Below are 72,089 nucleotides of genomic sequence, written 5' to 3' on the forward strand. Positions count from 1 at the left end.
ATGTCTTGCCCACATACACAGAAATGACCTTTTCAAAAAGCAGCATCCACGAATTCATTTATTGATTTATTCAATCATTCTTTCTGGGTACCAGGATCTTGACTCTGTGAGGGGTAGGACAACAATTTAGGTATAATAATAATCTAGGTAAAAAATGATACTGGGTAATGCTGTGTCCACCACCTGTTTATCAGTTTGTTGTACTGTGGTGGTTTGCATGTTGCTGTGATGCTATGCCACTGGTATTTCAAATATCAGCATGGTCACCCGTGGTGGACAGGTTTCAGCAGAGCTTCCAGATTAAGACAGACTGGGAAGAAAGGCCTGGTGATCAGCTTTTGAAAATTAGTCAATGAAAACCCTCTGGATTACAACAGAATATTTTCTGACTCACTTGCTTTGGACACATCATCAGGGAACATCAGTTACTGGAGCAGGACATCATGTTTGGTGAGGTAGAGGGTCAATGAGGGCATGGGAGACTTTTGGTAAGGTGGTGAATTGGCATAGTGGCTGCAACAGTGGTCTTGAACATGCTGTTGATTGTGAGGATGACACAGGACCAAGAAACGTTTTGTTCTGTTGTACATAAGGTTCCTGTGAGTTGGAATTGACTCAATGGTAGCTAACAACAACAGCAGCAATGACAACAATGTTAATGTAGGGCTGACTGTATGCAAGATACTGTTTTGAGTGCATTACACATATCAACTAATTTAACCCACGAAACAGATTTTGAGGGAGATACTACTATCATCACCATCATTGTACAGAAAAGGAAACTGAGGTTCAGAGAAGATAAAGAGCTTGCCCAATGTCACTCATCTGGTAAGTGGCAGAAACAAGATTTGGGCCCAGGTAGCTTGGCTTTGAAGTAGACCACCAGGTCCTTCTTCCAAGTCTGCCTGAGTCTGGAAGCTCAGCTGAAACCTGGGTGACCCTGCTGGTTTTTGAATACGTGGGTTAGCTTCCAGCATCACAGCAATATGAAAGTCCCCATAGTATGACAAACTGACAGACGCTGTAAACAAATAGCCAGTGAAAACCTTATAAATAGCAGGGGAACATGGTCTGATATAGTGTTGGAAGATGAGCCCTCCAGGTTGGAAGGCACTGAAAATACAACTGGGGAAGAGCTGCCTCCTCAAAGTGGAGCCAGCCTTAATGATGTGGATGGGGTCGAGCTTTGGGGACCTCATTTGCTGAGGTGGCACAATTCAAAATGAGAAGAAATAGCTGCAAACATCCATTAATAATTAGAATGTGGAATGTATGAAGTATGAATCTAGGAAAATTGGAAATCATCAAAAAATGAAATGAATGCATAAAGATCGACATCCTAGGCATTAGTGAGCTGAAATGGACTGGTACTGGCCATTTTGAATCAGACAATCTTATGGTCTACTATGCCAGGAATGACAACTTGAAGAGGAATGGCGTTACATTCATCCTCAAAAAGAGCGTTTCAAGATCTACCCTGAAGTACAACACTGTCAGTGATAGGATAATATCCATACTCCTACAAGGAAGGCCGGTTGATATGTCTATTACTTAAATTTATACACCAACTGCTAAGGCCAAAGATGAAGAAATTGAAGATTTTTACCAACTTCTAGAGTCTGAAATTGATCAAACATGCAATCAGGATGCACTGATAATTACTGGTAATTGGAATTCGAAAATTGGAAACAAAGAAGTATTGGTAGTTGAAAAATATGGCCTTGGTGATAGAAATGATGCCAGAGATCACATGATATAATTTTGCAAGACCAACAACTTTTTCATTGCAAATGCCTTTTTTCACCAATATAAACAGAGACTATACACATGGACCTCACCAGATAGAATACACAGGAATCAAATTGACTACATTGTGGAAAGAGACAATAGAAAAGCTCAATACTGTCAGTCAGAACAAGGCCAGGGGAACAGGCTATCAATTGCTCATATGCAAGTTCAAATCGAAACTGGAGAAAATTAGAACAAGTCCATGAGAGCCAAAGTACAACCATGAGTATATCCCACCTGAATTTAGAGACCATCTCAAAAATAAATTTGACACGTTGAACACTAATGACCGAAGACCAGAAGAGTTGTGGGATGACATCAAGGACATCATCCATGAAGAAAGCAAGAGGTCATTGAAAAGACAGGAAAGAAAGAACAGACCAAAATGGATGTCAGAAGAGGCCCTGAAACTTGCTCTTGAACGTCGAGTAGCTAAAGCAAAAGGAACAAATGATGAAGTAAAAGAGCTGAACAGAAGATTTCAAAGGGTGGCTTAAGAAGACAAAGTGAAGTAGTATAATGACATGTGCAAAGACCTGGAGACAGAAAACCAAAAGGGAGGAACATGCTCAGCATTTCTCAAGCTGAAAGAACTGAAGTGAAAATTCAAGCCTTGAGTTGCAATATCAAAGGATTCTATGGTTGTTGTTAGGTGTTGTTGAGTTGATTCCGACTCATAGCAACCCTATGCACAACAGAACAAAACATTGTCCAGTCCTGCACCATCCTCACAATCGTTATTATGCTTAAGGCCATTGTTACAGCCACTGTGTCAATCCATCCCATTGAGGGTCTTCCTCTTTTTCGCTGACCCTCTAGTTTACCAAGTATGATGTCCTTCTCCAGGGACCGATCCCTCCTGATAACATGTCCAAAGTATGTGAGATGTAGTCTCGCCGTCCTTGCTTCTAAGGAGCATTCTGGTTGTACTTCCTCCAAGACAGATTTGTTTGTTCTTTTAGCAGTCCATGGTCCAGCTTTCACATGCGTATGAGGTGATCGGAAACACCATGACTTTGGTCAGGTGCATCTTAGTCTTCAAGGTGACATGTTCACTTTTCAACAGTTTAAAGAGATCTTTTGCAGCATAATTGCCCAATGCAATGCATTGTTTGATTTCTGCTTCCATGGCAGTTGATTGTAGAGCCAAATAAGATGAAATCCTTGGCAACTTCAGTCTTTTCTCTGTAAATCATGATGTTGGTTACTGGTCCAGTTGTGAGGATTTTTGTTTTCTTTGTGTCGAGGTGCAATCCATATCATTTCTTCCTTTACTTTTAGTTACTCGATGTTTAAGAGCAAGTTTCAGAGTCTCCTCTGACATCCATTTTGATCTTTTCTTTCTTTCCTGTCTTTTTAATGACCTCTTGCTTTCTGCATGTTATCATGTCCTTGATGTCACTCCACAACTACATGGAAAATGTTAAACGATGCAGAAAGTATCAAAAGAAGATGGAAGGAATATACAGAGTCACTGTACCAAAAAGAATTGGTTGATATTCACCTATTTCAGGAGGTAGCATATGATCAGGAACTGATGGTACTGAAGGAAGAAGTCCAAGATGCACTGAAGGCTTTGGCGTAAAACAGGCCTCCAGGAATTGATGGAATATCAATTGAGATGTTTCAACAAACAGACGCAGCACTGGAAGTAATCACTCATCTATGCCAAGAAGTTTGGAAGACAGCTACCTGGCCAGCTGGCTGGAAGAGATCCATATTTATGCCTATTCCCAAGAAAGGTGATCCAACCGAATGTGGAAATTATCATTAATATCACACGCAAGTAAAATTTTGCTGAAGATCATTCAAAAGCGGTTGCTGCGGCAGTATATGGACAGGAAACTACTAGAAATTCAAGCCGGATTCAGAAGAGGACTTGGAAAAAGAGATATCATTGCTGATATCAGATAGATCCTGGCTGAAAGCAGAGAATGACAGAAAGATGTTTACCTGTGTTTTACTGACTATGCAAAGGCATTTGACTGTGCGGATCGTAACAAATTATACATAACGTTGCAAAGAACAGGAATTCCAGAACACTTAATTGTGCTTATGAGGAACCTGTACATAGACCAAGAGGCAGTCTTTTGAACAGAACAAGGGGATACTGTGTGGTTTAAAGTGAGGAAAAGTGTGTATCAGGATTGTGTCCTATTACCGTACCTATTCAATCTGTATGCTGAGCAAATAATCCGATGAAGCTGGAGTATAAAAAGAAGAATGTGGCAACAGAATTAGAGGAAGACTCATTAACAATCTATGTTATGCTGATGACACCACCTTGCTTACTGGAAGTGAAGAGGACTTGAAGCACTTATTGAAGAAGACCAAAGAGCACAGCCTTCAGTATGGATTATGCCTCAACAAAAAGAAAACAAAAATCCTCACAACTGGACCGATTAGCAACATCATGATAAATGGAGAAAAGGCTGAAGTTGTCAAGGATTTCATTTTACTTGGATTCACAATGAACACCCATGAAAGCAACAGTCAAGAAATCAAAGAATGCATTGCAATGGGCAAATCTGCTGCAAAAGATCTCTTTAAAGTGTTGAAAAACAAGAATGTCACCTTGAAGACTAAGGTGTACCTGACTCAAGTCATGGTGTTTTCAGTTATCTCATATGCATGGGAAACCTGGACGATGAATAAGGAAGACCAAAGAAGAATGGATGCCTTTGAATTGTGGTGTCGGCAAAGAATATTGAATATACCATGGACTGCATAAGAAAGAACAAGTCTGTCTCGGAAGAAGTACAACCAGAATGCTCCTTAGCAACAAGACTGGTGAAACTATGTTTCACATACTTTGGATGTGTTATCGGGAGGGATTAGTCCCTGAAGAAGGACATCATGCTTGCTAAAGTAGAGGGTCAGTATAGAAGAGGAAGACCCTCAACGAGATGGATTGACACAGTGGCTGCAACAATGGGCTCAAGCATAACAATTGTGAGGATGGCACAGGACCAGGCAATGTTTTGTTTTGTTGTACGTAGCGTCGCTATGAGTTGGAGTCAACTTGAGGGCACCTAACAACAGCAACAAGGCTGGCTTTGGAGTCTGTGCTCTTAACCACTACTATGCTGCCCCTATTGAAAATATATATTTTCTATCTATAAAAAAAAAAATACCTAAATGTGTGTTTTGGTGACTATAAAATGATTTAGTTGAAATGTTGGCACTCACACTTTGGAGAAAGGACTGAATTGTACACAGCCAGTATATGTATAATTTTAAGGCGTCTTGGTGACACAGTGATTAAAGTGCTCTGCTGCTACCAAAAGGTTGGTGGTTTGAACCCAGCAGCTGTTCTGCAGAAGTATGATGTGACAGTCTGCTTCCATAAAGATTACAGCCTTGGAAGCTGTATGGGGTTTCTACTCTGTCCTGTAGGATCACTATGAGTTGGAATTGACTCAAGGGCAATGGGATTGGTTTAAGCATAATTTTATACAGTATATATGGTACAGCAGGCTCTTGATATTTATTTTCAATTCTTTTTTTAACTGGTAAAATCTTTTATGCAGATATGACTACATCTCTACTCAGGTTAGTTCTAGATTATGCTATTTTAGCTTTTCAGTCAGGTGAATATCGATTTAGGAGTAAGGAAGACCTAGTTTGTTATCCAAGCTCGACCACTAGTTTCCTCACAAGTAATACAGGGGATATTTGTACTATCTTTGCTGGGTGTCATGGTAGTTAAAAGGGACTGTAAGTTCCTTTTCTCCAGGGACATTCTCCAACTTACTTTTTGCTATAATGCAGTGCTTAGTTTAATGTCTGTTACAACACAGGAGTGTAGTATCTGTTGAATGATGAATGCAAGTGCCTGGCACATACAGTATTTCACTGACTCTAAGAAGAGCATCCACAACCCATTTGCCAGTCGTACTGTGGTGGCTTGTGTGTTGCTGTGATGCTGGAAGCTGTGTCACCGGTATTTCAAATACCGGCAATGTCACCCATGGTGGCCAGATTTCAGCAGAGCTTCCAGAATAAAACAGACTAGGAAGAAAGGCCTAGCAATCTACTTCCCAAAGTCAGCCAATGAAAACCTTATTATGGATTACGATAGAATACTGTCTGCTAAAGTACTGGAAGGCGAGCCTCCTAGGTTGCCCACTCTAAATACACAGTGGCTCCAACGATGGACTTGGGCATACCAAGGATCCTGAAGATGGCGCAGGACCAGGCACCATTTTGTTCTGTTGTACATGGGATCACTATGAGTTACAGCTGACTTATGGCAGCTAACACGAAGAACTTTTTTTTTTTTTAAATTTTAACTTCTCTCAAAATCAAAGTTTACCTTACAGTCAATGGAATATTACAATGGGATGTTGGCCAGATGGCTGTTGAGATGCAGTTGTCATCGCCTGTAGAGCTGAGAACTTGGTTGTTATTTCAGAAACCTTCAAGGAATGAGTATAAGTTTCAACTGTTGTTTGAAAGCTTCCATTGACACCTTTTGGTAAAGTGAGTTGCGGTGTCAAAACTTACAGAATGGGTGCCAGTGTTTGGAAGGAAACTCCAGAGACAATAGTAGAGCACTCTTTCAAGAAATGCTGTATCACCGATGCATCTGATGGCACAAAAATGACATTGTATGGAAAAGAAAAAAGGGGACATTAACCATCATGAATCAAAAAGGGATTTAGAGGCATGAAGCAGTAAATGTGAACATTTTAAGTAATACCTTAAGAAATTAATTTTGTTTATATTCACCTTTTTATGCCTGCTCAATAATGATACATGTTAAAAATCCATGTTTTGTTATTATTAGTTGTTGTTGAGTTGCCTCTGACTCATGGTGACTTTCATGTACAACTGCACAAATTTTGCCTGGTCCTGTGCCATCTTCATGATCATTGGTATGTCTGAGTCTACTGTTGAGACCACTGTGTAGGGTCTTCCATTGTGTAGGATGTTCCATTTTGTAGAGGACTCATTTTCTATCACTATATTGATAATATTCTGTTGTGATCCATAGGATTTTCATTGGCTAGTTTTTGGAAGTAGATTGCCAGGCCTTTCTTCCTAGTCTATACTAATCTGGAATTTCTGCTGAAACCTGTCCAACATGAGTGACCCTGCTGGTGCTTTTTAATGCTTTTTTTTGTTTTTGATTTCTACAAGTTTTTATTTTAAAAAAAAAAAATTTTTTTAAAGGGAGCATGGGATTGTCATGAGTTGGAATCAACTCAATGGCAACTAGCAACAACAACAACAACAACACTTCTGATTGAATATTTCTGGATAACTCTGAAATGATTTTACCTCTTAGTGCTTTGGATGCTCGTCACAATCTTCATCAACTATAATACAGTGCTAACACTGAAGCACTGTCCACACTGGATTGTGTTGGCCTGGTTGCCTGTTTGTCTTTTTCCCTAGACTTGTGTTCCCTGAGATCAGAAGCTACATCATTTTCATTGTTGTTCCCTCATCACCTCACGTCTTGCCAGCCAGCTAAGAAGGGGTTGTTGTTGTTGTTGTTGTTATCAGGTGCGGTCAAATCAATTCTGACTCATTGCAACCCCATGTGACACGGTAGAACTGTCCCATAGGGTTTTCTTGCCTGTGCTCTTTTTTTTTTTTTATTTATTGTGCTATAGGTGAAAGTTTACAGAGCAAATTAGTTTGTCATTAAACAATGAGTACACAAATTGTTTTGTGACATTGGTTGCCACCCTGTGATGTGTCAACACTCTCCCTTTCTCCACCCTGGGTTCTTTGTTTCAATTTGTCCAGTTTTCCCGTCGCTTCCTGCCTTCTCTTCTTTGCTAGGGCTGGTGTGTTCATTTAGTCTCATCTATATGATCCAACTACAAAGCATGTTCCTCACATGTGGTATTATTGGCCCTATAGGCCTGTTTAATCTTTGGCTGAAGGGAGAACCTCAGGGAGTGACTTCAGTACTAAGTTAAAAGGATGTCCAGGGGCTATCTCCAGTCTCTGTCAGACCAGCAAGCCTGGTCTTTCTTTTTTTGTTGTTGTTGTGAATTTGAGTTTTGTTCTACATTTTTCTCCAACTCTGTCCAGGACGTTCTATTATGATCCCTGTCAGAGACTCAGCTGGTATTTGAAATACTGGTGGCATAGCTTCCAGCATTATATCAATGCATAAGCCACCACAGTATGACATACTGATAGACAGGTGGTGGCTGCCTAAAAAGTCCTTTTAGTAAGTATAGAATAAAAATGATAAATGTGGATAATTGGCAGTGTTTTTTCTTTTTAGTGGTGTATTTATTAAAAAGTACATTAAATGACGGGTTTATAGTAATGCCCTGTTAAAACCAAACCAAAGCAAACCCACTGCTGTCAAGTCAATTCCGAGTCATAGCGACCCTATAGGACAGAGTAGAACTGCCCCATAGAGTTTCCAAGGAGTGCCTGGTGGATTCGAACTGCCGACCCTTTGGTTAGCAGCTGTAGCACTTAACCACTACACCACCAGGGTTTCCAATGCCCTGTTAGATTAGTGAAATACGGCAGTATGAATTTAATAAATTGTAGCCAGATTTTATGTTAGCAACTGATTTAATCCTTGGAACAACCGCATGAGATACTATCATATACCCAAGCAGAGTTCGTGTAAATCAGGATCAGCCTTCACGCCCAGGATCTCTGACTGCAGACTCTTTGTTCTCAGACACCACCTACTACTGGCATGCCAGACATGTTGCAGATAAACACCCAAGAAGTGGCAATTGCTATTATTTTCCACTGCTGGGATACCCAATTTTTATTTGGAATTATACTGTGCTCATCAGAAACGCCAACTGATATTATGATGAATAAAAAGGTAGAAAAATAAATTTAAATTTATTTAAATACAGATTGGGAATTCAAATATTTCAGAACAAGAAGTCTACAGGGAGATACTTCCTCTCCATTTAGGTTGTCCCAATCTTGGAGCCCTGGTGGTACAGTGGTTAAGAGCTCAGGCTGCTAACCAAAAGGTCAGCAGTTCAAATCCACCAGCTGTTCTTTGGAAGCCCTATGGGGCAAATCTACTGTGTCCTATAGGGTCACTATGAGTTGGAATTGACTCGACAGCAATGGGTAGTCTTAGTTTGAGCCTTGGTGGCACAGTCGTTAAGCACTCGGCTGCTAATTAAAAGGTCGGTGGCTCAAACCCACCCAGTGACTCTGTGAGAGGAAGACCTGGTGATCCAATCCCGTAAAGATTACAGCCTAGAACACCCTACGGGACAGTCCTACTCTGTCACATCGTGTCTCTATGAGTTGAAAATCAACTCAATGGCACCTGACAACAACAACAAATCTTAGTCTAGGAGCCGGGGTGGTACAAGCAGTTTGTGATTGGCTGCTAACCTAAAGGCTGGTGGTTCGAACCCATCCAGTGGCTCTGCAGAAGAAAGATAGGCCTGAAGATCTGCTGCCATAAAGATTACAGCCAAGAAAACCCTATGGAGAAACTCTACATTTTTTTTTTTTTTAACACGTGGGGTCAGCATGAGTGAGGAGCCGACCTGAGGGCAGCTAACAACAATCTTAGCCTACAATAGAAACATGGTTATTTCAATTTAAATGGATTAAAATGAGATTAGTTGCTCAGTGGCACTAGTCACATTTCAAATGGCTACCACAAGGAGCCCTGGTGATGCAGTGTTTAAGTGCTTGGCTGCTAACCCAAAGATCAGAGTTCGGACCCACCAGCTGTTCTGAGGGAGAAAGATGTGGCAACCTGCTTCCTTAAAGATTAACCACCCCCCCGCAAAAAAGCCATTGCCATTGAAATGATTTCGATTCATAGTGACCCTACAGGACAGAGTGGAACTGCCCTGTAGAGTTTCCAAGGATTGTTGTTGTCATTTGTTGTTGTCGAGTCGTGCTTCTGACTTATAGTGACTTCATAATCTAAGAGAATGGAAATGTTGCCCCATCCTGCACTATCGCCACGGTCAATGGTATGCTTGAATCCATTGTTTCTGTGATGGTGTCAATCCAGGTCATTGAAGTTTTCCTTTGTTTTCACCGACCCTCTGCTTTACCCACAATGATGTCGCTTTTTAGTGACCAACCTGAACTTGAACCAGCAGTTGAACCAGTATTTGAATACTAATGCTAAGCTCTGTGAATGCAAAGGCAAATGAGACTCAGTTCCTGCCCTCCAGGAGATCAGCATTTATAGAGGGAGAAAGTCCTCTGATCTACCATCTATAACGTAGAATGTGGCACACATTCTAGAATAGAATAGAAGGAGTGCAAAGCAGAGAAGTAATGCACAGGCCGGAGAAGTGGTTTAGATTGGGATGGCGGGTCATGAAAACTTCTGTTTGAACCTAGTGTCTGTCTCGGAGTACACGTACAATAGGTAGTTCTTGAATAAATAAGTGTTTAATAATGGTAGCCAATGGCTATTGAGCACATTGAGACCCTGGGTGGTACAAATGGCTAAGTGTGTGGCTAGTATTTGAAAGGCTGGCAGTTAGAAACCACCCAGTGGCACCTGAGAAGAAAGCCCTGGTGGCCTGCGTCCTACAGATAAAGCCATGAAAACCCTATGGAGTGTAGTTCTACTCTGTAACACATGGGGGCGCCATGAGTTGGTTGTTACCGAGCACTTATGTGTGCAGCCCTGAGCTAAGTGGCTTTACATACATGTTCTCACTTAATTCTGACATAATTCTCCATGACTTATGTGTATTGATCCTATTTTACATATGAGGAGACTGAGGCTTCAGTAACTTGCCCACAGTCACACTAGCTAATAAGAGCTTGAGCAGCATTCGAATCCAGGAGAGTCTGACTCTAAAGTGGATCTTCTCACCACCATGCTGAACTCCTGCCCATTATGAACAGAGTAGGGTTTTGTAGAACCAATAGGAGCTTCTCATGTGGACAACAATGGTGATGGACATTGAAGGCAGAGGGAAAAGCAAAGGCTTGTACAGTTGAAGCTCAGAGAGACCAATTAATTTTTCCAAGATCACCCAGTGGGGTTTGAGAGTTTGAATATAGTACTGGGCACTCTCATTAAACGCCAAGGCTGGAGATGATGAAATGAGAAATGGAAAAAGTGATTTTTTTTTTTTTTTTTTAAATCCTTTTTGCTCTCCTACTTGCTATGTAAAAATGAAAGAACTATTGATCGGTACGGCAGAATGTGCCGTTAGTAATGAGATTCCCTCTGAAAACCCTTTAAAGTCTTTATAATTAATTTATTAAGGAGGTGAAACAAACTGTGCACGTGATAGGAGTTAAAATTATTAACAGGCCCACGTGGGGTCCCTTGCCTGAAGCTGCGCAACTGGTGCAGGGCGTAGGCTCCGGGTCCACACGCTGTCTGCCTCTCCATCACCCTTGGAATCATAGTCTTGAATTAATTATTGATCATACCTGGGATTCAAGCAGTTGTCTCTTTCTCAGCTGCTGCAGCTCAGCTCCGCCAATCCATCTCACCGAGGCCTCCCTTACCCTGGCTGGCCCTCTACTTCACCAAACATGGTGTCCTTTTCTAATAATTGATCCTTCCTGATGACACATCCAAAGCAAACGAGTCAGACAATGTTCTGTTGTGATCCATAAGGTTTTTATTGGCTAATACTTGGAAGTAGATATCTAGGCCTTTCTTCCTAGTCTGTCTTAATCTGGAAGATCCACTGAAATCTGTCTACCCTGGGTGACCTGAGTGGTATTTGAAGTACTGGTGGCATAAATTCCAGCATCACAGCAACATGCAAGCCACCACAGTGAGACAAACTGACAGATGGGTGGTGGAAATCTAGCCTCAGGGAGGCACTTACGGTGAGACGGGAGAGCCGTTTTTTTATTGTGCTTTAAGTGAAAGTTTACAAATCAAGTCAGTCTCTCATACAAAAACTTACATACACCTTGCTATGTACTCCTAGTTGCTCTCCCCCTAATGAGACAGCACACTCCTCCTCTCCACCCTGTATTCCCCGGGTCCATTCAACCAGCTCCCGTACCCCTCTGCCCTCTCATCTCGCCTCCAGACAGGAGCTGCTCACACGTTTTCATGTGTCTACTTGATCCGAGAAGCTCACTCCTTACCAGTATCATTTTCTATCCTATAGTCCAGTCCAATCCCTGTCTGAAGAGTTAGCTTTGGGAATGGTTCCAGTCTTGGGCTAACAGAAGTTCCGGTGACCATGACTTCTGGGGTCCCTCCAGTCTAAGTCAGACAATTAGGTCTGGTCTTTTTATGAGAATTTGAGGTCTGCATCCCACTGTTCTCCTGCTCCATCAGGGATTCTCTGTGGTATTCCCTAGGACAGCCTAGTTTAGAAATACCTTTGAGTTCAAGAATAGGCAAGACTAATCTACACTGACTGATAGAAGTCAGAGCTGTGTTACCTGGTTGGGTGGAGTTGACTGGGAAAAAGGCATGAGAAAACTTTCTGGAGATAGAAATGTTCGGTGTCTTGTTCTGGGTGGTGAATCCTAGTACAGTTAAGGTTTGTGCATCTTACTGTACATAAATTATATTTCTTTGGATATAGACAGATTAATAATAATTATGTTGTTGTTGTTAGTTGTCATTGAATCAATTCCAACTCAGCAACCCCATGTGTGCAGAGTAGAACTGCTCCATAGGGTTTTCAAGGCTGTGACCTTTTGGTAGCAGATTGCCAGGCCTGTATTCCCAGGTGCCTCTGGGTGTGTTCGAACTACCAACCTTTTGGTTAGTAGCTGAGCACTTAACTGTTTGCCCCATCCAGGCGGAGTTATAACAGTGGCTAACTCTAAGTGTTTACTCAATGCTGGGTATTGTTGTTCCAAGCACTTTTTATAAGTGAGATCTTCATAACAACTCTAAGTGTTGTCAAGTTGATTCTGATTCATAGCAACCCCATGTGACAGGGTAGAACTGACTCATAGGGTTTTCTAGGGTGTAATCATTCCGAGAGCAGATTGCCAGGTCTTTCTCCCGAGGAACCGCTGAGTGGGTTCAATCTGCCAACCTTTTGGATAGCACCTGAGCACTTAACTATTATGCTTCCAGGGCTCATTTAACATCTCTAGGAGGCAGGTACTACTATTACATTTATTTTACTGATTCCAAGATACAGAGAAGTTAAATAATACCTTGCCTAAGGTCTTACGGAGCCCTGGTGGCACAGTGGTTAAGAGCTTGGCTGCTAACCAAATGGCTGCTTACCAAAAGGTTGGAAGTTAGAATGTACCAGCCACTCCTTGGAAACCCTATGGGGCAGTTCTTGGGAACCCTGTCCTATAGGGTCACTATGAGTTGGAATTGACTCAATGGCAACAGTTTTTGTTTGTTTGTTTGTTTAAGGTCATACAGTGATAGAGCCAGGTGAGGAACCTGCCCTCTGCTATGAAGCATTATGCGAATGGTGACTCTCCTAACCCAGGCTTTGGTGCATTTTTGAGTGCAGAGACTAAGCAGCCCCTTGACTTCTAACACCAAGATCGTGGAGCCAAAGCTGCTGGTGGGAAGGGTGGTGTTCAGGGCGTTGAAGGAAAGATGAGAGCTCTACCACAGGGAGAGTTGGGTTGGACGGATGGAGGGTAGGAATTCTGTGCTCCCCATCCTCAAAACAGCATGCAGGTGGCAGGACCTCAGACAGGGTGACTGCTGGGGTGCCTGGGTACTGAACGTCCGGCACACAGCCTTAACCCAGTCTTGCTAAGGTCTGAGGCTTGAGCCAGGCACCAAGGGAGCAAATGCTGTGGGAGGCTGAGTTGTCCACCTTCAATCATGTCATGTTGGCTCAACAGTGAGGATCTCAGGAGGCCACCATGAGGGACTGGGGGTCTGAGGTGCCTCCCTAGGTTCCTTGCTAAAGCCCTAGGACTATCCTGTGTCCAAGCGAGGATTAGCCCTACCACCTAAAATCTGAGATTAGAATTCCCATCAATGCTGAGGCCAGGTCAGATGTGATTTAAGAAACGTATTTTACTTGAGAGTCACACACACACACACAAAAAAAAACCCACATGAATTGCAACGGTTTTACAAAGTATTTTTATGGATGTCACCGTTTATTCTTAGCAACAACCCCATGAGGGAAGGATTGCCATTCTCATTTGAGAGATCCCTGGGTGGCACAAGTGGTTTGCCATTGGCTGCTAATCTAAAGGTTGGCAGTTCAAATCTACCCAGCAGCACCAAGGAAGAAAGGCCCAGCTATCTGCCTCTGTGAAGATTGCAGCAATGAAAACACTGTGAAGCTCGGTTCTGTTCTGTAACTCATGGGGTCGCCATGAGGTGGGATCAACTCAAGAGCAATGGGTTTGGTTCTTATTTTTGGAGAAAATTAGAGCTCGAAGAGGTAGTTGTGAAAATTTTGAAATCCAGGAAGCCTAAGTCCAAATCTGTTGCTTGCTTTCCTGTACCACAGCCATCAAGGACACACTTTGAAGGAAAAAGAATTGGCCAAAGGTGTCCCATGGGAAATTATGTTATGCAAGGCTACCAGGCAGGCTATCATAGAGCACAAGGAACAGAAAGGCTTGCAGACCTAGTTAAGATGCTTCAATCACATGGTTTAGTACGTAAATTAAAAACACACAGTGGATGGCAAGAAGAAAGGAATGGGGGAGTTAGTGCATTTAGCATAGGCTGCAAGCAGGGTAGAAGGACCATGCTGCCTGAACCCTGGTTTATGCAGGGCTCATATGTCCTACCTCTCTCTGCTACATCAGCCTTCCCTAGAATCAGAGTTGAGGTTGAACAACGGGCTAGGCAGACCAAAGGTGCCTGAGGCCATCACAATGAACTTGCTCTATGGAAGGAGATGCAGGAGCAATTATGCCTGGCCATTGTCCTAACTTGCCAATTATCCTGGTGAGCAGCCATTGAGTTTCACTTGGCTGAGGATTCGAGGGGTCAGAATGGGTATCACCAATAAGTGGCTGATTTAAGACCTCATGCATATTGAATATAGTGTGACCATTTGGAAGCTCAGGTGCCTTGTGTATATTTAGTCAGTCATGAATATTTGGTATCTCTTGGTGTTAAGTCCCTTTCTTTGTTTAGTGCATATATGGTCTACTTACTTAATCTGTGCTCACACATATATAAGTCACTAACTTATATATACTGAATGCATCTAATGAATTTTGCCTATGTCTTACAAGCTATTTTCTTCCATACTTGTTTGTTTATTCTTCTGGATTACCTTAAGCAATATTACAAACCCATTACAGAAGGGGATTGTGTAGGGGAGGCTGTGGAAGATTCTTTGTGGGACAGGATGGTTGTTGTTGTTAGCTGCCATCGAGACTCAGGTGACTTCATGCACAAGAGAACCAAAAGGTGCCCGGATCTAAGCCATCCCCATGATCAGTTGCTGATTGGACCTTTGTGATCCAGAGAGTATTCCAGTGCTTCTGGGTCTCCACAAAGGCACAGTGGATAAGAAAGAAGCCTCTAGAATGGCTGTCCTGGGTTCAACAAATATTTTGTTTGTTGTTAGTTGTGGTCGAGTCACTCTGACTCATGGAGACCTTATGCACAACAGATCAAAAATATTGTCCAGTCCTGTTGTGATCCATAAGGTTTTCATTGGCTGATTTTCAGAAATAGATCACCAGGCCTTTCTTCCTCGTTTGCCTTAGTCTGGAAGCTCTACTGAAACCTGACCACCATGGATGACCCTGCTAGGATCTGAAATACTGGTAGCATAGCTTCCAGCATCATAGCAACATGCCAGTCACCATAGTATGACAAACTGACAGATGGGTGACAAATATAACTTCCCTTCTATCATATTCCCTGGTTAGAATAGTGCCCTTTGATTTACCCAGTTGAGATGGGGAGAAGAGACTCCGAAACGGCTTCCTGGAGTAGGTGAGCACGGAGCTGACATTTGTACGGCAAGGAAACATTGTCATTGTTAGTCACCATCATATCGATTCTGACTCATGGCAGCTGCATGTGTTACAGAGTAAAATGCATAGGGTGTTTTTACTGTAATCTTTTTCTTTTTTTAAACATTGTTTTTGCTGTTGTTGAGAATATACACAGCAGGACATACACCAATTCAACAATTTCTACATGTACAATTCACTGACATTGATTACACATTCTTCAAGTTGTGCAGCCATTCTCATCTTCCTTTACTGAATTATTTCTCTACATTAACATAAACTCACTGCCCCCTAAGTTTCCTAAGGCAATTTGTCAATTTGAGATGCTGTTGTCAATTCGATCCCATATAGGTAGTTCTTTAAAAGAGCACAATGCTCAAGGCAGACATTTTTTACTAATTAAGCTAAACTTCTATTTAGCAGGGGATATTTTTGGTTTAAGGTTTAAAGATTATTGCAGGGCAGTAGTATCAGGGATTCATTTAGCCTCAATGGCTTCAAAAAGTCTGGATTGCATGAGAATTTGAAATTCTGTTCTACATCTTCCCCTGCCTTTTGATCAGAATACTTCTATAGAGTCTTTGATTAAAGGTTCAGTCACGGTATTGGGTATAATCTTAATAGAAGCAGATTTCTAGGCCTTTTCTTCTTTGGTAGTGCTGGCTGGGTTCACACTACCAACTTTTAGGTTACCAGTCAAGCGAAAATCATTTGCACTGTAGCCAGGTGGGTAAAATTGGGGGTGGAGGGAGGGAGGAAGATGGGAAGTCTTGCTTTAGGTCAGTGGTAAGGACTGAAGGCAGGAGAAAGCCAAGCACATGTTGAAATCTTGCAGGTCATTCAGCCTGGCTCCAGTGAATGGGACCATTGGTGGGTGACTTTTGGCCATATATAGACCCATCCTGAACTCATTAAAGGGCCAAAGGCTAAGGTTGTTGTTGTTAGTTGCCATTGAGCCGATTCTGACTCATGGCAACCTCATGTGTGTCAGAGTAGAACTGTGCTCCATAGGGTTTTCAAGGCTGCGACCTTTTGAAAGCTGATTACCAGTCCTGTCTTCTGAGGTACGTCTGAGTAGATTTGAACAGCGAACCTTTTGGCTAGTAGTCGAGCGCTTAACTGGGACTCCCAAGACTGAGGTAGAACTTAAAAAATAATGTTTGCCTTTATTCAAATTTAAGGAGAAAGAACCGAAATCAAATTAGGAAATTGGGTGAGGAGAGGGAGTGTTTGTGAGTATGGGAATTGAATTATGTCCCCCCAGAATATGTGTATCAGTTTGGCTGGGCCATGATTTCCAGTATTATCTGGTTGTTCTCCATTTTGTGATTGTAATTTTATGTTAAAGAGGGTTAGGGTGGAATTGTAACACCTTTATCCAGGTCACATTCCTGATCCTATGTAAAGGGAGTTTCCCTGGTGTGTGGCCTGCACCATCTTTTATCTCTCAAGAGATAAAAAGGAAAGGGAAGCAAGCAGAGAGTTGGGAACCTCATATCACCAAGAAAGAAGCACCAGGAGCAGAGTGTGTCCTTTGGACCCGGGGTTCCTGCACAGAGAAGCTCCTAGTCCAGGGGAAGATTGACAAGAAAGACCTTCCTCTGGAGTCGACAGAGAGAGAAAATCTTCTCCTGGAGCTGATGCCCTAAATTCAGACTTAGAATAAACTTCTCTTTGTTAAAGTCATCCACTTGTGGTATTTCTGTTGTAGCAGTACTAGATGACTAAGACAGGATGTAATTTTTTTTTTTAATGCATGAGATGGTTCTAGCTGCCAATTAATACCGTTCAATATAAGGGGCTTAATTTTATGCCAGGAAGGTGGTGAGAATGAAGAAGCCGAGCTGTCTTTTCCAAGGTTCTAAGTTAATATGTATGAGGCTAAGATGACAGTGCACGTATTCAACTCTGGCATTGGCGGAATGAAGCAAGCATCTTCATTTTTTTTTCTCCCCCGAGGAAAAGTATAAGAATGGAAGATTTAATATCAGCCAAATTCGTTCTGATTTCTTCCTGCTGGAATGTATATCTGTCTCCTTGGTCAGCGGCAATTGGAAGTATCCTTGAGAGCTGGGGTGGAGGTTACTTTAACGGTTATTTCAGAGTAACTTTAAAAACTCCTTCCAGGAAGCCGTGACGAGACAATTCTTTGACAGGTCTGAGATTTTATTGTATTAAGTGGCTCTTCCTGGGGAAAATGTGAGTGAATCTGGTCACCTCTTAGCCTGACATAAGCTTTCTTCAGGAAGAGAACCATGAAGCTTCATTAGGAAAGGCTGAAGGCCCATTTATGATTCACTTTAATGTAGCTTTTATTCAGTTGGCCGTTTGCTAATTTAATAAAGATTGCATATCCTCCATGGCTCATTAAGGGAAATTTGAGAAGTCAGTTCCTGAAGGGGGCCCGCTTTCTCAAATAGCTTAAAAGAAAGCTAGAGAGGCACTTCCCAAATTCTAGAGAGGAGAGATGTGTGGCTTGTGTTCCCAAGGAAAAGGCCAAGTAGGCAAACCCGAACAATGAAGGATTCTGGAGTCACTGGGCTGGGGTGGAGTCCTGGCTTTGATACTTTTGGGCTGTGTATCCTCTGTGAGTCACTTAACCTCTCTGGGGCCTATTTTTCTTTCTTTTACTGTGAAAAATATATATGTAACAATGCTTTTCTTCACGGATACAATTCAGTGGCATTTATTGTATTTATCGCGCTCTTCAACAATTACCATTATCCAAGTTTTTCTGTCACCCTTGGAGTCCTGGTGGTGCACTGGTTAAGAGCTCAGCAGCTAACCAAAAGGTCGGCAGTTCGAATCCGCCAGGCACTCCTTGGAAACTCTATGGGGCAGGTCTACTCTGTCCTATAGGGTCGCTATGAGTCGGAATTGACTAGACAGCAGTGGGTTTGGTTTTTTTTTGGTTATCTCTGTCACAAACCACGAGTGCACATCGATACCACCAGTTCCAATTCAACAGCACATAGTTCATTTTGTTTTTTCCCTTTTCATATTTATCGTTTTCTTCTCTGCAGTGAGACACCCATCTTCCATTATCCTTCACGTAATTACTTATTTGATGGAGCACCTTGTATGTAACCAATGTCCACTGTTGCTGCCACTCCACCCCTGTGCAGGTGCCCTCCTCACCCTGCCTGGGCTCAGATACCCACAGTGTGCGGCCCCACCTGTGGACACCCTTTTCCTCATATTATTTTAAACTCTTCATAAACATAATTTAAAAAGATGAGCCAAAGTTCTCTTAAAAATTGCCTTATCATTGGACTTTCAGGATGCTTACCTATTTTTGCTGTCATTTATTACAAAAGAACCTCAAACATTTTTTGCTTTTTCCAAGGACTGAATTGCTTGCTGGTGGGAGGCAGTATGACTCAGCTGAGAAAAGGAGAAGGCAGAGTGGAGCAAGGCCGACGGCGAGATGGAGGGAGGCGGATGGTACTGTCGGTTTTTGCATGTCTCTAAGTCTGCTTTAGCATCAATTGGTGAGAGCTACGCTCTCTTCTGACCCCCAGCTTCCTCCTTTACATCCGCGATTTGAAACCCTGTTGGTGCAGTGGTTAAGCATTTGTCTGCTAACCAAAAAATTGACAGTTTAAATCTACCAGTTGCACTTTGGAATTCCTAGGGGGCAGTTTTACTCTGTCCATTTTTTTTTTTTTTTTATAGGGTCACCCTGGTGGTGTAATGGTTAAGTGATACAGCTGCCAACCAAAAGGTCAGCAGTTCAAATCCACCATGTGCTCCTTAGAAACCCTATGGGGGGCAGTTCTACTCTGCCCTGTAGGGTCGCTATGAGTTGGAATTGACTCGACTGCAGTGGGTTTGTTTTTTTTCTTAATAGTGTCACTATGAGTCAGAATTGACTCAATGGCGATGGATTTGGTTTGGGTTTATCCATGATTTAAGGAGCCCTGGTGGCCCAGTTGTTAAGCATTCGACTGTTAACCAAAAGGTCGGTGGTTTGAACCCACCAGGCGCTCCGTGGGAGAAAGATGCAGCAGTCTGCTTCTGTAAAGATTTATAGCCTTGGAAACTATGGGGCAGTTCTGTTCTGTCCTATAGGGTTGCTATGAGTCTAAACTGACTCAGCGGCCATGAGTTTGGTCTTGGGTTGGTGGCACAGTGGTTAAGTGCTTGGCTGCTAGCTGAAAGCTCAGCAGTTTAAACCCGCTAGCCGCTCTGCTGGAGAAAGATGTGGCAGCCTGCTTCCGTAAAGATTTACAGCCTCGGAAACTCTATGGGGTGGCTCTACTTTGTCCTGTAGGGCACTATGAGTCAGAATTGACTCCACAGCAATGGGTTTGGTTTTTTGGGTTTGGTGGTGTAATGGTTAAGCTGTTAAGCTCTGGGTTGCTAACTAAAAGATTGGCAGTTCAAAACTACCTAGCAGCTCCATGGGACAAAGACCTGGTGATCTGCTTCATAAAGATTACAGCCTAGAAAACTCCACGGGCAGTTCTACTGTGTTACATGGGGTTACTATAAGTCAAAAATCGATTTGACCCAGCCAACAACAGGCAGCATTCCTGATTTATTGTGGGCCATGGAATTTTATTCTCCCATGATTATTTTGTGGCCATAGTGCAGCCATTGGTCCTCTGGGTGGGGCCCGAGGTTTTGCCAGAACCTAGAGGACCAAGACCACTCAATAGTAGCCATTGCTTGAGCAGGAGATCCCAGCGCTGGGGGTCAGCCCACCAGAGACGAAAGGCATTCATTATTTAATCCACAATCGAGGGTAATGATTTTTCCCTAAGACATCTCTCAATTAGAGTGCTTAAAGAAGTTCAGTTGAGACTGCTTGTCATTTTCCGATTGATCTGAGAAAATGAAAAAAATCACTCAGAGCAGACTTCCTTTATAAAGGGAGGCCAGTGAAGAAAATCATAGACTATTAGACCATTAGAGCTGAAGGACCTTGGAAATATCATCTAGGTCAGAGTTTTTCAAACTTTTTTAGCCACTAGACTTTTAATCCAAATGCAAGAAATCATATGATCAATTCCAATAAATAAATCAAAATGAAAAAAACCCTGGGACCCATCTACTTACACTTACCCCTTCTATGGAGAAACCATTTATGTACTCAAACACCATCAAACTGAGGCCCAGGAAGGGAGTGATGTGTCCAGGGTCACCCGGGTTGTGGCTGGTGGGATGGGACTAGACTCATGTTTCTCAGGTCTTAGGTCAGAGTTTTTTAAACCAGAAACGGCATAGCGTGTTGTTCTGGAGTCTTTTGCTCTTCCAGAGCTCAGATAAGAAGAGAAGGAAAATGAAGATGTGTATTCACCTGCTACCTTGAGGATCTCTCCCAGTTCAGCATGGAGAATGACTTAGCTAAGGACGCCCACAACAGCTGCTGGTCAGTATTGGAAAGAGGAGGCCTCCCTTCTAGGGCTGTCAGAGGATGCCACCAGTTTCTAGTTGCTGTTGAGAGATTCGAACTCATAGTGATCCCACGTGTGTCAGGGTAGAACTGTGCTGCATAGGGTTTTCAATGGCTGATTTTTTGGGAAGTAGATCACCAGACCTTTCTTCCGAGGTGCCTCTGGGTAGATTTGAACTCCAACCTTTAGATTAGCAGCTGAGCGAGTTAACCATTTGCACCACCCAGGGACTTCACAGGGGTTAAAAATAAAGCACCTCCAAGGACTGGGTATAAGAATAACTGGGAAGACAATAAAATTGGTCTCAACAGAAATATGTACAAATAAATGGAACATTCCATTCATTAGAAAGTCTCCATTAAAATTGCTTGCACAAAGCACAGGGGCTTCACAAGCTTCCTTCTGTGCGGAATGAGAGCAGTGGGCAGTGTGGTCCTCCAGCTGAAGAAGCAGCCCTCCCCCAGCAGTGACTTCTGCTGGGTGCTTGCAGGCAGGTGTGGTGGGAGAGGAGGCTACCGAAGAGTGGTGTGGCATGAGGCACTGAGGTGAATGGGAAACTTGGGGGCAAAGAGAAGAGCGCTGTGGGAAGTAATTTAGGGGATGTTTGGAGCTGGAGGAGAGAGAATTTTAGGAATCATTGTCAGAGAAATTTTCTGCAGTCTACAGCTGAGGGTGTCCCTGGGTGGTGGAAACAATTAACTTGCTCGGCTGCTAATGAAAAGGTGGTAGGTTTGCATCCACCCAGAGGAGCCTAGGAAGGAAGGCCTGGTGATCTGCTTCCAGAAAATCAGGCATTGAAAACCCTAGAGAGCACAGTTCTACTCTGATACAGCTGGGGCCATCATGAGTCAGGTATTTTTTCCAACAGCTGGGTGAGGGAAAGAGAGTGTGTGGGAAGACAGACCGATCATAAGGAAACTGTCATAAAAGGATGTTTAAGATATTTTGCTCTGCATTGAGAATATAGTGTGCTTCTTTGTCATTTCCTCAAGAGCCTGAGTAAAGATTGGAATCTGTTTAGGTCACTCTTTTGGATTGCTAGACTGATTCTCTGAAAGACAGAATTTACGATATGCATGGTCTTAAATTGTGTGTGGCACACTTATGCCAAGTGACCTGAAGGAGACAGGAAAATATCTAGGGTAGAGGACCTTGGCTATAACCCTACTGAAGGAGCTGGTACATGTAAGGAAGCAATCCTTCACCCATCTGTACTGTGGTAGCTTGCGTGTTGTTACGATGATTGAAGCTGTCATAACAATACCAGCAGGGTCACCCAGGTTTCAGCGGAGCTTCCTGGCTAAGACATTCTAGGAAGAAAGGCCTGGTGATCTATTTCCAAAACTTATCCATTGAAAACCTTATGGATCACAAGAGAATATTGCTCAATATAGTGCTGGAAGATGAGCCCAAACACGTTAATGATCATGAAGATGGTGCAGGACAGGCAACATTTTGTTCTGTTATATGTAAGGTCACCATGTGTCTGAGCTGACTCGACAGTAACTAACAACAACTAACAAAGGGAGCAATGTGTTAACTTGAAGTAGCAGTGGTCAAAAGCTGATAAATACAGTGGCAGAGAGACCTGTGTCTTTTTCACTGGGTCTCCTCTGTCTATTATCTGTAGAGTTGCTATGAGCTGAGCCAACTTGGCACCTAACAGTCCTCACTTTTCTCCATTTGTAATTGACAGCTGAATGAGTGAAGACATGTTAAGGCATAGTAAAAAGTCTTCTTGCAGGCCTTATATTGTCAGCCTCTCTGGGGTTCTCTCAATTCCCAGCCCCAAGCTCTCTCTGGAACCCGAAATCCTTGCTTATCATTTACTCTGCCCTCACACTTCTATTTGAATATATGAATATGGCTTTACCAGTTGCTTACAACTGGCCTCTGTTCTGAAGGTTCAGGGCCCGTGCTGGTCTGGCTGTTACATATTTCAGCTATCACCCCTGATTTGGAAACCCTGGTGGTGTAGTGGTTAAGTGCTACGGCTGCTAACCAAGAGGCTGGCAGTTCAAATCCACCAGGCACTCCTTGGAAACTCTATGGGGCAGTTCTACGCTGTCCTATAGGGTCGCTAGGAGTCGGAGTCGACTCGACGGCACTGGGTTTTTGTTTTTTCCCCTGATTTATCCTACGTGCCCCAAGACTGCCAGGTGCCAAAATCTATCCTTATGGTGAAGACATGAGGCTATTAAGGTGTTCCAAAGGATATTTACATCTGGACAGTTTCGGGGTGCTGGGTTTGTATGTGGAGTTCCAGGATGGTACAAACGGTTGATGCTTTCAGCTGCTAACTGAAAGGTTGGAGGTTTGAGTAAACCCACAGGTGCCTCAGAAGAAAGACCTGGAGAACTACTGCCAAAAATCAGCCACTGACACACATAAGGTTGCCCTGAGTTCAACTTGGTGGCAACTTGCAGTAGTGGGTTTGTGTGTGGGGCCTGATTGGGAGGTGAGAGTTACCTAAAATAGCAGGTGAGGTCAGAGGGAAGGCTGACGACCACAGGTCTATGTGCAGGGCCTATATTCTTGCCCAGCATGTTTTAGTTGCAAGATCTGGTTTCCAAAATAAAGGTATGAGTCTAGAAGAATAACTAAATGATAAATATTATGAATAATTTTTGCGTTGGTCACATTTTTTTCCCTTGTCCATTCTGTGTTTGAAATTATACTAGAGATGATGGGAGAGATATAACTTCATAGACTAGGTGCTTGGAGAAGTTTGCCAGATTTGAAAATTGAGTGTTCCTTAAGGGAATTACCTTCTGGATTAGTCAGAAATTTTGATCACAAGTAACAGAAATCCTACTGGAACTAGTTTTGAGAAAAGGGGGAATTTGTTTTCGTAGATGGATGAGAAGGGTGAGGTGTAGCTCAAGATGACTAAAACCAGGAACTTTCTTTCTTTGGGCACCAGCTTCTTTCTGAATATCAGCTTCATTCTCCCACTCGGGGAAGAGTCGTGTCTAGTAGCTTCCAGACTCAAATCCTCACAGTTACACCTAAGAAGAAAGGATTCTTAACCCCAAGTCATATTTGAGAAAACCTGGGTCAGAGCTCTGATTGGCCCAACGTGGGTCATGTGCCCAGTTCCTGGATCAATCACTTTGTTCAATCAGGTTTCTTCTTGTTGTTAGGTGCCAAGTTGTCTCCGACTCACAGCCACCCTTTGTATGATAGAACTAAACATTGCCTGGTTTTGTGCTATCATCACAATAGTAGGTATGTTTGAGCCTATCATTTCGGCTCCTATATATTTTGAGTGCCTTCCAGCCTGAGGGGTTCATCTTCCAGCGCTATATCTGACAGTATTCTGTTGTGATCTGTAAAGTTTTCATTGGTTAATTTTTTTTTTTGGAAGTAAATTGCCAGGTCCTTCTCCCCAGTCTGTCTTAGTCTGGAAGCTCCACTGAAACCTGTCCACCATGGGTGACCCTGCTGGTATTTGAAATACCAGTGGTATAACTATCAGCAGCATCAGAGCACCACACAAGCTGCCACTGTACGACTGACAAGTGGTGGTCAATCAGGTTAAGCTACTAGAATTGGTTCGGCATGGATTTAACACCCACCTTTGTGTCCAGGGGTTCATGTTCCTATGATTCACTAATCCAGGTGGTTGGAACTGAGGGGAGGGAACTGATCACAAAAAGAAAAGTGATAAACTTCCAGACCATAGAGGAATGTTGACAGACAAAACACTGCTGCCCACTTCACAAGTAAAAAATTAAAACAAACAAGCAAACAATTGTTTGATGGGATGGTATTGACTCTTTAAGGCATGAGTTATTCAGACTGAAGAGATCAGGCTGGAGGGCACAGTCAAATTTTATAGAAGGTAAGACTTGAATTGACTGTTGAAGGTTGGGTAGAATTTGGATATGTAGAGGGGATCAGGGACAGGACTTTGGGTGAAGGGATGAGTCAAATTAAAAGCAAAATATAATGGAATGTCATTTGGTAGTAGAAAGAAATGAAGAATTGATAGGTGCTCAAACATGGAGGAATCTTAAACATATTATGCTAAGTGAAAGAAGCCAGTCACGAAAGACTATATATTGTATGATTTCATTTACATGAAATTTCCAGAATAGACAAATCTACAGAAACAGAAAGTAGATTAGTGGTTCCCTAGGGCTCACTACCCTTGTGGTGTAGTGGCTAAGTCCTACGGCTCCTAACCAAAGGGTTGGTAGTTCGAAACCGCCAGGTACTCCTTGGAAACTCTATGGGGCAGTTCTACTCTGTCCTGTAGGGTTGCTATGGGTTGGAATCGACCTGATGGCACTGGGGTATGGGTTAAGGGATCAGGGAGGAGTCCCTGGGTGGCTCAGACGGTTAAGCATTTGACTATGAGCCGAAAGGCTGGCTGTTAGAACCCACCCAGAGGCACCTCAGAAGACAGGCCTGGCAATCTGCTTCTGAGAGGTCATAGCCTTGAACAGCTAATTGAGCAGTTCTGTTCTGCACACCCGAACAACAGGACTTGCAGGGAGGGAGATGGAGGGCCGGGGGCTAAGGGGTGCAAGGTTTCTTTTTTGGATAAGAAAAGCATTCTAAAGTTAATTGTGGTGGGGGAATGCACGGCCCTGTGAATATATAAAGGCCATGGAGTTGTACACTTGAAACGGGTGAATTGTATGATACGGGAATTATATTTCAATAAAGCTGTTAAAAAAATAAAAGCACAAGTGAGGATAGAATTTTCAGGGAATAATGAAACGCTAACACTAACAGCGACAACACCGATGGCTCACCTTTATTGAGCGCACACTCTATACTGAGCACTCTCTTTCCACACCATTGAAAGTACTTTAAATGTATCATCTCATTTAATCCTCTTGACCACTCTTTGAGACAGACGTTGGAGCCAAGGAAGGTGCAAGTTGGAGGGCAGCGGGAAGCTTAGTTTGTGTAAGAGATGAGGCACCATTAATTGTTGTTGTCAGGTGCTCTCAAGTCAGTTCCTACTCACAGTGACCCTATGTACAACAGAACGGACACTGCCCAGTCCTGCTGCATTAGTAAAATCCTCCAAATCTCAGTGGCTTAACACACCAAAATGTATTTCTTACTCACTCAAGTCCACTGAGCTTCTGGGTGATTCTTCAGGACAAACTTAGTGTTGTGAAGCCTCCATCTCATCACAAGGCCCCTGGTTCCCTCACGATCATCACAGTAGGGGAAGAGAACATGGAGGGTCCTGCAACCAGCGATTAAACATTTTGCCCAAAATTCGTCACCCAGCCCCATATAACTTCAAGGAATATAACAATATGTAATCCTTCCATGTGCCTGGAAGGAGAGACCTATATAGAAAAAACCAAGCCAGATGCCATCAAGTTGATTCTGACTCATGGCGACTCATGTGAGTCAGACAACTGTGCTACATAGGGTTTTCAGAAGTAGTTTGCATTTCTGGGTGGACTGACTTGATCCACCAGTGTCGGTTAGCTGCTGAGCATGTTAACCGTTTATGCTACCCAGAGACTCCTCCAAGGGTAAAATACTTGTTTATATCCTTCCTTTCTTCCTGCCTTCCAGTCTTTATCCCTCCCTGTCTTCCTCCATCTCCATCTTCCTCCCTCCCAGTCTTCCTCCCTCCTTGTCTTCCTTCTTCCCTGTCCTAGTCCCTCTCCATCTTCCTTCCTCCAGGTCTTCTTCCCTTCTTGTCTTCCTCCCTCCTTGTCTTCCTCCTTCCCTGTCCTCCTCCCTCCCTGTCCTTCTCCCTCCCTGTCTTCCTCCCTCCCTTTCTTCTTTCTTTTCTTCCTCTTCTCCCTCTCTCCTTCCCTCCCTCTTCTTTGTCTTCAGGATTGGCTCTAGAATTAGGCTTTAAGCTGTGGACATGACTCCAAGAGACATCTAGGTAACTGACTTTTGTTCTTGTCCCACAGCTCTGAACCCAGAAAGTGTAACATCTGAACCTAGCTTCATGGCCTGGGGAGGCTGAGGGTGATTAACACCTGTGCCCGTGCTTGACTGTACAGTACTGTACCATATTGGCAACCATGTTGTTTATTGCATCGCTTCAAGATTGATGAGGTATACCTGGCCCAGGTGTGATGGTCTGCAGGAGACATCTGCAAGTGTTCCAGGCTGGGGCAGGGGCAGATGAGCTGCCACAAGATCAGATCTCCTTAGCAATTGATCAGTTAGCAACAGTGAGCTGGCTGGTAAGGCCTGTATGCTGCGAAGTGGGCACCTCCCCCAGAAATGTTGGAGATCTTTCTTCAGTGAGTTCTGATGGTGTTCCTTCCTTCTGTCGTGCCATGGTTAAGTGCTCGGCTGCTAATTGAAAGGTTGGCGATTTGAACTCACTAGCAGCTCCTCGGGATAAAGACCTGGTGCTCTGCTTCCATAAAGGTTACAGCCTAGAAAACCCTATGGGGAAGTTTTACTCTGCCACATGGGGTTGCTATGAGTCAAAATCAACTTGATAGCACCCAACAACAACACACACACAAGTGATGTCTGCGTATACTCTTTCTGTCAATCCGAACTTACCACTGACATCTGTCAATGTATTCTCCCGTGTTCTTTCTTTCCTCGCCTTTCCTTTGTCTGTCTCTTCCTCTCACCTTTTATGTGCACGAAATGTGCTGCCTTATCCCTGTAGGGTAAGACTAGTTATGTCTGTTCTTATTTTCATGCTCTGCGTGTAATTCTTTCTAGCTGCTTAGTAATCCTGGCAAAGTCACTAAGCCAAAGAGAGCTGCCGAAGCTCCCTGGCTTCCCTACTGGAAATGGAGATGGTAACAATGCTGGCTGCCTTTGATGGGAGGCACATGTGTGCGCATTTGTAAAGGGCTTACAGCTACACAAGAGAATGATATCTTCAGTATTAAAAAAAAAGAGTATTAAATGATAATAATTACCCTAGAATGGTTGTATTCACTGCTGTTTGGATTTTAACACTAGATTTTTTATATTGTCTTAGGCTGGGTTCTCTAGAGAAGCAAAATCAATGAAATGTATAAATATAAATATGTTGCTGGTTGGTGCTGTCAAGTTGGTTCTGACTCATAGCTACCCTACGTACAACAGGATGAACCACTGCCTGGTCCTGCACCATCCTTATAATCGTTGTTATGCTTGAGCTCATGGTTGCAGCCACTGTGTCAATCCATCTTGTTGAGGGTCTTCCTCTTTTTCACTGACCATCCGCTTACCAAGCATGATATCCTTCTCCAGGGACTGGTCCCTCCTGATAACATGTCCAAAGTAGGTAAGATGAGGTCTTGCCCTCCTTGCTTCTAAGGTACATTCTGGCTATACTTCTTGCAAGGCAGATGTGTTCATTCTTCTGGCAGTCTATGGTATTTGAAGATTCTTCACCAACTCCATAATTCAAAGGCATCGATTCTTCAGTCTCATATGAAGGAAATGGCTCCCATGGTTGTAGATGCTGGAAAGTCCCAAGTCTGTGGGTCAGGTTGGAGGCTTCTCTTGACTCAGGTAGCTGCAGGGACTAGTGAACACAAGATCAGCAGGTCAGAAAGCAGGCCTCTGGATGGCAGACTGAGGAGGCTGATGAATTCCAAGATCAACACGTAAGCTGCTAGCTCAAGTCTCAAAAACCAGAGGTCAGATGAACAGGAGCCAGGTGCAAGATCCAAAGTGAGCAAAGGCCCATGAAATTTTCCAGGAAGTCCACCTATATTGGTTGCAGGCCACAGTCCCAAGGAAAGCCTCTTTCAACTGACTGACTGCTCATAACAGACCTCATCATGGAGGTAATTACATTATATCAGATCTCATTATGGAGGTGATTACATCATTACATAGCTACTAAACTACTGCCAAACTACAGAGAATCATGGCCCAGCCAAGCTGACACACAACCTTAACCATCAAACAAAGGGTTAAAAAGAGTTCAGCAATTTCCTCAAAGACAGGTTGCCTGGGTTGTTATTGCTAGTTGCTGTTGAGTCAGCTCTGACTCTTGGTACCCCATGCGCAATAGAATGAAATGTTACCTCTCCTGTCTCACCTTCACTATTGTTGCAGCCGCTGTGTTTTGAGTCCATTGTTGCTACCACTGTGTGTCTTGAGTGGCTTCCAACCCAGGCGCTCATCTTCTACCAATGTACAGGAAAATATTCTGTCATGATCCAAAGGGTTTTTACTGGTTACTTTTCAGAAGTAGGGAGCCCTGGTGGCACAGTGATTAAGAACTTGGCTGCTAACCAAAAGGTAGACAGCTGGAATCCACAATCTGCTCTTTGGCAACCCTATGGGGCAGGTCCACGAGTTGGAATTGGCTTGACGGCAATGGATTTTTTCAGAAATAGATCATCAGACCTTTCTTCCTTGCCTGAATTAGATGGGTAATTTCACTTAAGAGGGGAGGATCTTGTTTGCAAAGATATGCTTTTATTTATTTGTGCAGAAATGACCACAGGGACTCTTAGAAGGAAGTAGGACCAAGAGAGGCAGGAAGAAACAGAATTCTTCCAAAGACCCTGGAGTAAGGGGGCCTTTGGGTGCAGACATAATTGGGACCTAGAAGTTCATTAAAGACAAAGAATGAGATGAGTCCTTTGGGAGAGCTGCAGCCAGGCTAGTAAAAGGTCCTGGTGGATGTATCCCCATTACATGCAGTTCTTAGTGGGAAGAGCCTGGGTGGGATTTCAGCAGTCACTCACTCCCCTGGTGGGGTTCTTCAGGCAGAGTCTAACTTGCAGAAACGCATGTGGCAGCCCTGTCTGTTTGGTTTTGTGGAGTTGATAAACAACACTTTTTCTCAGTCCTGAGAGTCTCATTTGAGAGATGGACATAAGAATCAGAAAGATGGAGATGAACTTTTCTGCTTGTTTTAATAAACATTAGATTGGATGATGTGACTTAGATGTGTGGCCATGAAGTACTTCCCAGCCCTTCTTCTTGAGTTGAATGACCCTCCTGTAGCCTTCTCAACATTTGGCCTCTTGCTTGCAGGGGCAGAAGGGGATCCTGCAAATTCCCCATCATGGAGAAGCAGAGAAAACGAGATCCTCGAGATTGATTCTTAAGCATAAGGGACTGAGCTGGACATAAGCAGCCCCTCTCGTACCCCAAACTCTTCAATCAGATGAGTCACGCCTACCCTGGGGACAAGAATATATATACAGGAGGGGAAAGAACCTGGAAGTATTCCTTCTGCAATTTCCACACTGGGGTTTGGGGGGAGTGGAAATCCTCTCCCCTCTATGGAGACATTCACCATCCATCATTTTGTAGTATTGTGGTAGTTTAAGTGTTGTTATGATGTTGGAAGTTATGGCACTGGTATTTCAAATACCAGTAGGGTCACCCATGGTGGACAGGTTTCAGGGGAGCGTCCATACTAAGACAGACTAGGAAGAAAAGCCTTCTGATTTACTTCCAAAAATTAGCCAATGAAAACTTTATGGATCCCAGCAGAATATTGTCTGCGACAGTGCTAGAAGATGAATCATCAGGATTAAAAGGCACTCAAAATACACAGTGGCTGCAATAATGAACTCGAGCACACCAATGATTGTGAAGATGGTGCAGGACCAGGCAATGTTTTGTTCTGTTGTACATGGGGTTGTCATGAATCAGATTGCAAATAGCAGCATCAACTATAGAGACATAAAGAGTGGCGAGTGAATGTGTTCTCTCACGTATTCCTGGAGCTGTAGGATTTTACCTGGCAGAGGTATTCTTTAAAAAAAAAAAAAAATATGCTGGGGCAGCTGGATTGAGAACCTCTCTGATGGAGGTAGATCTCTCTGTGAGATGATGCTTCTCGTTTGTGTTTATTTTTTCATAACCTTAATCTTGGAAAAAAAAGGTAATATTGACACTATACCAGAATAAATAGACTTGTGACATGTACCGATATTACCCATCAAGACACTCTTGTTATATTCCAGGTCCTCTCAAGTTTCTGAGTGTTTCCATATTCTGCTGGGACGTTGGCGAGTTGCACTGGGACTTTGAGGGGATAGAGGATAACATGAGGAGAGATGTCCTGCCCCTGGTTTCTTTCTTCTATCACGCCTACTCTCCCCCTCCACGACCGGCCCCTGATTGATTACTGGTTCTCACCATGGAAGGTCAGAGGATGGGAATGCTCAAAGTGTTCCTTTGAGAAAAGGGGGCTTCCCTTTTTTCTTTTACCTCCAAGACTTAAGCCTTGGGGTACTGCTGTTACTTGCCAATGAGTCAGCACTGACTGATGGTGACCATATATATAACAATGAAATGTTGCCTGGTCCTGTGTCATCTCCATGATGGTTGGTATGTTGGTTATTTTTATATTGTTGGAAAAATATCGCTAATACCACATTTGCCAATTCAACATTTTTGATGTATATAATTCAGTGACATCAATTTCATTAATCATGTTGTGCAAAAATTGCCAGTGTCCTTTGCAAAATTTCCATCCCCATAAACAAAAACTCAGTGCTTCTTTTTTTTTTAGTTGCTTTTTTTTTTTTTGACTGTACTTTAGATGAAGGTTTACAGAGCAAATTAGATTCTCATTAAACAATACACATACTGTTTTGCGACATTGGTTACCAACCCCATGACATGTCAACACTCTTCCCTTCTCTACCTTGGGTTTCCCATTGCCAGCTTTCCTGTCCCCTCCTGCCTTCTCATCCTTGCGCCTGGGCTGGTGTGCCCATTTAGTCTCGCTTTGTTTTATGAGCTTGTCTAATCTTTGGCTGAGGGGTGAACCTTAGGAGTGACTTCAGTACTGAGTTAAAAGGGTGTCTGGGGTTACTGCTTCTTAAACAATGATTTCCAACTTTCCCTTCCCCCTGGTGACCACTATTCAACTTTGATCTCTATGTATTTGCCTATTCTAGGTACTCCATATTAGCGAGATCATACAGTATTTGTCCTTTTGTGACTGATTTATTTCACATAGCATAATGTGTTCAAGGTTCTTCTATGTTGTGGCATGTATCAGAACTTCATTTTTCTTTGGGCAGAGTAGTATCCCATTGTATATGTACACCACATTTGGTTTATGCATTCATCTGCTGGTGGACATTTTAGTTGTTTCCACATTCTGGCCATTGTGAAAGGGCAGCAATGACCCGGCTTATTGAGGCTTTCCCTCATTCTACTTTACTAAACATGATGTCCTTTTCTAGCAGTTGGGCTTTCTTGGTGACATGTCCAAAGAAAGTGACCCTTCAAATGCAGAATCTTATATTCTAAGACCTTGATTGATACCAAATTCAGAGCTTTAAAATTCACTCCAAAGTATAAAACTAAAAGTAAATGTTTATAATTTGCCTTTGCACATCAACAGCATGTGACTTTAAAATCCCTTCCTGTTTCTCCAGCATTGGCACCATGATATGGAGCTTTCCCCTGACACAGCTCAATCCCTCCCTTCAGCGTGACAAATTGTAAATGTGTTTTTCGAGACACACATTTACTCCAGCATGATTGCCCAATGAAGCCTTAAAACCAGCTTGGCTGAGGAGGCCAGCTTAGTAACTTGGAAACTGCTTGAGCAGTGGTTTTGAGAGGTTTATTACATAAGCCTAGGTTCAAGTCTAACTTGTCTGGGAGGCACTGGGGAGAAATCTCACATACAATGGCCACTGGAAGCAGGGAAACCCTGACCCAAACACTCACCTGCCTCTCCCCACCCCCTTCTGGCTGGTAATTTACCAGATAGAAATGAAAAGATTGTGGGGCGTGGTAACACCTTAACAGAAAGCAAGCAAAGAAAAAGAAAATCTGAGAATAATTACCCTTTGCAGAGATAGGCAGAAAGAGGGGATTCCAGCTCTCAGAAAGGATGTGTCTGAAAGGAGATTTGGAATGTGAATCCCTGGGCAGAGCCTAACGTACCAGATTTATGCATGCTGTCAGCTTCTGAGCAATACAATTATTGTCATTTTTCTGCCTTGAGCTATGGCCTCTGGCTTCTGGGAATGTTGTTGTTAGGTGCCGTCTAGTCGGTTCCAACTCATTGCAACACCATGTACGGTAGAAAGGATGGTCCTGTGCCATCCTCACAATCATTGCTATGTTTGAGCCCATTGTTGCAGCCACTGTGTCATTCCATCTCATTGAGGGTCTTACTCTTTTCTGTTGACCCTCTAATCTACCCAGCATGATGTTCTTCTCCAGGGATTGATCTCTCCTGATAACACGTCCAATTTACATGAGACGAAGTCTCACCATTCTTGCTTCTAAGGAGCATTCTGGTTGTACCTGTTCCAAGACAGATTTGTTCCTTCTTCTGGCAGTCCAGGGTATACGTAATATTCTTCATCAACACCAAAATTCAAATGCATCAGTTCTTCTCCAATCTTCCTTATTTGTTGTCCAACTTTTGTGTGCATATGAGGTGATTGAAAATACCATGGCTTGGGTCGTTCACACCTTAGTCCTCAAAGTATTGTCTTTGTTTTTTAACACTTTAAAGAGATCTTTTGCAGCAGATTTGCCCAATGCAATACATTGTTTGATTTTTTTGTCATGTGCTTGGCACTGCAGTGTGCTTTTTGGACTCACATTTCTTTTTTTTTTTTTTGTGTGTGTGTGTGTGTGCTTTAAGTGAAAGTTTACAATTCAAGTCAGTCTCTCATACAGAACTTACACACACATTGTTATGCGACCCTAGTTGCTCTCCCTACAATGTGACAGCACACTCCTCTCCAGCCTATTTTTCTCGTGTCTGTTCGAGCAGCTCCTGTCTTCCTCTGCCTTCTCACCTTACCTCTAGACGGGAGCTGCCCACATAGTCTCATGTGTCTACTTGAGCTAAGAAGCTCATGCTTCATCAGTATCATTTTATGTCTTATAGTCCAGTCTGATCTTTGCCTGAAGAGTTGGCTTTGGGAATGGTTTTAGTTTTGAGCTAACAGAGAGTCCGGGGACAATGACCTCCGGGGTCCCTCCAGTCTTAGACAGACCATTAAGTCTGGTCTTTTTACTAGAATTTGAGGTCTGCATCTCACTTTTCTCCTGCTCCACTGGGGATTCTTTGCTGTGTTCCCTGTCAAGGCAGTCCTTGGTGGTAGCCAGGCACCATCTAGTTCTTTCCAGTCTCAGGCTGATGGAGTCTCTGTTTTATGTGGCCCTTTCTGTTTCTTAGGCTTATATTTTCCTTGTGTCTTTGGCATTCTTCATTTTCCTTTGCTCCAGGTGGGTTGAGAGCAATTGATGCATCTTAGGTGGCCACTCGTTAGCTTTTAAGGCCCCAGATGCGTCTCACCAGAGTGGGATGCAGAACATTTTCTTAATACACTTTGTTATGCCACTTGACCTAGATGTCCCCTGAAACCATGGTCCCCTGCTACTCTGTCCCTGGAATTCTTTGGTTGTATTCAGGAAACTTCTTTGCTTTTGACTTAGTCCAGTTGTGCTGGCTTTCCTCGTATTGTGCGTTGTCCTTCCCTTCACTCTAAAATAATTCTTGTCTACTATCTAATTAGTGAATACCCCTCTCCCTCCCTCCCCACCCTCATAACTATCAAAGAATGTTTTCTGCTGTGTTTAAACCTTTTCTTGAGTTCTTATATTAGTGGTCTCATGTATTTGTCCTTTTGTGGTTGATTAATTTCACTCAGCATATTACCTTCTAGATTCCTCCATGTTATGAGACATTTCATGGATTTGTTTTTGTTCTTTATCGTTGTATAGTATCCCATTGTGTGAATATAACATAATTTATCCCTTCTTCCGTTGTTGGGCACCTTGGTTGTTTCTACCTTTTTGCTATTATAAACAGTGCTGCAGTGAACATGGGTGCATACATCTATTCCTGTGAAGGCTTTTATTTTTCTAGGATATATTCCAAGGAGTGGGATTGCTGGATCATAGTGGTAGTTCTATTTCTAGCATTTTAAGGATGTGCCAAGTTGATTTCCAAAGTGGTTGTACCATTTTACATTCCCACCAGCAGTGTATAAGTGTTCCAGTCTCTCCACAACCTCTTCAATGTTTATTATTTTGTGTTTTTTTGGATTAATGCCAGCCTTATTGGAGTGAGATGATATCTCATTGTAGTTTTGATTTGCATTTCTCTATAACGGCTAATGATTGTGAGCATTTCCTCATGTATGTTAGCTGCTTGAATGTCTTCTTTGGTGAAGTGCCTGTTCATACCTTTGCCCATTTTTTAATTGGTTATTTGGCTTTTTGTTGTTGAGGTTTTGCATATCTTATAGGGTCGCTATGAATTGGAATCGACTCCATGGCAGTGGGTTTAGTTTGGTTTTGGTTTATAGATTTTACAGATTAGACGCTGATAGGATTTGTCATAGCCAAATTTTTTTTTCCCCGTCTGTAGGTTGTCTTTTTACTCTTTTGATGAAGTCTTTGGATGAGCATAAGTGTTTGATTTTTAGGAGCTCCTGGTTGTCTAGTTTCTCTTCTGGTGTTTATGCACTGTCGGTGATGTTTTCTATACTGTTTATGCCATGTATTAGGGCTCTTAGCGTTGTCCCTATTCATTTTTTGATTTCTTGACTGCTGATCCACGTTGATTGTGGATCCAAGTAAAATGGTGTCTTTGACAACTTCAACTTCAATCTTTTCTCCGTTTATCATGATGTTGCTTATTGTTCCAGTTGTGAGGATTTTCATTTTCTTTATGTTGAGGTGCAATCCATACCGAAGGCTGTAGTCTTTGATCTTCATAAGTAAGTTCTTCAAGTCCTCTTTGCTTTCAGCAAGCAAGGTTGTATCATCTGTGTATCGCAGGTTGTTTATTAGTCTTCCTCCAATCCGGATGCAGTGTTCTTCTTCATACGGTCCACCTTCTAGAGTTATTTGCTCAGCATACAGATTGAATAAGTATGGTGAAAGGATACAACCCTGACACACATTTTTCTTCCTTTTAAATGAGGCAGCATCCACTTGTTCTATTCAAACGACTGCCTCTTGGTCTACGTACAGGTTCCTCATGAGCACAATTAAGTATTCTAGAATATTTTCCACTGGCAATAATGTCACCAACTCCTCAGAGCAAAACTCACCCTTAGTCTTCTACTTTCCCCCCAATGGCCACTGAATCTCACACTTAAAAAGAACCCCAGTCTTGTGTCCAGTTGTTAACAGAAATATGAATCAGATGACAAAGATTCGTTTTTACAATATTGTACAGAGGTAGGGTTCCGTGTCTCAGACCACTGAGAAATCAGGGACACCTTCAGATCTCAGCAAGCATCTGGGAGCTCAAGGATGCAATGTTTGCCTCTGTGGTGTAGAAATGTGTGGTGGGTGCCCCAGTGATAGATGGTTTGATTCATGTATGGATCATGCTGGGGAGGCATTGCCTTGAGAAGAGTGATTCATTGATGAAAATTGAATGCATATTATTAGTCATCTGTGTGTGCGTGTGAAATTTCCCTCCCTGACCCTCTGCCCCATCCTTTTTCTGATTCAGAATTGGTGGCTGTTTGGCACTCACATTCTTCTCCAATTCTACAAGTTAATGGCTTGAGCAGTGGTTTGGAGAGATTTACTACATAAGCCCAGGTTCAAGCCTGACTTGTCTGGGTGGCATTGGGGAGAAATCTCACACACAATGGCCCCTGAAAGCAGGAATCTCATAAGCAATGGCCTGGAGTTGAGAGTCTACAGGTAGGTAAGAGCTGGTTAGTGTTCAACAATCAGGGATGGAAAGCCGTGACTTTTGGACATACAGTGTTGGCCTGGGTCTCCTTCCACCACTACCAACACCACCATCATCTTTACCACTCTCATTATCATCATCACTACCACTACCACCACCATCATCATCATTGTGACCATTATTCCTTACATTTACCAAGGTTCTTCTCTGTTGAGTGCTGTGTCGGGCAGTTTAGAAGTATTATCTTATTTAATCCTTGTACCAATTACTCCCATTTGGCAGCGAGGCACCTGAGGCTCAGAGTGGTGAACCAGCTTATATAAGGCCACAAAGTAAGTAAGAGACATATCAAAAGACTTGAACACAGATCTATTTGATGTCAAAGCATATATCCTCAATGCCATGCCATACCGTCTCTCTTAAAGATTTGTTGTCAGGTTGTTTGTTGCCATTAAGTCGGATCTGATGCATGGCAACCTTATGTATATCAGAATGAAACATTGCCCAGTTCTGCGTCATCTTCATGGTCATTGGTATGTTCGAGTCCATTGTTATGGCTATTGTGTAGTGCCATCCAACCTAGGGACCCCATTTTCCAGCACTATACTGAACAGTATTTTGTTGTGCTCTCTAAGGTTTACATTGGCTAATGTTTGGAAGTAGACAGCCAAGCCTTTCTTCTTAGTGTGTCTTTGTCTAGAAGCTCCACTGAAACCTGTCTGCCATGGGTGGCCCTGCTGGTATTTAAAATACCAGTGACATAGCTTCCAGCATCACAGCAACACACAAGCCATCCCAGTATGAGACACTTAAAAGCTTAAAAGATTTAGCTAACCACTTTTCTAAAAAGAGATTTGGTCATGCCCCCAAATCGGTGGGACTGGTAAAACCAGATTAAACAAAGGCTTTCTTAAAGCTGCATGCTAAGATGAAATAAATGGCTCCTTTCCCTGAGCTCGTTACAAGTATTGAGTGTTAAGCAATTTAATTAGGGTGCATTTAGCTTTCGCTGCAGTCAGTGGAATGCAAACATTTTAGAACTTGACCTTACTGTTGGTTTTGTGCTACTTTGACACTTGGCAGACCCACCTGCAAGCCCCTTCAAGTACTCTGTTTGCACTCAGTTTTTTTTCTTCATAATGGAGTATTCCCACGCATGACTGTTTTGTTAATGTTCTTGACTTCAAGGAAGGCAGAGGCTGGGGAGGAAGGGGTATGGTTAGCTCCTAAGACCACAGAATAATCAATGACCAAGTAAATTTTATATTTTTTTAAGAAAGTGAAGAAAAAAATCTGGAAGTGTCCAATGCTCACATTTTCTACAGCTTACCTCTTTTGCTGGATTGATGAACAATAGGGTGTCTGTGGGAAATGGAAGGGCCTGGGGGAGGCCTGGAAGAATGGGGGATTGTGAAGGGAGGCAGACCACACTGTAGGATAAAATATAACATTCAAGGCTCATAAAATTTTTCTCTGAGCTCTTTTCTGCTGAACTCTATCATTGCCTCTTGACATGTTCAGGAGCTTGGCCTGTTTCCATTCATTTACTTTATAGCAGAAACATTGGATTAAGGTATAAGGAAAAAAGTCATTTTGGTGATAGGCTAAAAAGAGAAAGGGGGAATTGATCTGGAAAATATCTGGGGGGAAACATAAGCTGTTGTTAGATCTGATTTTAGTTCTTATTTATTTTTTTTTAAATTACATGGGAATACTATGCACTTAAAGGGTTGAGTCTTAAAGAAGAGAATCATTTTATCAGAGAAGAGAGAACAATTTTAAACCAGAACCGAAACATTAGCTACTGAGAATCTCTTGCTTCTAGCAAAATCTGTGAAATATGTTTTCTAAGCTGAGAGAACTCTTGGGTTCTTCTTATACATATCCTAACTCCTTTTGCTGGGCTCAACACGTCTGTGTGGGTGCAAGGCTGTGCAAGCAGACCGATCAATGCAACAAGCTCGTAACCCAAGCCGGTGTTCAAGCATCCCACAGGGAATGGAGCTCTCCTGTATCTGGCTCTAGAGCTTGCTTTCTTGCGGTGGTAGTGGTGTAGGGAAACAGACGAGGAGGGGTGGGCTCACAGACATTTAGATTATTTAGACAGACTGCAACCTTGTCAAGGGGAGAGGCTTTGCAGAACCTAAGAAGTTCTTAAGCTCATGGGTTGAGATATAATTCCTGGTATTTATGATCCAAACTTATCTCTTTGTGATCCCACCCTTTGCCACTGCAGTCCTGTCCCAGACATCTTCCAAGGCCTTTTCGTAAGGTGATTCTGACTAAACCAAACGTTGCCTTTCATTTCCAGTTTTCTTCATTTGCCTGTGGCGTTTTTTCTTGCGCGTTGCTATGATGTTGAACGGGTTTCAGTGGGGCTTCCAGACTAAGATCGACTAGGAGGAAAGACTTGGTGATCTACCAATCAGCCAATGAAAACACTGCGGATCACAACAGTCTGATCTGCAATCATGGGCATGGCACAGGACCGGGCAGCATTTCCTTCTCTTGTGCATGGGGTTGTCATGAGTCAAGGTTGACTCAAGGGCAGCAAACAACAGCAGCAATCATAGCCTGGGAAGGGGGCCTCGTTACCAAGGCAACCGGGCTTGTCGCCTGTGCTGTGTCACTGTCTACCGGACCCTCTGCCCAATTTGCTGAATAACTTGTGGAGGGTTGTTCCTATGCTGCATGAGCTCTTTCAAGCTTTAAATGATCTAGAGCACTACAAATTCTCCTCATTACCTCCAGGATGATCGATCAGTCATTGGGAGCTCAAAGACATAATGATCCGAAAAAGCAAATTTAAGCAAGGCGAGTTCTATTTGTCCCTCATGGTCTGGGGTCCGTGCACCTGAACTTAGGTGTAATGTGCTGATTGTGTCAGATTCCACCTCTGTCCTGGGAGCACAGGCTCACAGGATTCTTTACACGACTCAATCTTCCGTTCAGCTGGCATCTCCCTGTCTGTCCTGGCTAAAGCAATTTTACATTCACCTTTTAGTCCTTTCAGGAAATTGCTGTCAGCTCATCAGGGTCATGGAGCCACATTTTGTTCATGTTTGTTACCCAGCACCTAGCCCAGGGCTTGGCATATAGTGTTGTTGTTGCCGGTTTCCATCGGGTGGCTCTGACTCACAGTGATCTTATGCACAACAAAACGAAACGTTGCCCAGTCCTGCACCATATTCATGATAATTGGTAGGCTCAAATCCATTGTTGTGGCCACTGTGTATTTTGAGTAACTTCCAGCCTACATGGCTCATCTTCCAGCACAATATTGGATAATATTCTGTTGCGATCCATAGGGTTTTCATTGACTAATTTTCAGAAGTAGATTGCCAGGTCTTTTTTTCCTACTCTGCCTTAGTCTGGAAGCTCCTCTGAAAACTGTTCACCATGAGTGACCCTGCTGATTTTGAAGTACCAGTGGCATATTTTATAGCATCATAGCAACATGCAAGCCACCACAGTATGACAAACAGACAAACAAATGGTAGCTGGCATATAGACCAAACTCCGTTACTGTCAAATTGATTCTGACTCATAGTGACCCTATAGGACAGTGCAGGACTGCCCCATATGGTTCCCAAGGAGCAGCTGCTGGATTCAAACTGCTGACCTTTTGGCATATAATACCAGTTGGTAAATATTTGTTGAACTATGTGTGGAAAACTCAGTTCTCCCTTTACTTTTCCCAAACTTAAGTAACCAATCCATAAGTCAACAAGTATTTATTTAGTGCTTACTATTTGTAAAAAAAAAAATTTTAAATTTATTTGTCAGGAGCTTTGCTAATCCTGAGAGTACAAGCAGGGATGATACTCAGAATTCTTGACAACTGGTATGGCCTAATGCAGACCATTGAAGACTGACCTAGGCCAACCAGAAAACATGTCTGTTGTAAACAATTGGTATACCCATATCTGTGTATACCAGCTTAGTATTAGCCTCAGATAGAGGATTCCATGGTCCCAGGCCTCATGGAATTTGTGGATTGGTGGGAGAGCTGACAATGAATGAGTAATCGTTAAGTGTGATGGATGTTGAAAGGATTGATTCAGACTTCTATGAAGGTGTAATGGGGATGTCTTCCAGGACCTTTTCCTAAGGTAGCACTAACTCATTATATGCTACTCTGTCTTATAGGGTCACTAAGAATCGGAATCGACTCTACGGCAATGGAGCTGTTAACCTAGTAAGTATTTGTGGGCAGCAGGGTAGGGGATCATCTCTGAGCAAGTGCTTCTAATCTTGGCCAAAGTTTTCATCCCCAAGGCCTCCTACACTGACACAAGTATTATTCCCCTCCTGTGAAAAATAAAATGGTGGGATCTTATTTTTGTGGAATGCTGTGGGATATTAATAATTAAATGGTGTGGTAGCAAGGTGGAAAACATAAGAAAATAGGAAAGACAGGACCCAACATTGTAGGTACATGTATAACTGCTCGTTGGAGGTATCAGAGAAGTGTTAATAATCATCCTAACATCTAATGCTTATTGAGCATCTTCTCTTCATTCAACCAATATTTATTAATGGAAGCAGCAGTGAAGAAACCAAACAACACATTGCATTGGGCAAATCTGCTGCAAAAAATACCCTTTAAAATTGTAAAGAGCAAATACATCACTTTGATGACTAAGTTGCCTTTGACAGAAGCCGTGATCTTTTCGATCGCCTCCTATGCAATGTGAAAGTCAGGTAATGAAAAAGGAAGACAGAAGAAGAACTGATGCATTGGAACTGTGATGTTGTCAAAGAATACTAATCTACTATGGACTTCCAGAACAAATCAATCTTAGAACAAATACAATGAGAATGCTCCTTAGAAGTGAGGATGGTGAGACTTTGTCTTGCTTACTTTGAATACATCGTCAGAAAAGACCAATCACTGGAAAAGGACATCATATTTGGTAAGGTGGGTGTCAGCAAAAACAAAGGAAACCTTCAATGAGATGAATTGACACAATAACTGCAACGATGGACTCAAATATACCAGTAATCATGAAGACGGAGAAGGACTGGGCAACATTTCGCTCTGTTATACATAAAGTTGCCGTGAGTTGGAGCCAACTCAACAACAACTAACATGTACTGGGAACTATTCTAGACGTTGAGAATAAGCAGTGAGTACCAGTAAGTTTGTTACTTTCAAGGTGTTTACAATCTAGTGAGCTAACTGCTTCTACATGTTATATGGATGCTGCCACCTGCCACCCAGGCCCCCCCTTTAGGACTACGGCACTCATTCCTGCAGTGTTGGCTGCTAGTGGCTCACCGGACTTGCCCTCAGTGGAAGATTCCCGCCTCAACTTAGGTTCTCCCCTCTGCCCAGTGGCAGCCCGCGTCCTGTGATTAATAGATGTGGGATACAAAAAATCAGTACCTTTGCTTCAATTCCAGAGAACTCTGTAAGGGCCACCCCAGCTCCGGAGCTGCCTGTGGGATCAGCTGAGTCCTCGGTTGTAACTGCATCACAATTCAACATACCCCCTGCCCCACCCTGCATCCCTCATGGCCTCAAGGGTGTTGGTTAGGTAGCATTCTCCAAAAAAACATCCTGCTCACTGTCTCCATTTTAGAGTCTCTTTCCTGGGAAACCTGACCTAAGACACATGTGTCGTTTTTATTTTTTCTAAGTCCAATCACAACCGACAAGGCTACGATACTTTTATTGCATCTATTTTACAAATTAGGAAATTATGACTTAAAGAGGCCGAGTAACATGCTTCAAGTTACGGAGCTAATAAATGATGAAACTGGAGCGTAAACCCACTTCTGCCTGACTCCAAAGCATTACTCTAAAACGCTAGCCTGGGTGATTCAGCGATACTATTCTCGCTTTTCATGTGGGAGACCTGGGTTCAATTCCGGGCCTATATACCTCGTGTGCAGCCACCACCTGTCTGTCAGTGGGCGTTGTGTGTTGCTATGATGTGGAACAGATTTCTGCGAAGCTTACAGACTGAGAGACTAGGAAGAAAGGCTTGTTGATCTACTTCCAAAAATCAGTCTGTGGAAACCGTGGATCACAATGGTCTGATCCACAACCAATCAGGCGGATAGCGCAGGCCTGGTAGTGTTTCATTCTGCTGTGCATGGGGTCACATTGACTCAGGGGCTGACTCCATGGCAGTTAACAACAATAACAACTCTGCCCTGATGGTGGCAAGGAGTTGGACCCTGAGAGATGAGCGAGACTTTGGCAGGCGCAGGCTCTGGGGCTGACTTCTCCCAGCTGTCAAGAGTTAACCTGGATATGTTCATTGCCTGGGTAAGAATCAAGTGATTTGCTATTGATCCTAAAATAGCCACTCTGCTTTTATCCTGAAGTGTCTCTGTAAATGCAGCGTATCGATTTTAGGAAGACAATCTAAGCCATGTTGGAAAAAAAAACCTATGAAAATATAGATTTTGTTAAAAACCTGAATCTATAAAGCCATTTTGATATCTCATTATTGTGCTGTAACCGGCTGACTCTCGTTAAAGAAGACCGAATGTTAATAAAGTACAGGAAGGGTTGATGTTATTGCAATACTTTATCTACACAAGGCTAAATTATCTTATTAAAGCATTACAAGCCTCTTAAATTCTACCTTATATATTTGTTATGGTGTTAGCTGTCATTGAGTTGGCCTCCACAATGCAACAAAACGCAGGCACATTGTGACCCATAAGGTTTTCATTGGGTGATTTTCAAAGTGGATTGCCAGGCCTTTCTTCCTAGTCTGTCTTAGTCCAGAAGCTCTGCTGAAGCCTGTTCAGCATCATAGCAACACAAAAGCCTCCATTAACAGATGGGTGGTGGCTACACGTGTGATCCATTGGCTTGGAATTGAACCCAGGTCTCCGGCGTGGGAGGCAAGAATTCTACCACTGAACAAGCAATGTCTCATTATATATATATATATATTTAATGGTCAATAATACATATATATGTTTGTTATTATCTCTCTTTATAGTCACACAAAACTTGGCAGAGAAGTTTTAGTATTCCTGTTTTACAGATTAGGAAACAGGTTCAGAGGAATTAAAATTCCCCAGGTCACACAGCTAGAAAGCGAAGAGCCAGGCTCTAAGCCTACTGCATCTGTCTCCCGCCTCCTAACTGTTGGGAGGTGGTGTAATCAGCCAGCTGAACAGTCTTCAAAAGTTATCCTCCACCAAATAATTGGGAAAAGGATAACGAGAATGGTAGCATGACTTGAAGAATGTAATTAATGTCACTGAACCGCACTTACAGAAATTGTTGAAATAGTGTATCTTTGGTTGTGTATATTTTCACCAAAATAATATATATATTAAAAAAAAGAGCAGCTTAGACACAGGAGCAAGCATGAGGGGGAGGAGGAAGACATATGCCACATGAAGGTCATCAAGGAATCCAGGAACGCTGGGGCCAAGCCAAGGATCTTCCCCCAAATCCTACAGAGAAGGAACCTTCCCCAAGCTAGTGCCTTGAATTTGGACGTCTAGCCTCCAGAACTGTAAGCAAAGAAATCTCTGCTCTTTAAAGCCAAAAAAGAAAAAAAAAAAAAGTTACCCTTCACCATATTCATGGAGCCCATAGCCACAAAGGCATCGTTTTCATCTAGAACTTGTCAGTACGTCCAAAAGCAAATCTGATGTTCTCTCTGTATTCCTCACCAGAGCAAATGATGCCAATTTCCACTCAATCATCTGAAGCTTGGTGTTTTCAATCACCTCATATGCATGCAAAACCTGAACAATAAAAAAGGGAGAACAAAGAAGAATTGATGCCTTTGAATTGTGGTATTGGCGAAGAATATTGAATATACTCCGGGCTGCCAAAAGCATAAACAAATTGGTCTTGGAAGAAGCACAGCCAGAATGCTCCTTAAAAACAAGAACGGTGAGACTTCATCTCACATACTTTGGACATGTTATCAGGAGGGACCAGTCCCTGGAGGACATCGTGCTTGGTAAAGTAGAAGGTCAACAAAAAAGAGGAAGACCCTCAATGAGATAGATTGACATAGTGGCTCCAACGATGTGTTCAATCATAACAATGATTGTGAAGATGGCGCAGGACTGGGCAGTATTTTGCTCTGTTGTATGTAGGATTGCTACGAGTCAGGGTGACTTGACAGCTCCTAATAATAACAACATCTGAAGCCGGAAATCCCAAACATTCTTTAATCTTTCACTTTTATATTACCATCCTTGCTTCCTCCCTCCTCTTTCTAAAACTCCGTTGTTTTGGTACCAAAGTGTTTATCAAACCTCATTGTTCCTATGTCCAGACCGTCATTACCTGTCACATAGATTGATATTAATGCAACAGTCCCTTTCCTGGTCTAGACTTAGGAGTCCCTGTCTCCATTTTCTTTCCATTCCAAGGAAACAATGTCAAGTTTTAGGGTCTGAAGCCAGATTGCTTGGAGTTGAGTCATGTTTTCACCGGTAGCTGCCTCTGGTTCCCTAGGCAACCTATTTAACCTCCATTGGCTCAAGTTTCTCTCTGCTAAATGGGGGAAAATAACAGTAACAACCTTATTGGGCTGTCGTGAAGATTAAATGAGATAATATGTGTAGTGTCCTTACAACAATGCCTAGCATATAGTAAACGCTCAATAAATAGTAGCTATTGTTCTCACTCATCATCCTCTTGGTTATTGGGGCACTCTTTCTAAAACAGAAATTCAACCAGGTTACATTTGGTTTAATAGTTCCCAGAATGTAGATTAATGGCTCCCAGAATGTACGTAATTTGGTCCCATACATTTTTTTTAAAGGTTCAATAACAGCTAGTTAGCTACTATTTATTGCATTTTCCTCTATGCTTTAAGCTAGCTCTGGGTGATACAAATGGTTTGCACTTGGGTACTAACTAAAATCTTGGAGATTTGAATCCATTCAGTGGTGCTGTCAAAGAAAGACCTGGCAATCTACTTCTGTAAGATTACAAAAACCCATTGCAGTCTAGTTGATTCTGACTCCTAGCGAGCCTATAGGACAGAGTAGAACTGCCTCATAGGGGTTTCCAGGCTGTAATCTTTACCGAAGTAGACTGCCCACATCTTCCACCAACAGCGTGCGAGTACCTGTTTTCTCACATCGTTGTAAAAACTGGGTCTTACCAACTTTTTATATTTTCCATTCTAGTGGTTGAAAAAAATCGTGTCTTTTTTGCTTTCTATTTCCCTGCATGTTTGTAAAGTAAAACATACTCAATATATTTCTTGGTGATTTTTATTTCTTTTATGATTTGCCTATTTGCATACTTTATTGTTTTTTGTATTGATACATTTTTCCTTAATTTTTAAAATTTATTTGCTTATTTTTTCTAAGCATTGTGATCTTTAACCTGTTTGGAACAGATATTTATTTATAATGTGAAGTGGGAACTGACCCTCCCTATGAATATCTGATTGCCACAACTAACATTTGATGTGTTTGTCTTTTCTGCTTTGATTTAAAATGCCATGCTTGTTATTTGCCAAATGTCTTTCAATAAAAGCAGCATGGCTTGCACTCTGTGTACTATTCCATGGACCTACTTATTCTTATAACAGTGCCCCAATCTCCTAATTACTGTAGCTTTATACATAATTTGATATCAGATAGGACAAGTCTCCCTCATTGTTCTCTTGACTATTTCCTTTGTTTTTCAGATAACTTTTAGGATTATTTTATCTAGTTTATAAGAATTCCTTTTGGAATTTTGAATGGAATTATTCTGAATTTATAGATAATTTGGGAGAACTGATACTCCTTCACTTTGAAGCTTTCCAACAGTGAACATGATGTGACTTTTCTTCTCAATTGCAGGTTTTCTTTCCTGCCCTATTTTCTTCACATAAACAAATAAAACCAAACCTGTTGCCATTGACTTGATTCTGACTCCCAGTGACCTTATAGGACAAAGTAGAACTGCTCCATAGGGTTTCCAAGGAGTGGCTGGTGAATTTGAACTGCTGACGTTTTGATTATCACCTGTTTTTTAAAATTAATTAATTAATTAATTGTGCTTTAGGTGAAAGTTTACAAATCAAGTCAGTCTCTCATACAAAAAGTTATACACACCTTGCTATGTACGCCTAGCTGCTCTCCTCCTAATGAGATGGCACACTCCTTCTCTCCACCGTGTATTCCTCGTGTCCATTCAGCCAGCTCCTGTCCCGCTCTTCCTTCTCATCTTGCCACCAGACAGGAGCTGCCCACATAGCCTCAAATGTCTACTTAAGCCAGGAAGCTCACTCCTCACCAGCATTATTGTCTATCTTATAGTCCAGTCCAATCCCTGTCTGTAGAGCTGGCTTTGGGAATGGCTCCAATCTTGGCTAACAAAGCGTTCAGAGACCACGACTGTCAGGGTCCCTGCAGTCTCAGTCAGACCATTAAGCCAGTTCTTTGTCCGAAAATTTGAGATCTGCATCCTGCTGTCCTCCTGCTCCATCAGGGGTTCTGTGTTGTGTTCCCTGTCAGGGCAGTGATCGGTGGAGCTGGGCACCATATCATCTGTGCTCTTATCCACCGTGCCACCAGGACTCCTTTCTTCACGTAGATCACGCAGATTTCTTGTTAGGTTTCTTCAGTACGTAACATTTTCTGTTGCTATTGTGAACGGTAATTGTGGAGGGTATGGAAGACTGAAAAACTAAAAACTGTAATTCCACGACCCCTTTGCTTTTGGATTCCAGTGGTGATTTAGGTTCTGCCAAGTAGAAGCACTTATAATGCAGAAGTCCCTGGGTGGTGCAAATGGTTAACACACTGGGCTGTTAGCCAGGAGTTTGGCGGTTTGAGCCCACTCAGAGGAGCCTTGGAAGGAAGGTCTCATGGAGCACAGTTGTCCTATGACACACATGGGATCGCTGTGAGTCAGAATTGACTTGACGGCAACTGGTTACTGGTGTTAAAGGTGAATTTCGAACCAAGTTAAGTCCTAATTCTGAAAATCCCTTTTCTGTTGGGTGGCTTCCCGCTGTGGTGGCAGCTTTCTCAATCCTGGCAGAGGAATTAGTATTCATGGGAACAGGGGTTATCCACGAAGTTCAGCCTAGGTGAGGCCTGTTTTCTCAATGATTTTTTTTAATGCTGTTGTTGGTTCCATCGAGTCAGTTTTGACCCATGGCAATCCTACGTGACAGACTAGAACTGCCACATAGGATTTTTTGGGCTGTAATCTTTACGGAATCAGGTCACCAGGTCTTTCTCTCTTGGATCCACTGGATGGGTTCGAACCACCCACCTTTTAGTTATCAGCCAAGAGCTTAACTGTCGCGCCACCAGGGCTCCTCGATTTGATAATTCCTGACAATATATTTCTTGTTGCCAAAACCAGCTAGAGTGATTTCTATTGTCTGCAACTGAACCGTCAGTAATATAGTTAGTATCCCTTTTGATCATTTGTTGGTTTTTAGAAAACTACTGAATTTTATGTGTTGATCTTTTGTCTGGCCATATTACCAAATCTGCTTATTAGGTCTAGTAATTTGGAAAACTTCTTTGCCTAGAATTTTCAGGTAGGTGATCATATTATCTGGAGCCCTGGTGGCTCAGTGGTTAAGAGCTTGACTGCTAATCACAAGGCTAGCAGCTCGAATCCACCAGCTGCTCCTTGGAAATGCTATGGGGCAGTTCTACTCTGTCCTATAGGGTCCCTATGAGTCTGAATCGACTTGATGGCAACAAGTGTTTTTGGTTTTAATCATATTATCTACAAACATGGAATTTTTTGTCCCTTTCCTTCTCTCCAAGATTTATTTCTACTCTTGTCTCTTATCCCCCAGGTTACTAGATCTTTTAGTATAACATTGAGTAACAGTGAAGATACCAGACTTTCCTGTGTTGTTTCTGAGTAATGGGCGTTATTCTAATTTTCATCATTAAGTGTGATTTATCTGTTGGTAGATATTTACATTAGTTTAAGATTTTTGTTTGTCTTTTAATTAAGCTGGGTGTTGAATTTTATACAGTACTTTTTCCACCATCTACCCTATGATTATATATCTTTTTTTCTCTCTGATCTGTTAAGATAATGAATTTCATTAATGTATTTTCCAGTATGGACCCATTCCTGAGATTTTTTCCTTATATTTAAAAAAATACATTACCAGATTAGATTTGCCATCATTTTATTTAGGATTTTTCTAACTGTGCTCATAAGTGAGTTTGGCTGAAGGTGTGTGTGTGTATGTGTGTGATTTTGTGCATGTGAGTGCTGTATTTTTTCTCTGGTTTTAGCATCAGGATGAAGGAGCCCTGGTGGCACAGTGGTTAAGTGCTGGGCTGCTAAGTGAAAGATCAGAGGTTCAAATCCATCAGCTACTCCGAGGGAGAAAGATGTGGCAGTCTACTTCCATAAAGATTATGGCCTTGGAGCCCAACGAAGCAGTTCTACTCTGTCCTGTAGGGCCTCTATGGGTGGGAATTGACTGGATGGTAATGGGTTTTTAGTATTGGGATTATGCCAGCCCATTGGAATAAATTGAAAAACATATTTTCATGCTCTGAAATAGTTGATATAAGGTCATTTATATATTTCTAGAAAAGCATACATTTCATCTAGGTGAAAGTTGAAATTATACTCTTATAATAAGAGCCAGCATTGCTTACTGTGGTGCCAGGCAATGTTTTAAGTACTTTCATACAGAAGTCGTCTAATCTTCCCTGCCACTTTCTGAAGTAGATACTATTATCATCCCCATTTTACAGAAGAGAGATTTAGCAACTTGCCCAGCAAGTGGAAGAACTGGAATTCAAACCCAGCTCATCTGATTCTAGAGCCTATTATACTTTTTTAATCCCTTCTCTATCAGTAGCTATGCCTGTCTTCTGTTTGCTAATAGTCTATTTTGTCTTCTCTCTTTCCTCATGATCAAACTTGCTAAAGGACTGGTAAGTTTTATTATCGTAGCTATTGTTACTCCATTTAAAGGACCAACTTTTGGTTTTATTGAGTAGTACTGTTGGAAAAAATTTTTTATATTTATGTTTTATATTTCATTAATGCCTTTCTTTTTGTGTTTATTTGTTATTCATTTTCTTAACTTCTTGATTTGACTGCATCAATAATTTAATAAGCACATCAAAGTCCTTTGAATACCACTGAGGCTGTGCCTCAAAGATTTTGCTACAGGCAATCCTGGGGTTGTGAATGTCCAACTTACGTACAACTGGTATTTAAGAACCAATCCCCGTAAAGTCTATTATATAAGAAATTCGAGGCACATACAGTGATTAATAATAACAAACAGGTGCTACTTTGTGACATGCATCAAAACATTATTATTACTGTATTATTACGTTAAAGATGTTTTAGTGTATCTGAAAGTGTTTCTTTAATTTTTTTTATGAATAGAAAGGTACACTATATACTAAGACAATCATTTGACTAACAGGTGTTAGATACGAATCGTACCTAACTGTTCAGACTTACGTACAAATTCGACTAAAAGACAGATTTAGGAAAGGAGCTGGCTTGTAATCTGGGGACTGCCTGTGTATGATGCCTTTGTGTTACTTTTGAAAGAATCGATAGATTTTGTTTTTGATTTCTGCTTTTACTCAGGAGTTGTTTAAAAGAGTTCTTTCAAATTTCCAAGTAGATAGTTATTTTGGGGGTGGAGTTGTTGCTATTTTTTTGTTGTAAATTTCTGATGCCATCGAATTGTGTAATAATTTCTACTTCTGAAACTTACTGAAGTTTTCTGTGTCACCTTTATTTTTCACTGTTTTGTGAGTGTTTAAAAATGTATCTTCTCTGTTGTGTCCCACCTCCTTCATAGAGCTGTCTGATTAAGCTTGGAAATTGTGAAATTCAAATCTCCACTTCCATGTAGAAACACAATTATTTTCTAAGAGATGTCTATTAATCCACACCACTACTTCTATGAATTAGTCTGCATGTGCTTGCTTTTCTAATGGTTTTTGCCTTATATATTTTGAAACTATGTTATTAAGTGCTGTCGTAGGTATTTGGTGGATTTCACTTTCTTTCAAAATAAAATACTTCTTGTGTCTTATTTGATGTTCCACACCCTTGAATTTTATTTCACATGAAATTAATATTGTGACACTTTTCTTTTGAGAAGGATAGATTGGGGAATTAGTCCCTTGCAATTGCATGATATATATTTTCCCATCAGCTTATTTTTGAATTTCCAGAGTCTTATTTTAATGAGATTCCTACAAACAGTATACACACATTTTTTTATTTGTTTTCATGACTAATCTGGGAATTTCTGCCTGGCTAGTATAACCCAGATATACTTACTGTGATTAATGATACATTTGGACTTATTCTTGATTTCTTGTTTTATATTTTCTTTCTTGCCCTTTGTTGAATTTATAATGATTTTTTTTTTACATTTTTTCCTCCAGTTGTTTGAACATATGCATGCTGTTTATGTTCTTCTAATGATTTTCTTTTAATAACTGATAGACGTTTAAACACATTTAAAAGTCAACACCCAAAATTATTTCACATGTGCTTAATTTAGTGCCTTGCTCAGTTCTCTAAACTTTTTGCCATAGGGCTATGGTTCCCAGTCTCTTTCATTTTATGGAGCAGTAAAAGTTCTCAAAAACAAATTGCAGACCTATATAGGGTTGTCAAATTTTATTTTGTAACATAAGACATTAAAAAAACAAAACAAACCAACAACTGTCATCTACCATTGTCACAATTTCATAACAGATATTTTAAAATGTATTTTATTTTTTGGTTGCTTTTGAGAATATACACAGCAGAACATACACCAGTTCAATGATTTCTACATGTACAGTTCAGTGATATGGATTATATTCTTCAAGTTGTGCACCATTCTCAACCTCCTTTTCTGAATTTTTCCTCCCCCGTTAACATAAACTCACTGCTTCTTAAGTTTCCTGTCTAATCTTTTGGGTTGCTCTTGCCAATTTGATTCCATATAGATAGTTCTTAAAAGAGCACAATGCCCAACACAGACATTCTTTATTAGTTAAGCTAAAGTGTTCTTTGGTTTCAAGAAGAATTTAGGGGATGTTTATGGGTTAAGGTAAGATACTTTAATACCAACAAATTAAGAAGAAAATAGAATCAAAATAAAGGACATTAAAAAAAATTAGATTTAGGGAAACTGTGTCATTGTTTTCCTTATTTCACTATGAATCTATGAAAGCTCCATCATGGTCTGTTACTGAATTGAGCATTGGCTTTTGGGAATCACTGGTTCACAGCCGTCTTTTTTTTTTTTTTCAGCCTCATTGCCTCTCTCCTACTCTCCACTGTTTCTTGAATATTTCTAATTTGCTTTTTTCCTTCCTTGCTTTTAAATTTTTTAGCCTCTACGTATCTGCAAGGAGCCCTGATGGCACAGTGGCTAAAAGCTTGGTTGCTAACTGGAAGGTTGGCAGTTCAAATTCACCAGCTGCTTCTTGGGAACCCTATGGGGCAGTTCTACTCTGTCCTATAGAGTCACTGTGAGTCGGAATCGACTTGACGGCAGTGGGTTTGGTTTTGTTTTGGGATGTATCTGCGGGTAGTGATATCTCTCCTTGAAATACCTTCTCTCATATACAAGGGTTACAATTTATGTGAGGGGTACATTTCTAAAGAGTTTACATAATTCAAAACTCACATAATTACAGATTAATTTTCCCCCAGATCTGACAAAGATATTTCTGATGGTGGATATTTCTGTTTACCAACTCAAGTGGCAGTAATGCAAACAGTGTTTACAATTCACTTTGCATAACAGAGAGGGAAGTAAACAATTCCTGATGAATTAAACAACGTTTTGGAAATTGCATAATAATTTCAAATCTTGTGCATAAATTGGACTTTATTAATACTTTTATATTAATTCAATGAATTAATTTCAAATTAATTCAGTGTTGCATAATATGCAATTGCCCTCCATTTATTTACTCTCTCCTTTGATTTCTCGTTCTTACTTGATTATATCTGTGATAGTAAAAGCAATAGTTACGGCAGAAACCTACAATCGCTTTTGAAAAGGAAGAGTTGCTATTCTGATTGGATAGAATCTTTGAGTTGGCAAAGTGAATGTTTCACTGGTAAGAGTACAGTGCCTTCTAAGAAGGGTGACCTTATATCTGGTTTTCCCAGGTCAGACCTGGTTAGTTACTTTAGTCACTTTGTGGTCCACCTTAGTGAGGCAGTAGCCTCTCTTGCTGGTACCACACTCTTTGTGCATTTCACTTCAGGTAGAAGCTACCTAGACAGGGAGTACCTCCTTTTCAGTTCTGCCTTGGTCCCTGCACCTGAGAGGATAAGTTAGGCATGTTCTCCCCACAAACTTGGACAACCTAGATTCAGGGCAAGAGAATAACTGGCTTCTTTAAGATTTTTCGCCTTGCCACATATTTTAATCCAGTATTGACCTGGGAAAGCAGTATTAGGAGTTTCCAGATGATTTCCTTTGTTGTTTTTGTTTTCTGCTATCTGGTCAGATCCAAGCTGTGGTGACGTTATGTACAACTGAATGATACATTGCCTGGTCCTGCACCATCTTCGTAATCATTGATATGTTAGAGTCCATTGCTTTGGCTATTGTGTCAATCCATCTCATTGAGGGTTTCCTTCGTTTTCGTTGGCCTTCTACTTTACCAAACGTGTCCTTTCTAGTGATTTGTTTTTCCTGATGTGTCCAAAGTAAATGAATCAAATTTTTGCCATCTTTACTTCTAAGGAACATTCTGATTGTATTTGTCAACAATTTCGTTCTACTTGGATCAACAATCAACTTCCGTGGAAGCAGCAGGCAAGAAATCAAATCACATATTCACTGGGCAGATCTGCTGCAAAAGACTTCTTTAAAGTTTTAAAAGGCAAAGACGTCACTTTGATGACTCAGGAGTGACTGACCCAAGCCAGAAGAATTGACGTGTTCAGACTGTGGTGTTGGAGAAGAATACTGAATATACTGTGGACTGCCAAAAGAATGAATAAATCGGCCTTAGAAGATTGTTTCCTCTTTGTGGCTCGTGTGTATAGATCCCTCTGTAGGGAGAAGATGGAAGAGCGAGTAGAGAATTACCAAAACCTCTGTTCCTAAGAAGTGCATTCCAGTGTTTGGTGGTGGTTTGTAAGGCTGTGTAGCTGCCTTTTCCCCACCCTCCCAGGTTAAGCTCTTGGAGCTCAGGGTTCATGCTTTGTTTATCTTTTTAGGCTCAGTATCTGGCAGACCCTGAAAATCGACATTTCTGTTTGATTAAATTAAACTACTTCTCTGTTAAACCATTACCTGAGAATAGATAAATCTTCCCTCTGGCTAAATGAAATATCTTCCACTGTATAACCATATATTAACTGTAATTTTCTCCTCTGTGCTCATGAAGACCATCTGGCAAATGCTACTTGTTGGGTCTCATCTGGTACCTGAAGGCAGATATTGTTACTCTCAAATTCTGTTCTCTGGATTGAAAAGCCACCACACATTCAATATTCCCCCATTGTGGTTCTGTGATCCAACAATTGAATCATTTAATTCTTCCTTGGACCTTTTCCAATTCCTTCTCATCCCTCTTTGGATGTGTGGGCCAAAAATGCAAGCCAAGTCTAGAGGAAGGATTACTCACTGGCACTTTCATATCCTTATATCTCAGCTCAGCTACTATCGTCTTAATTCTAGACAGCTTCTGGCTCATTCCATTGTTGTCCACTGTGGTCCCTGTGGGCTTTTATTCTCTTTGCATTTCTTAGCAGGCCATGAACCCTCTTGTGTCTATGGGTTTTGTTTGATTTGGTTAGAGTCTAATATCTTGACTATAAAGCCTAGAAAGCTGTGTCCTTTGATTGTGTGACTTGCTGAATTAAAAGTAAACTTGACAAATGATATTGTAGATTTTTAGCAATTCTACCCAAATCTTCATAAACTATATTGATCACTACTAGTAACTGATTGTTCTATGTATTTGTTTGACATTTTGTTCTAGAATCGCACTATCCAACACAGTAGCCATTGGCTATGTGTGACTATTTGAAATTAAATTAAAATTAAATAAAACTAAAAATTCATTTCTCAGTCACACTCACCACATTTCAAGGGACCAACAGTCACATGTGGCTAACGGCTACCATATTGGACAACACAGATATAGAATATTCCCATTATTGCATGAAGTTCTATTGGACAGGCCCAGTCTAGGAAGTATTCCAGTTTGAAGAATAGTTTTGGTGAAGGAAAGTAGCCACATTAGTAACTTCACATCATAGAATCAGAAATACTTTAGTCCAGTAATTCAAATATTTTCATTCCTGAGAACTTCTGCTTATATTTCTCCCATTTAAATAAGTTTAGACTTGCAGAGTTCCTATTAAATAATAGACAATATCTTCCCCCATATGTTAATTCGGAAACCCTGGTGGCGTAGTGGTTAAGTGCTATGGCTGCTAACCAAAAGGTCAGCAGTTCAAATCCACCAGGCGCTCCTTGGAAACTCTATGGGGCAGTTCTACTCTGTCCTATAGGGTCACTATGAGTCAGAATTGACTCAACAGCAATGGGTTTGGTTTGGGGTTTATATGTTAATTCCGGGCATAAATAAATGTGAGTAACCGCATCTACTGTATTTTTACTAAAATAATATGCACTTTCTAGTTTGTTTGCCAACTGTGCCCTCCTCCCATGATGTATTTTTGAAAGCACGCTATGCTGATTTTTTTTTTTTTTTTACAGCAACCCGTAAATCAAAAACTGGTGTTGTGGTTCTTACGAAAATATCTTGTGGAAGAGGGCTCAGTTTGCAAACAAATGTAGAGTGGTATTAGGAGACAGATGTGACTACAGTGAGTTGATATAATTCTAGTCAAAATTTAAAAATATATTATTAATATTATTTTAGTTTTGATGGCCTTGGCCTTATCACAGATAAAGATATATTTTTCATTATAAGTCTTGAATTTCTGAAAAGGACTTTTAGATCCTTACTGTCTTTTCTTCTTCTAGTTTTTTAAACCGGCTAGATGAACCCATGTACTATGGCCCCAAAAGTGAGCTCCCCACAGTTGTTTGCAACAATCTCCTTGGTTAGTTCCTCTCTTGTGTCTAGTGTTTTCTTGCTCTGATCTGATTTCTATAACAGTGGTCTCCAAAGTAGAATGCTTTCTCTCTAGGAATTATACGGTATTGGAAGCTGTATATTTAATTTTTTTCTCACCAGTTAAAAATTTCTACTTATTGTGTATGTGTTACAGTATAATCTATTAGTACAGTTCTCTACATATGTAACTTACACAGAGTACAGGTACATACTATCTTCAAAATTTTTAATGGAGTTGTCTTAGTCATCTAGTGCCGCTATAACAGAAATACCACAAATGGCTGGCTTTAACAAAGAGAAGTTTATCCTTTCACAGTCCAGTAGGCTAGAAGTCTAAATTCAGGGCACCGGCTCCAGGGGAAGGCTTTCTTTCTCTGTCAGCTCTGAAGGAAGGTCCCTGTGATGTTTTCAGTCTTCCCTTGGTCTGGGAGCATCTCAATGCAAGAACCTCAGGTCCAAAGGATGGGCTCTGCTCCTGGCACTGCTTTCTTGGTGGTATGAGGTCCCCAACTCTCTGCTTACTTCCCTTTCCTTTTATCTCTTGAGACATAAAAGGTGGTGCAGGCCATACCCCAGGGAAACTCCCTTTATGTTGGATCAGGGATGTGACCTGGTAAGAGTATTACAATCCCAACCTAATCCTCTTTAACATAAAATTACAATCACAAAATGGAGGGTAGCCACAAAATACTGGGAATCATGGCCTAACCCTACACTTTTGGGGGGACATAATTCAATCCATGACAGGAGTGCAGAGTCAAAGAACATTTGGAGCCCATTTGTCATTGTTCTGCAACCCTGGCTTCTATTCTGCGTCTTTACTTCTGGTCTTAGCATTTGTACTTTTATCTTCTAACCAGCGCTAACCTGGCTTTCCCCTCTGACACTTAATATACCAGGATAATCCAAGTAAAATCCTTGCTTTACTCGTAGCTTTATGGACTACGGCCCTAGGCAACTGCCTCTTCACTAGCGTCCTGAGAAAGCAGCCCCAGCTATCTCACTTCTAACGGAGGGGTAACTTGGATACCTTTCATGACCTTTGTAAATATTAGCCACCCAGGAATCCTAGGCTTGTAAACTTTGGTCTTAATTCAACTGCTTTATTCATGTCTTGGTGTCCAGGGCTGCAAAACAAATCGCATTCCACACTGCTTAAAAGCTCTAAAGAAGCAACTGAATATTACAGGAAAGGTGACCTATAAGTTTTATTTTTATGTAGTCTATCATGTTTTCTTTTGTCTAGGCTACTCTTCCCAGAAACTTCTTGTCACCATGTAAAAAGGGTGTAGTTTTGCTAAGTTTCTGTTCTTGGTCTCATTCTTGTACCACTCTCCTTGACCTAGTCCTTGGACCTCATTTCATCCCACATTTAGTCAAAATTCCTGGCTCGGATTTTGTTTCTTATCCGTTGGCTTTTGCAAGATCTTGTCTTCCTGACTCTGAATTTGACTTCTCTTGACAAGGATTCTGAACTTGTTCCTGGGCTGCTTGATGAAGTCTTTCTTGGGAATGAATTTCCTGGGTCTTCATACCCTTTACTTTGGTCAGTACTATTCCTTACTTTGTTTATCCCAGTCCTTCAGGCGGTATCCTATATTTATTTTAGCCTCTCACTTTCATTTTCATTAGATTGTCTCAGGATCATTTAATCTATGAATTGGAAGAAACTTCTGAACTCACCCTTCCGTTTTTTAAAAGCATGACCTAAAGGGAAATGACTTGCTCCAAGTTGTATAGTTAATTAGAAACAGTACTAATCTTGGGCTTTAGTTCTTCTGATTTGTCTTACGGTTGTCTTTTCATTTAACCAGCATTCCCGAAATGTTGTTGCTCAAGAAAGCCTCTATGGTCAAATAAATTTAGGCAACAGTGGGTTAACCACATTTAAATAAGTTTCTTTAAGATGGAAATATGTCATGTGACTCTCCAAGTGGATGGATGAGTAGGTAGAGGTAAAATATATTCAATAATCCTAACTTTTTTGAAGGTACAATCCTATATTTCTCCAGAATCATGCTGGATAGTGTTCCTTGGAACACTTGGTAAATGTGACACTATCCTGTATTCATGGCCAGAGGTCCTTGAATATTTTCATGGGTAAGTAAAGTATTCCTCAGGAATATTTTTTTCTTTTATCCACCAAAATTATTTTTAATAACACACTACTTGATCCTACAGTCATCATTAGTCTGTAAGGCCAGAGTACAAGGTGTTAAAAGAAAGTACTCTTGCTTAGCCTAGCATTTTTCTCCATTAGGGGGATATGTATAGGACTCTTGGCACTCTGCTTCATGTTTAAATTGGGTCTCTATTTGTCAAACCTTTATATTTGGTTTATAAATGTAAAGGTTAAATGGAGGTGAAACCAAAGAGTTCTAGGAAAGCCAAGAGGCAAATGCTCATAGTAAATCCCAGTCTGTCCTCAGAGCATTTAGCCTTTCCCTGCCATTAGCATTCAGACACTGTTATTAGCACATAGACACCCAATCACCCTGCGTGCATTAGCCAAATTAGATGTGTTGATTAAAGACACAAGTTATGTGATATGTGTTTATATGTCAAAATAAGATGGTTTTAGCTCAACAGGAGAGGATTGCGTGCACGTCTGTGTGTGTGTGTGTGTGACAGAGAGCGAGAGAAAGGGGGAGGAAAGGAGAGAGAGAGAGAGAGTGTGAGAGGCAGAAAAGGAGACAGGCAAAGGGCTGTGATAAGTTACCAGAAAAGTCCTCTATCTGGAATTTGGAAAAATCTATTTCCCTGTCATCTGTCATGGTCTTACAAGGCAATGATTAGAAAAATCAGTGTGACTTTAATGTGAAATTTCTAGTAAGTGTGAAATCAGTTAAGAAATCAAATGAATTAAACATTATAATAGCCAAGTGGACTCTTGTAGAGCAGAGATGAGTATTATAAATCTTCAGCTTCTATGTCACTCATAACCGTAAGTGTGGAACCATGTTGCTTTATGGAATAGTCTCACTTAGGAAGGCTTTGTCTTTAATGGAGCTGATATATTGTTTATTACGTTTCAAAATACAATCTACACACGCAGGTGGTCATTGGAGAGAGGAAGGAGTGAGTTAGAAAGGGCCGATAGCCGAATTATTTTTTATCTTTTATAAAATTCATAAAATGGAGCAGGGAGGCGCAAGATTATCTGCATTTAGAAGAAAATAAAAAATGATAGTGAAGAATTTTACTGAATGTTTAGATGTAGCTATCGCAGACTGCCCCCTTAATATCTTAGGTTACAGCCTTCCAAGCTACCAAGACAAGGCCTTCTCCCCTCGTACTTCACCAGCTGTTCACCTCAGGCATTAAGTTACCTTCTGGGATGCCTGTGACCTTTTATTTTTAACTACTTGGTACAGAATAGATTAGCCAAGTCGTCATATATTTAGCCCTTACGTTCTCTTATATTTCCTCCAAGGGAGAAATACATATACAACGATTAGTTTCCTTTGCTGTTTTTATTTCGTCAAACCTAGAACACCAGGGATTGTAAAATCCACCACTGTTTTATGTGACTCCAGCAGCAAAAGAATCTATGCTGAAACTCTCACATGCCACTATTTGTAATAATGAACTTGTATCCCAAATTTACCGAGCCTGGCAGCGCAATGATGGAGTGCTTGGCTGCTAACACAAAGGTCTACAGTTTGAACCCACCAGCCACTCTGTGGGAGAAAAGATCTGGCGATCTGCTTCCATAAAGCCTACAGTCTAGGAAACCCTACAGGGCAAACTCTATCCTGTCCTATAGGGTCACTGTGAGTTGAAATTGACTCGATGGCCCCTAACAACAACAACAACATCCCAAATGTCAAAATTTGAAAATACGTGTATCTTATCATCAATAAAATATGGATATATAATTTTTAGATTCATTTGAAAAACCTGATTATCCCCAGTATTTCCAATGCTGTTTGAGAATTTGCTTGCCATGCCGACATCGTGGTTAGTCGTATATGAAAGAGGACTTAATTTTTTAAAATAATTGTCTATGTATTTAAATCTCTTATAACTAACGTTTTGTCTGTTTAGGATTTACCTTCCTAATTTGATCATAAGATGTCTTTTTATTAAGTCTTCTAATCTGGCCCATAGCAGTGACCCTTGCAAATAGCAGGCATCCGTAGGCATGCCATTCATCCATTTATTCACTTGTTCGTTCATTCAGCAAATGCATATTGAACACCTACTATGTGCCAGACACCATGACAAGTAGAGGGACACCAGTGAACAAGGCCCAGGTTCTCCTTTCAAGGATCTCACCTGACACTGGGTATGCAGACAGAATAAACAAGCCATTGTAATACAGGATGAGAAGCGATGTGATGACGTGATCCCAGGATGCGTGGGAGCGTGTAGAGGGCCTCCTAACTGAGACTTGGGTCAGGGAAGGCCTCCTGGAGGCAGCGAGGTGGGAGATCTGGGGGGTGGCGCGGGAGTCAGGGTAGGGTCAAGGAGAACTCGGGTAGTTCATGAAACCAAAAGAGGCTCAGCCAGGGTGAAGCCAGAGCTGAGGAAGTGGTGGGAAAACAAGAAGCAGCCTTGGAGGTGCAAGTAGGGATCAAATCATGAAGACGTGAGATTTTTAAATTAATAACTCATTCTATCATTTACCTTGTTGATTAGTCAACCAACAAGCACGTAGCCTATATTACCGGTTGCTGCCGAGCCGATTCTGGTTCATGGTGACCCCACGTGTTTCAGAGTAGAAATGCACGCCATAGGGTTTTTGATGGCTGATTTATTAGAAGTAGATCGCCAGGCCTTTCTTCCGAGGTGCCTCTAGGTGGATTCAAATTGCTAACTTTTGGTCAGTAGTTAAGTGCTTAACCATTCGTGCCATCTAGGGCCTCCTAGCCTCTACTATATATTAGGAAAATAAAGAATCTCACAGTAAGTGCTTACATTATGCCAAACACTATTCCAAGTACTTTGGATAAATTGAGCCATTTAATTTTCACAATGACCCATAAGGTGAGTATTGTTGTCATCCCATCTTTTAGAAAAGAAAACTGGAGCACAAGAAGTTAAATAAGCTGCCTGAATTCCCACAGCTGCTAAGTGGGATTGAAACTCACCCGGTCTGGCTCCACATTCAGCTCACTTAACATCACTCTGCAATTCCTTCGGAGGGCAAGTGACAGTTCCTGTACTGGTCTCTGCTGGGCCTTGTTGGCTTTTTGATATGGTGATGAATGGGAGGTCTAGAATTCTCTCTTCTTATGGGTAGGGATGCTGGCCTGGTGTGATGGGATGCGGAAGCCACTTGGAAAGGCAGCCAGTGGAGAAAGAAGGCTGTTTTCCAATGATGACAGTGGGGATACCCACACCAGAGGGACCACCAGCCTAGGACCCTGCCTTCAATATTGGCCTTTGTAGCTGAAGAACCTGTAAGGCTTTTACTCAGTATATCTTGGTGCCATTTAGTTCTTAATCTTGATTTAAAAAAAAAAAAAAGAACTTTCATTCACCATAGCAGTTTCATTTTGTTTCAAGAGAAAATGAACTTGAGAGGCGAGGGACTTGTAATTAATTTAAAAGCATATACACATGGTTTTACTTGGTGATATTTTCCTCCATGCTGTGTTACTGATCTTTTTTTACTACAGAGAGGAGTCATCGTTCTGCTCTCTCCTTCATTCTTGTTTTTTTTGGTGGCGTGAACAGTTAAACACTTGACTACTAGCTGAAAGATTGGTGGTTCGAATCCACCCAGGGGCGCCTTGGAAGACAGGCCTGGCAATCTGATTCTGTGAGTTCATTGCTTCTTTAAAACTCTATGGAGCAGTTCTACTCTGCACATATGGAGCCACCCTGAGCCAGAATTGAGTCTACAGCAATTAACAACAACAGATCAGAAAGCATACATTTTGAAAAATGTTAATATTCTTTAAATTAATTAAGATATTCCTCCACCATGCGTCTGTCAGTTTGTTGTACTGTGGGGGCTTACGTATTGCAGTGATACTGGAAGCTATGCCACTGGTATTCAAGTAGCAGCAGGGTCACCCATGCTGGACAGGTTTCAGCTGAGCTTCCCGACTGACACAGACTAGGAAGAAGGACCTGGTAGTTTACTTCTGAAAAAAATTAGCCAGTGAAAACCTTACGAATAGCAGCAGAACATTGTCTGATATAGTGCTGGAAGATGCGACCCTCAGGTTGGTAGAGAATATTGAATATACCATGGACTGCCAGAAGAAGGAACAAATCTGTCTTGGAAACAGAACAGCCAGAATGCTCCTTAGAAGCAAGGATGGAGAGACTTCGTCTCACATACTTTAGACATGTTATCATGAGGGATTAGTCCCTGGAGAGGGATATTATGCTTGGTAAAGTAGCGGGTTAGAGAAAAAGAGGAAGACCCTCAACGAGATGGACTGACACAGTGGCCACAACAATAGTCTCAAGCACAACAACAATTGTGAGTATGATGCAAGACTGGACAGTGTTTCGTTTTATTGTGCATAGCGCCAGTATGAATCAGAACCAACTTGATGGCATTAACAACAACAACAGCAAGATATTCCTGGAGTTCCTGTTTGGTGCAAACAGTCAACATGCTTGGTTTTTAACCGAAAGTTTGGAGGTTTGAGTCCTTCCAGAGATGCTTAGGAAGAAAGGCCTGGACAGCTACCACCAAAAATTCAGCCACTGATAACGCTTTGGAGCATAGTTTTGCTCTGCATACGTGGGGTTGCCATGAGTCAGAATCAACTCAATGACAACTGGTCTGTTTTATTTTTTTAAAGATACCCCTGGCTTTCAAATACTTAGGGATCATTATTGTTGTTGTTACTGTTAGGTACCCTCAACTTGGGTCTGACTGACTGTGACCCTAGGTAGAGCAGAACTAAATAGTGCCTGGTCCTGCACTATCCTCACAACCTTTGCAATGTTTGAACCCATTGTTGCAGCCACTATGTCAATCCATCTTGTCGAGGATCTTCCTCTTTTTCACTAACCCTCTACTTCACCAAGCATGATGTCCTTCCCCACGGACTGGTCGCTCCTGATAACACGTCCAAACTTCAAGAGACAAAGTCTCGGCATCCTCGCTGCATGAGACAAGGTCTTACCATCCTTGCTTCTAAGGAGAACTCTGGCTGTACTTCTTCCAAGACAGGTCCGTTCATTCTTCTGGCAGTCCATGGAATATTCAATATTCTTTGCCAATGCAATAATTCAGAGGGATCAATTCTTCTTCAGTCTTCCTTACTCATTGTCCAGCTTTCGCATGCATAAAGGCAATTGAAAATACGCCTCGGGTCAGGCACACTTTAGTTCTCAAAGTGACATCTTTGCTTTTCAACACTTAAAGAGGTCCTTTGCAGCAGATTTGCCCAATGTAATAGGTCATTTGTTTTCTCGACTGCTGTTTCCATGGGCATTGACTGTGGATCCAAGTAAAATGAAATTCTGGACAACATCAACCTTTTCTCTGTTTATCATGATGTTGCTTATTGGTCCAGTTGTGAGGATTTTTGTTTTCTTTATGTTGTGTAATCCATACCGAAGGCTGTAGTCTTGGGTCTTTATCGGTAAGAGCTTCAAGTCCTCTTCACTTTCAGCAAGCAAAGTTGTGTCATTTGCATAATCCAGGTTGTTAAGGAGTCTTGCTCCAATCCTGATGCCCTATTCTTCTTCCCATAGTCCAATTTGTCACATTATTTGCTCAGCATACAGATTGAATAAATATACTGAAAGATTTTTTTTTTTTGGTAGTTGTTGGACTGAGAAATTCAGCTTTTTGCTGAGTGTTGGCTAAAGGCCATCCTAGCTTCTGGAGGCCTCCCACCCTTCTCTGCCATATTGCTCCTCTGTGGCAGCTCACAACATGGCGGCTTGCTTCTTCAAGGCCAGCAAGAGAGTGAGAGTCTCCGGAGCAATCTGCTAGGCTAGCAAGATGAAGACTAACACAACCTAACAGGATCATGGAGTGACATCTTATCATCTCTGCCGTGTTCTGTCGGCAGAAGGGCAATGGGAGGAGATGATGCAAACAGATACCAGTTATCAGTTGCTGGCGAGCCAACTCCAACTCACAGTGACCCCATTAGTGTCAGAGTAGAACTGAGCTCCTTAAGGTTTTCAGTGGTCGATTTTTAGGAAGTAGATCACGAGGTATTTCTTCCGAAGCACCTCTGGGTGGACTTTATCCAAGAACGTTTGGTTAGCAGCCAAGTGTTTAAAATATTTGCACCCCCTAGGGTCTCCACAGGGATCACTAGGGATCACCTTAAGTTCTGTCTGCCACACTAGATGAAGCTAGAAATGTGGATATTAAGACTAGAAGGAACATTAAAGATAAAACAGTCCAGCGCTTCCTCACTCAACCTTGTCTATACATAAGAATCTCCGATGGATTAAAAAAAATAAAAATAAGAGGTGCTTATCTCTAAAGCCCCCTTCAAGCCTTCGGAATCATTCTCTCTGCCATGTGGAGTCCAGGCAGCTGTGCTGAGAATAAATATCAGCCATGATGGAAAGGGGCCCTAGTGGTGTAGTGTTTAAGCACTTGGCTGCTAACCGAAAGGTCAGCAGTTCGAACCCAGCAGCTGCTACTTGGAAGAAAGGTGTGGCAGTCTACTTCTGCAAAGATTACAGCCTTGGGAACCCTATGGGGCAGTTCTACTCTGTCCTATAGGGTTGCTATGAGTCAGAACAGTCTCGACGGCAGTGGGTTTTGTTTTTGGTTTTGGATGACGGAAAAACTAGACACTTGGGCTCAGCACAGGGAAGTGACTAACCCAAGATCACTTAGTACAGAGGCAGATCCATGTCTCAGGCTTAGGGCTCTTATATCTCATTTTGTGGTTTTTCTGTTATGCTCTGCTGCCTTCTTCACTTGGAATTTGTAGACTAACTTTATGTGTTCACCAGCTGTGGGGGGAAAAGAAACCTCACTAGCTAACTACTTATTTTCGGTGGTGTGTGGGGGCTGGCTCTCACTGGCTCATGAAAGCTGGCTGTAGGCATCTCTTCCCAAGCTTCATTTCAGTGCCTTCCGGTTGAAGCTCAAAACTGGCCACGGGGGTAATATTTGCACCATAGGAATTGACAAATGTTATAAATCAGGTTTCCTACCCCCTACCCCTACCTGGACTGCTGGTAAACCTTTTCCAGCTCACCACTGCTTATTTTAATTTGAAAAATGCAGGAACACTTTCATTCAGGAAATTGCAGTAAATATTATAAAACTGTGTTTACTCTTGGTGTAAATACAAACAGAGCTAAGTAATTTAACATTACGGATGATAATGCGGAGCGTTGATACTCATGTCTTCGTTCTTGTTATTAGTTGCCGTCGAGTTGATTCAGATTCATAGAAACCCCATGTGTGCCAAGAACTGCTCCGTAGGGTTTCCAAGGCTGAGACCTTTTGGAAGCAATAGCCGGGCTTTACTTTAGACGTGCTTTTGGGTGGATTTGAACCACCAATCTTTTGGTCAGCAGTCCAGTGCCTAACTGTTTGTGCTTTTGACCCAGGGAGTGCTGTCTTCATTCTTAGCCTCCTACCTGTTGATGCTTAATAAATGCTTGGAAGTTTATTCCCTTCCTTGTCTCCAAAGTTAGTGTGGACTGTTTGTGTTTGCTATACCCATGAGTTGTGGTTGAGTCGACTCTGACTCATGAGGATCCCATGTGTGTCAGAGTAGAACCATGCTCCATAGAGTTTTCAATGACTGGTTTTTCAGACGTAGGTTGCCAGGCCTTTCTTCAGAGGCACCTCTGGTTGGAGTCAAACCTCCAACCTTTTGGTTAGCAGTCAAGTATGGTAATCATTTGTACCACCCAGGGCCCCTGTGTTGACTAGGCAGATTGTTAATTTATCCTCAGAGCAGAGCTCGCCTCCCGTTTTTCAGTCAGAGTTTCTCGTCCTGACTCTGTTGCCATGTGCTCTCTAAGATGTCACATTGGATGAATTCCAGGTGCATCTTCACAGAAATTGAGGCTTGTGAGAGCTTTCTTTACTTATCTGGGCAGGGTCTTCTGGAAGTCAAGGAGGCCACCCAGAATATTGTTTACAGAAAATAAAACCTTACATTAGGTTCACATAGTAAAACTTTCCACCTATTCCTGCCCTGAGGGGGCCTTAAGGAAGTGTTTCAGTCAGTTCTGTTTCAAGGATCCAAAGTGTCGATTTGAGCTTTGATTTCATGGGAATCTCTGAGGCCTGAAGCCCCAGGATCCAGCGGAAAGTGAACTTGTCCCTGAAAACAGTTCTAAAGAATTTCCTCTTGATGTGAGGGGCTCATTCTGTGGCTCGCCAGTGCTTTTGACTCCAGAGTGTGAACCACGAACTTGGTATGGATCTTTCTCCTTCCCTCCTCCTACTTATTGATCTTCCCCCACTTCTTCTTCTTTGAGGGGAGTTAGTATGAAGAAAGCAGCAGTATGGTAAAAATGAAAAAAGTATGCATTTGATCTCAGTTGGACCCGCAAGTCTCCACCACTTACGAGCTGCCTGACCCCAAGGCCAGGTGCTCGCTGAACCTCAGTCTTGTCAAATGGAGCCAGTAATATGTGTTCTTTAAGGTTGCTTTTGTTTTGAGGATTAGATAAAAATGACATGTAAGATGATGAGCTAAGTGCCTGGCATATGGCAAGGGCTCCATGAATGACTGCTCCCTCTACTGGTTACTCCCTGTAATAATGTGGTTGTTGCTAGGTGCCTTCGTGTTGGTTCTGACTCATAGTGACCTTATGTACAACAGAACAAAACACTGCCTGGTCCTACGCCATCCTCACAATTGTTGCTGTGTTTGAGCCCATTGTTGCAGCCACTGTGTTAGTCTATCTTGTTGAGGGCGTTCCTCTTTTTCCCTAGCCCTCTACTTTACCAAGCATGATGTCCTCCAGGGACTGGTCCCTCTTGATAACATGCCCAAAGTATATAAGACAAAGTCTCACCATCATCACTTCTAAGGAGCACTCTGGCTGTACTTCTTTCAAGACAGATTTGTTCATTCTTCTGGCAGTTCATGGTATATTCAATATTCTTTGCCAACACCATAATCCAATGGCATTCATTCACTGTCCAGTTTTCACATGCATGTGTAGCAATTAAAAATACAATGATGGGTCAGGCACACCTTAGTTATCAAGGTGACATCTTTGCTTTTCAACAGTTTAAAGAGGTCTTTTGCAGCAGATTTGCCCAATGCAATACATTGTTTGATTTCTTGACTGCTGTTTCCATGGGTGTTGATTGTGGATCCAAGTAAAATGGAATCTTTGACAACTTCAGTATTTTCTCTGTTTATCATGAAGTTGCTTATTGGTCCAGTTTTGAGGATTTTTGTTTTCTGTATGTTGAGGCATAATCCATACCAAAGGCTGCAGTATTTGGTCTTCATCAGTAAGTACTTCAAGTTCTATGAACTTTCAGCAAGCAAGGTTGTGTCACGTGCATACGGCAGGTTGTTTATGAATCTTTCTTCAGTCCTGATACTGTATTCTTCTGATGATCTACTTCTGAAAAAACTGGCCAGTGAAAACCTTATGAGTAGCAGCGGAACATTGTCTGATATAGTGCCGGAAGATGAGCCCCCAGGTTGGAAGGTACTCGGAATACAACTGGGGAAGAGCTGCCTCTTCAAAGTAGAGTCGACCTTAATGATGTGGATGGAGTAAAGCTTTTGGAACCTTCATTTGCTGATGTGGCATGACTCAAAATCAGAAACAGCTGCAACACCCATTAATAATCGGAACATGGAACATACAAAGTATTCATCAAGGAAAATTGGAAGTTGAAAAAATGAAATGGAATGCTTGAAGATCTATATCCTAGGATCAGTAGTTGGAAAATATAACCTTGGTGATAGAAATGACTTGGGAGATTGCACGATAGAATTTTGCAAGACCAATGACTTATTCATTGGAAATACCTCCTTTAAACAACGTAAAGCCTGACTATACCTGTGGACCTAACCAGGTGGAATAAACAGGAATCAAACCGACTACATCTGTGGAAAGAGAGGATGGAGAAGTTCAATATCATCAGTCAGAACAAGGTCAGTGGCTAATTGCAGAACAGACTATCAATAGCTCATGTGCAAGTCCAAGTTGAAGCAGAAGAAAATTAAAACAAGTCCACAAGAGCCAAAATACAACCTTTAGTATATCCCACCTGAATTTAGAGACCATCTCAAGAATAGATTTGACATATTGAATACTAATGATTGAAGACCAGACGAATTGTGAGATGACATCAAAAACATCATACATGAAGAAAGCAAAAGGCCATTAAAAAGACAGAAAAGAAAAAGAGCAAACTGGATATCAGAAGAGACTCTGAAACTTGCTCTTAAACATAGGGTGGCTAAAGTGAAAGGAAGAAATGATAAAGTAGAAGAGCTGAACAGAAGATTTCAAAGGGTGGCTCATGAAGACAAAGTAAAGTATTATAAATATACGTGCAAAGATGGAGTTGGAAAAGCAAAACGGAAGAACATGCTTGGCATTTCTCAAGATGAAAGAACTGAAGAAAAAATTCGAGCATCAAGTTGTAATATTAAAGTGTTCTATGGGCAAAAACTTGAACAACACAGTAAGCATCAAAAGAAGATGGAAGGAATACACAGAGTTATTGTATCAAAAAGAATTTGTTGGTGTTCAGCCATTTCAGGAGGTAGCATATTATCAAGAACCAATGAAACTGAAGGAAGAAGTCCAAGTTGCACTGAAGGTACTGATGGAAAACAAGGCTCTAGGAATTGATGGAGTACCAACTGAGATGTTTCAACAAAGGGATGCAATACTGGAAGCCCTCACTCATCTATGCCAAGAAATCTGGAAGACACCTACCTGGCCAACTGACTGGAAGAGTTCCATATATGTGCCAGTTTCAAAGAAAGGTGATCCAGCGGAATGCAGAAATTATCAAACAATGTCATTAATATTGCACACCAGTAAAATTATGCTGAAGATAATTGAAAAATGGTTACAGCAGTACATTGACAAAGAACTGCCAGAAAGTCAAGCCAGATACAGAAAAGGACGTGGAACAAGGGTTATCATTGGTGATGTCAGGTGGATCTTGGCTGAAAGCAGAGAATACCAGAAAGATGTTTACTGTGTTTTCTTGACTATGCAAAGGCATTCGACTGTGTGGATCATAACAAATTATGGATAACATTTTGAAGAACGGGAATTCCAGAACACTTAATTGTGCTCGTGTAGAACCTGTACATAGATCAAGAGGCAGTTGTTTGGACAGAACAAGAGGATAGTGCCTGGTTTAAAGTCAGGAAGGGTGTGTGTCAGGGTTGTATCCTTTTATCATACTTATGCAGTCTGTATGCTGAGCAAAGAAACTGAGAAGGTGGACTATATGAAGAAGAAGGTGACATTCTCTGTAATATCAATTGCAAGTATTTATGGAACATTTGCATTATTTATGAATATTCATTCTATACAATATTTTGCATGCATTTATTTCATTTTATTTTCACAAGAACCCTCTGTAGTTTGGGTGATCAAATTTCATCTTCTCAATGAGACTGTCATACTTTCGTAGGGCTGTCCTAACAAAATACTGCAGAGTGACAAAAACGGGTGACTTTAAAGTATGGAAATTTAGTGTCTCACGGGTCAGTTCTGAAGGCTATGAGTCTGAATTCAGGACATCAGCAAGACCATTGACTCTTGAAGCCTCTTGGGGAAAATCGTCCCTTGTCTCTTACAGCTTCTGGTGACCCCACGCTACCCTTCCATCTCTTGGTTTTTCTTAGTGTGTGAATGTATCTTCAGCTGTTGCAAGGCGTCTTCCACCTGTGTGACTCTGTTTCCTTGTCTGTTCTCCACTTTTATAAAATGCCACTCAGAAGGGATTAGTACCCACCCGACTCTAGGATGACCTCTTTGTGTAACTGATGACATCTTCAAAGAAAGACCCCATTTCCAAACAAGATCATATTCGCAGGCACAGGGATTCAGACTTCAAAGTATCTTTTGGGGAATACGATTTAATCCACCTCTGAGACTTTCTTGATGATTTTATCTATGGTTATCCCATCTACCCATCATGGTGGTATTCCATACCCTAGTTTATTTTCTTCCACAGCACTTACCACTATCTGAAATTATATATCTGTTACATATTTATTGTCTCTCTCCATCCATGGAAAATCTAAGTGCAGATGACAGAAGGAACTTTGTTTTGATCTTGATTGTATCTTCAGTGCCCAAAACAGTGCCTGGCACCGGTTTTGAATGGCTGAATGAGGTGAGTACTATTACCATCTTCATTTTGCCCAACAAGAAAACATACACTTCGGTATGTCAGATGAATTGTCCAAGGACACAGAGCTAGTAAGAGGTGAAACAAACCTAGATTGAAATTTGGGATGTTGGGCTCTAGAATCTAGATGCTTATTTACTGCCCTCTCCAGGCTTATCTTCTACTGGTGAAGCCCGGTGGCCTACTTCTAAAAAATCAGCCACAAAAAACCCTATGCAATATGGTTCTACTCTGACATGTGTGGGGTCATTATGAGTTGGAATCATCTCAATGGCAACAGATTTTTTAGTTATTAGTTCCTAAGCCAGGTCAGTTCAGCTGTGGTAGGCCTGGCAGGGTTTGAGGCATAGGGATTAGGGGGAGGGTTACTGTCTGAAGATACTCTGCCTAGCCAGGATTTCTGTCCTCTGGGCTGCTGCTGCTTTATGTAACTACAGGGCTTCTGGAAATGTCATAGGGATGAGGGCATTGATTGGTTTCATCAATTTGCTGAATTCCTCAAGCTTAGTTCCAAGTTAAAGAACATTGATTAGAAATTGTTACAAAATATATCGTCAGTAGATGGATCTGTGAACACATATGGGTAGAGTGAATAGAAATAATTTACGTGATAGAGTTTTTTCTTCTTGGCACACATACTCTTTTGTCCCCGACTGTTTCAAGAGCAAAGTGGTAACTTCTAACTTACATTGAACTCAGCTACCTGGAATGCAATTGACAACCCAGTGGTAGGACACAAGGATCTGAGCAGTCAAAGGAGAGGACACCAACTGAATATACTAGATTCATGTAATTTAGGTAATAGAAGAACCCTGGCTCAGTCTTTGTCTATAGACTATTGCTTTACATACAGTTTAAAGACCCATGCTATCTCTTTCTAAGCTGTCAGCAATTTAGAAATGATCCATGTGGATGCTACCGGAAGGCAGTCAGCAGGAGGGAGAGATGTCCACATATCCCAAGAACACTAAGGAGACAGAATCATTGAAATATACAGCAAGAGGGTGTACAATGGTTTGGTGTCATTTTTTTTGGAGGCACACAATGCCATGTACCCTGATAGGATCTGAGAATATAATGATGATGATAAATAAATATGAATGATCATGTAGGCATATATAGCCCTTAAAGTGTGCCAGACACTGTTATATGTTCTGTGCCTTAACTGTACAGTATGTATAACTATTATTATTATCATTTCCTTTTACAGGAGAAAACTGAGGCTCAGAGAGGTTACTTGATTTTTCTATGGTCACACAGCTAGTAAGTGGCAGATCCAGGATTTGTATCAAGCACTCAGACTCTGGAGTTCATGCTCTTAACCACTGCTAAACCAAAACCAAACCTGTTGCCGTCCAGTTGATTCCGACTGATAGTTACTCTATAGGACAGGGTAGAACTGCCCGATAGAGTTTCCAAGGAGTACCTGGTGGATTCGACCTGCCGACCTTTTTTGGTTAGCAGTCATAGCTCTTAACCACTATGCCACCAGGGTTTCCTTAACTACTGCAGGTGACTTTAAATCATCACGAATACTTTAAATGATGCTTCATGCCCCCTGTTGAACAAGGCAGTTTTTGTTTTTTTGTGTGTGTGCATATATACATGTAACCCTCCAATGCTGTCTGTTTTCCACCAGCATTTTTTGTGGCTCACAGCTCTCAGAACAGCATCTTTCTCAGATACGAATGCTTGAGGGTAGCTCTGTGTGGTACCCTGTGTGGCTCTTGGAGCAGAACCACTGCAGAACTTGCTATATTTTTTAAGTGATATGAACAAATCTAAAGAGCGACTGAGTAGTCAGAGAGGGAGGTGGGTTATTGGTAGTCGAAGCATCACGGGAAGAGTTGAAGATGCAGAGGTCAATCACGTTCAGGTTTCCGTTAGCCTATGGGAAAGCCAGGCTCTCTAGGCAGGCACCTCCCTGTTGTGGACAAGCACTGTTCTATTGTCGTTAGTTGCTGTTGAGTTGACCCCTGTTCATGGAGATTCCATGTACGACAGAATGAAACCTTGCCTGGTCCTGCACCATCTTCACAATCGTTGGGATGCTCAAGTCCATTGTTGTAGCCACAGTGTATTTGAGTGCCAGCTTAGGGGGCTCATCTTGCAGCACTGTATTGGACAATATTCTGTTATAATCCGTAAAGTTTTCATTAGCTGATTGTGATGGTTAAGATTGTGTATCAACTTGGTTAGGACATGATTCCCAGTATTGTGTGGT

The sequence above is a fragment of the Loxodonta africana genome, chromosome 5 (assembly GCF_030014295.1).
Source record: "Loxodonta africana isolate mLoxAfr1 chromosome 5, mLoxAfr1.hap2, whole genome shotgun sequence".
Classification (NCBI taxonomy): Eukaryota; Metazoa; Chordata; class Mammalia; order Proboscidea; family Elephantidae; genus Loxodonta; species Loxodonta africana.